Raw genomic sequence first — 72,089 nt, 5'->3', positions numbered from 1 at the left:
ATTATATTATTGAATTATATTTTCATTATTTCCTTACTTTTTCAATTAGGTGCGAAAAAGATTTATGCGAATTATGTCTTTACTGATAATGTGGATATTTTTGTGAAATGTCATGACAGTCATATGATGCAGATTGCAAGAAATAAGACACCATTAAACCTGAAGGCTTCTTGAAGTAGGGAAAACAAGAGGACGATCAGAAGAAGACAAATGAACTTCATTAGCCATCATAAATGAGCTCTGATGTGGGGTGGCTTCGCGTTGTTGACAAGAGGACTCAGGTTTCCTGCATCGCGAGTCATCTTACATGGCGTTCACGAGTCATCTTACATGGCCTTCATCAGCGTCACTTCTTTTGATTTAAAGGTGCTTTAGCATACAATCTCTTCATCCAGGCTCCGTATCTGAGAACGCGAAAAAATAGCAGGTTGTTTATTTGTTTCAGGATTAGCATGATGCTCGCATGCTTGCATTAGTGTCTTATTGTGGTGTATTTGTTTACGCTTACTCAGGGAGTACGACAACGATCTACTCTGTTATTGTTGTTATTGTTCTAGTTTGGGGGTGGGAGTGTAGGAAAGCCCTATGGAAAAGCCTAAAATGGTCTGAAAATGGTGTTTCGCATCAAGTTAAAGACAGGAGTTTTAGGATAGGATATTTATGATTTATTTATTAGAATAAAAATAAAAAGAGTAAATAATATGTATGTTCAACAGTAGAGAAGAATTATTTATAATAAAATATAGCGTATTTATTTGAATTTTCGAAGTTGAAATAACACGCTATATGACCTTAGATTTTAGCATAGGCCCTGATTAAGCTGGACGTTGGTTCAAGCCTTGTTTTTAAACAGTCGTTATTTGATTACGCAAGGCTGAACAAAAAAAAGAGAGATTTGGAGAGAGGGCCGTTTATTTTTACTTCATGCTGCAAAAGAAGCCTCCATGTCTTCAAGTTTTCAAGACGTGTCGTTTATTGAAATAATCACGGCTGATTACTTGTATGAACATACACTTTCGGTACAAAACTGGGTTGTTCTTGTTCTGATATTAATTCTCTCTCTCTCTCTCTCTCTCTCTCTCTTTCTCTCTCTCTCTCGATAATGTGCTTAGTTTCGATTCTTGGAAGTAATATTGCTGTGACTTAAATTTGAACAGTTAAGAGTAAACAGTTTCTCATGTGAATATTTAATTAGTTAACTTGATCAAAGAAAAAGAAAGATTATATAAAGAAATATCCTAGCTTATTATAAATAAAAAATTGCAGATTTTTTAAAATAACGGAAAACGACATTAGTGCATTTCTTTTTCTGAATTTTCTGAATTACCTTATGGAAGTTGGACTCTTAGTTATCATTCAGCAAAGAATGGAAATGAGTATTTATTGCTAACTGATTTTAAGCACGTTTGTTAGTGTATAGTCTTTTCTATTTTCTGATTCCTGATGATTTGTTCTGATTATTTGGTAGATGAATAAGATGATGTTAATTGATAAAATTAATAATGAAGCTTAGAATGCCATTATTCATAAATAAGAGGGTAGCTTACTCATTTGATTTTGCAAGTTGATGGAATTTGCTCCCATTATATAAAAGAAAATATATACCGAATTATGGGAAACCATGTAAGGAAAAGGTTCTTTACTCCTGCAACAATTTTTGTTTACTCAGGAAGTAATCCTACAACTACTTTGTTGTTATTGTTGTTGTTGTTGTTGTTGAGGGGGTAGGAAAGGTCTATGGAAAGCCTAAAATGGTCTGAAAAAGGTATTTTGCTTTGAGTTAAAGATACAGGAGTTTTAGGATAGGATATTTATGATTTATCTGTTAGCATGAAAACGTAAAAAATAAATGATGTTAGTGTTAAACAGTACAGAACAATTATTTTCTAATAAAATATAGCATATTCATTTTAATTTTCGTTGGTGAAACAACACTTCATTTGACCGTAGATTTTAACAAGCGTCACGAGTAAGCTGGAGGTCGGATTACGCCTTATTTCTTCAATCATTCATTGAAGGATCAGCAGTGATTCAGATCACGACAGAGAACCAAAACCCAGTGACTGTTGGCCAGGGTGGCTTCATACAAAGCACCAAGCGATAAAGTTTAAGCACAGAAGATCATATGCTTCCGAATTACAGCTTTTATTGCCAGGCCTTGTAGTAAAGCAATGGAATCAGTGACCCGGATAGAACTTCCCTTCCCCCTACAGCCTCAATTTGATATTGCGCCTAAGGCCTTTTATTGTTATATTATAGTCTTTAGGTAAACAATTTGGAAGTATTCTCTCGAGTTTCATTTTATTCTGTCCCTTTGTTGACTCATCCCTGATATATAAACATATAAACTGGGCTTACGCGGTGCACTTATCTGTTTTTTAACCCCCCCTCCCCACAACACAAAAGAGAGAGAGAGAGAGAGAGAGACGAGAAGAGAGGAGAAGAGAGAGAGGCCCATTAAAAAAAAATCCTACAATGAAAGGTAGATTGACTTTTATATTACAAGGATTTATTCACCAGACTTTTTAAATGGTACGTACGCCAGCGTATTAACGGAAAGGTTATGCCAACTCCTCGTGCAGTACTTCTCCTTAAAAAAAATATTTATGTTATTTAACAACAGAAACACGTAGTCACAAGTCAACTGGCTTTTTATCAATCACATTCCAGGTAGTATTCGTTTGGATTCGTATATGCACAAAAGTTTTGGCATAATTATTCCGCTTTCTGAAAGATGCAAGGTCTTCATTTTTAACATCAGAAATACATATCTCTGTGAGGACTTACAATATTTTCATGATTTTCTTCGGGCCAACAAGTCAAGATAAATTAACGTCTTAAATCATTCTTTGAATAATTCTTAGAATTATTTCATTATTGTGAGGTACAAGTAATCGTTTCCAATAAATGACGAGATGCAGAATAATGGCGAAGATTCCCATCGCTTCCCGAATCAGGATGGAGGGGACTTCAATCATTTGGTTTTATTTGCTAACTGATTTGGTGATTTTTTCTGTGTCAGTGTCTGTTTGTCGGTCTGCCGTCTCTCTCTCTCTCTCTCTCTCTCTCTCTCTCTCTCTCTCTCTCCTCTATTAAGTTTGAACGTGAAGAGTGAATTATATATGAGGGCAGAAAAAGCGAACATCTCGGAAATGTAATTACTTTGAGAGGTAAGCATATAAGTCTGCAGTTTTGTTAATCATTTATTATTTCTATATTGGTAGAAAATGCATAAATTATCTCATTTCATATGAGAGTATTTTGAAGCGAATGATATGATAACAAGATTAAATTTTCTATATTTTTTGTATGGATGGAGTATAAATTAAATCCATTAAAATTATTTACAATGCATAGATGATATTGAGTAGAGGCTACATTGTCTCTTAATGAATTTCGTCAATTATTCTTGCTTTATATTGTCGTACACTGGGTATAAAATTTGTCAACCAAATCACTGAAGTAAATATTATTAGAATTCTTCAGACAATCTTCTCCAATCGCTTATAAAATAATAATAAAATTATCAGTAATTTCGATTGCGATCGCTTTCGTCGTAAATCTGAACGCATGACGAAAAAATTTCGGCCTTCAATAAAAAAAAAAAAAAAAAAAAAAAAACAGAACAGCCTTTTCTGGCTGTAAGCACTCGTAAAGATGTTTTGTTGCTCCCCAAAATCCAGGGCTATTTGGGTTACTGACATCAGTCTGTAGGATGATATCAATGGTATACTTTGCAGGACCACCAGAACACCAGGAAAGAGGAAGAAATGAGACTACAAAAATAATATATCAAGTAAAAGATTGCATTTTATCTGAGTCGTCACTAGTTATTTGGCAGTTTGTCACATATGGTGAACTTCATATTGTTGATATCATTAATAAATGTGTCGTACTTGAAACTTGATGCTTATGATTTGATTAGATTAGCAGTAAGTCTTACTGATGTTAAAAGGCAAATAGATACCTGTCTCAAGAATAAGGCCGCTATTTGCCAATGAAGACCGCAAGTTCTCCAGTACCCGCATAACCATGAATTAGCCAGACTATATATATATATATATATATATATATATATATATATATTATATATATATATATATATATATATATAGTGTGTGTGTGTGTGTGTGTGTGATCCTGATAATAGGCACAAATTGGTTTTGTTATTTTTATTTGCAATTGAACTCAGATGAGGATTTTTTTATAAATGAGTAAACTTACGGTTTTTTTGTTTTTTTGTTTTTTTTTGTTTTGTTTTAGGGGAGTCTATTACCGTTTTAAATGTTATAATTGTAGTAATGACATAAGGAATGTTTGGCTCTAGTCATATCAGAACATGTTTCATTTTATATATTAATCCTTCTATTTTCTGTCAATACCACGTTTCAGTTTTATTTGTAACTGTTGCCAGAGTTCAAGTCGTAAGGGAACGTGTAGGACTATCAGGTTATATACCGAGTAAATCTATAAATCATATGATTATCACCCAGTAACTCTTGAGGAAAACGAACATGAGAATTCTACAGTGTCGAAGTAAAGGGTGGAAACTTGTTCGGCAATGCCACCAATATCAACTTTTAAAAATGTGTATAATTGACTGCATCTCCCTCTTGCATTCACTGTATTTCATTGTAATTCAGCCAGAACATATATATCATATACTAATTAATTAGGACGCAGTGATACCCTACCCAAGCTAATATTCTCTGACTTGGAGACCGTTAATTGAAGAGTCAAATTATAAATACCTTAACGCATTCTGTAAGGCTTCTCAATTATAACATATCGTTTTAGAACGACAGGGACACACTTCGGTGTGATTTTCTTTTACTATTCAAATCAGTTCCAGAAAAGAATTTTAGTTCGTAATTCCAGGCCTGTGAAGTTCGCACATTGACACAGGTCTTCTCTACCGCATGAATGTTATCACTTCTATTTCTCTGAAACAATCCGTTTATTTGGCGAGGACTCTTGGAGGATGACGTATGCTTGATTCTGCCAATTCTACCACATTTATTTTCACGCAGAATTAAAAATCTATCTTATGTCACAACAGACAAGTTTCAGAAAGGAGGCCTGATTATTTTAATAATCTTACTAATTACCTATATTTCCCAGAGAATATTTCGTCGAAAGGCTGACTTCGACGATATTTTGAAACAAAAACTATAAAGCCGAATTAGTATGTAGAGATTTGAAACAAGGACTAAATGAGTTTTCAAAATACTCATCAGGTATTATGCGTAACTAAAGATAAGAGTGAAAGGTCTCTTATCTTCAACTCCTATTAGAAGGTAGCCGCTGATAACTAAGGCAAAACTGCCTAAACTAACATCATGTTTAACCTTTTTGATCCAATCAGGCTCAGTGGAAGGTGGTGGAGGCGAGATAAGGCTAGACTGAAATAAGGAAGGTTTGGTAAAGATTAACAGGCATACTTTACGATAGGGTTTGCCATGAATGTAATTAGCATTCATTATCTCTTGGAGGAAGCCTACACGGTAATTATTCAATGACAGATTTTCCTGCGAGTAAACAAATTACAGTAGATAATATGATTAGATCAGCTTATGAAATGTAATGCTTAAACTTAGGCATAATCTCGTCTCAGCTGCTCGCATTTAAGATATTTTCTTTCTAATTAGATTAGACAGATGTAGGTTTATTGTGAAACAGCAGGAGGAAGTGGCCATGGTTCCAAATTCATCTCAACTGTCATCCCGAATGGGAAAGTTTTTATTCATTCATCTTGCATCCTCTTTGCCATTACATCTGGACATTATGGTTAACATAGATTGTTTTTGACATTGTCATTATCTCGGTTAAGAACTCAAGTGTTGTAAATTCAGTTCTCTGTGATGCATACGAACTTTTTCCTAACAATTAAATTCAGAACCCAAGCTTGCCAATGCTCAGTGATAATGAAATTATAGGCATTTACTTTTTCATGCGTTGTAAACCAAAAATTATAAATTTTGTCTTACTCGGGGAGTAAGCCTAGAAACTACTCTGCTGTTGTTGGGAGTGGGGAGGGGGGATGTTGTTGGTAAGAAAGCCTAAAAAGGCCTGAAAATGGTGTTTTGCGTTGAGTTGAAGACAGGGATTTTAGGATAGGATATTTATGAAATATCTATTAGAATGAAAATGTAAAAAAAATAGCTAATGGCACGTTAAACGGCACAGAAAAGTAATTTCTAATAAAGTATAGCGTATTTAGTTTGATTTTTGTTGGTGAAACAACGGGCTATTTGGCCGTAGATTTTAGCGCGTTTTGATTTATTTGATGTACTGAATTTAGAGGCTATATTTCTGTTCCATTAATTTGTGTTTCCACTTATAACTGAGAATATATGAACGTGTTTAACCTGTGTCCTTTTTATTTGATCCTTGTTATTAGTATGAGTAGTTTTAATTATGAGTATTAATTACGAAGAATGTAATGTTTGCAACATATGCGTCAGAGGAAAATCTTGCACGCGTCCCAAGTTAGCTGGAGGTCGAAGGACTCCTTGTATCTACAGGTACTTGGATAAGGAAGCCGGATGTGGGAGGTGATGCACACAAACATCTATGAACTGTCTTCAAATAACATTAAATCTTGCACACTACAAGTAGTTTGTCTAAAGGAGGTAAATATAGACATAATCACACATCTCTTAAAAATAATGCTTAAAAGTTCAGTGTCAGTTATCGTTAATGAAATTAACGAAAATGCAAAATGTACTTTGCACCAACCCAGAGATTAAGGAGCCTATGGAAAAAGGAATGTGACTCTCATCTAAACAACATCGCTTTTCTTTTTGTCGACTTGATTAACATAATTAACTACTCTATATATTCTCCCAAGTACCATCAGTTTAATATCCTGAAACAAGCTGTAATTTGAAATACTTCCATGCCAAAATATTTGTTCTACTCTATCTCAGTTATGCTTGTATTCATTGTTGAACTTAGTCCTCCCTCTGTCTATTGTATGTTTTTATTCTTGAAAGAAAGTGAGCTGAAGTTTCCTACCTTTTTTTTATCAGTTATGTTGTGACAAAATGGGGTTCGTTTCTTCACCCCTCTACCCCCCAGAATAAGTCATCCACCGACATCCTTTCTCTTTCTCAAGGACCAAGTTCTAGATGATCTTCCAAACTCCTTCCATACTGATTTGAAATTCTATGAATATTTTATGAAGAGCTTCAATTCGGTGGGGTGAAAATTACCCCGTCGAAGTGATTCCCATTCCAGTAATCATTCCTGTATTTTGATCTCTCTCTCTCTCTCTCTCTCTCTCTCTCTCTCTCTCTCTCTCTCTCTCTCCACGCCACTTTTGTCACCCACGAAATGTGACCAATAGCCGGGTAATTATTTCACTGTTAAGGTCTAAAATGACGAAGTGGACTTTTGTGAAACTCTCGCATACCATTCCTTCATCCTGTTCTGGGATCGAACGCTGGTTTACTGAGATGTGGGTATTACACACACACACACACACACACACACACATACAGGGGGAGAGAGAGAGAGAGAGAGAGAGAGAGAGAGAGAGAGAGAGAGAGAGAGAGAGATGCTTATGTCTGAGTTCATTGTTCACCTTTCTAGAGAATGGCTCTTGAAGAAGCCCTTGAATTCAGCAACGTAAGGTTATTAGCTATTGTCATACCAAAGTGCTCATTAAACCATCTGTCTTGCCGGGGAATGTGAGTAGAAATGAGTTGCGGACTTATCTTGGTTCCTCTTTAAGGGAAATAGATGTTAGTTTTCCTTAATTACTTGCATCAGTAAATTGGTCCGATGGGAAATCATTAACGTATCTGTAGCAGGGAGTATTTTTTTTAACTCTTCTCTATTTTATTCAAGTAACGGTTGTAAGAAAGCTAGATTGCCCTAGTAAGTGCTGATTATTAGTGAAAAAAGTGTTCTGGCTAGAAGAAAACAAAGAAAATATGGAATACATTGCACCCAATTTTCATAAATTAGCTCTTGTAATTGGCTTTCGTCCTATGAACCTCGCCAGGAAGATTTTCTCTCTCACGTTTCCTTCGTCTTTTTTTTTCTTAGAAGACCATGGGAAGAAACTGACGTACATTTCATGGAAGAAGTAATTCCTGATCCTTTTGCAGTTAAACACTCGTAATTCCTCATTTTTCAGATGAAAAATAAATGCAGAATTCAGTCACTTGTGGCCATGTCCCTGAAGAGCAAACTAAGAAACGTTATCTCTACTGAAATATATTGCATTTATTTTAATTGTCATTCGTGAAAAGAGGCTCTATTTGCCTACAGAATTTAGCACGTTTTAGTTTACGTTAAAAGTTTGGTATATAATGTTTGGAACTTTTGAGTCAAAATTGACAACAGACTCGAAAAGACTAAAAAATAAAAATAAAAACCAGATGCTCAGGATCAAAATAATAAAATAGCGCCTCAAGATCGAAATGAACCTTAGCAATCTAAGAGGATTAAATTTGGGAAATTTCAGCGGCGGACACCAGGAGCACGACCCAATATTGCCGTGGTGGACGAGATCTCCCAAAGAAGCTCATAAATCCAAGTTTTTTTGCAAAGCGTCAAAAAATACTCAGAGTAAAGCCGAAGGGAAGATGTGGACGCAGAATTCCTCCCCAATATATGGGATGTAAAAGAACCTGAGTTGTCTTTGAGTGTACAAAAGGGGCTATGGAAAAAAAAAGTAAATAGAGGAAACTAGGTAAAATTGGGAGGCGGTTGAAAAGAAAAGAATGAGTGATTGAATGTGATCAGAGTAGAGGATGGGGAGAAAAAGGAGTAATGTTTTAAAGAAGAAGAACGGAAGAGGGGAGGCAGATGATCGGATAAAAGAGGAGAATTAGAGAACTTGAGAGATATGGCTTGAAGGACGAACAAAGGAAGGACGTTGAAGGGATGTAAATGGGAAAAGCGACTAAATAAAAGTAAAAAAAATGATAAAATAAGAGAGAAGAAAGATGCAGATACTGGTTGAGATGGTTGGGATGCGGAAGGGTAAAAAAAAGGAGAGAGAGAAAATGAAGGAGAAATTTATTGTGAAAAGTAAAAATTTAGTAATCTTACTTCTTATTGAGGTAACGGCGAATTAATTCTCTCTCTCTCTCTCTCTCTCTCTCTCACAAGTTTATTTTGTATATTCATTATTTATAAATGCACATCCGAATACGATGTGTTGATCTTTTCAAATATACTTTCTCTTAGAAATTTCCAAGAATTAGTAGCGTATCCTCTTGAAAACCAGTGCTGACGAATCGTTATTTTCTCTTGACTGACATTTGATAAGGTTACTGTTAATAGTATGAAGTGTTCACTATTCCTTTCAGTCAGTAAATTTTTTGACATTTTCTTTGCGTCTCATATCGTTCTTCCTACGATAGCAAGCCTTTAATTGTACACTCAGGACTCTAGAATCCAGAGAGAGAGAGAGAGAGAGAGAGAGAGAGAGAGATAGATTTCTCATTCCCAACCCTCTTGTTCATTGGTATTACGAACGAGTGGCCAGCAACCCTGTTTATGTTTCTCTTTTCCATTACCCGACCATTAGGTTGGAGTAATAGTATTCTTTCATCTGACTTTCCTGATGTGTTTATGCTAGTTTCCCAACCACAACCAATTCCCTTCCAGCGTGTAATCTGCAACCGCCACAGAAGTCCTAGAAGTGGTTTAAGGAGGTGAATGCTTCTAGAGGTTATCTCTGTTGCCTAGATGCAGGGAACTTCATTGATAAAATGTGATATGTGTGATATATATAGATTTATATTTTCTTTCGTCTTTTCTTATAATAATGGGGTGGGAAAATTTGTGTAAAATTCATGATATTAAATTGTATATGCTCCTGTGTTTTTTCAAAATGTACTGTTTTCTGGAAGAATCACTTGTTTACTGTGTGTATCCTTCAAGGTGTGGCTACCCTCAGGCGGCTCCTCCTTTATGTAGAGTGAAAATCGCCCTTATTGCTAATCTTGTAGTGTCAGTTTGTATATTAAGCCTTCTTTTGACTATGTTGTTCTCTGTAAAATCAGTTTGCCTCAGTAAAGGGTCCGAACAGGACCGAAAGTACTTGGCTATCTCGCTTTTTCATTTTTTCCTTCATGGCAAAAAACCTTTATATATATATATATATATATATATATATATATATATATATATATATATATATATATATATATATATATATGTATGTATGTAGTTGTGTGTGTGTGTGTGCGTGTGTGTTAATGATACAGTCATTCATATTTCATTAAGGGATATGTAAAGTACTGAGAGAGAGAGAGAGAAAGAGAGAGGGAGTGGTGGGAACTGGGGAATGTTCACATCAGTAAACAAACGAAGGATATTACTTTTACATAAAGTATGTTAGTTTAGTTCGTACACCCGTTTCATATTCATGTACACAATTAAAAATAATAATTCCATTAATACATTCGTTTCTTTTAGCAAGTAAAACATTATTTTCCCAATTCTGAGAATATAAAAATATCAATGGCAGGACGATCGTATAAGCTTTTTGAAAATTTTGTTTTAAATTTAGCTGACCTTATGCCAGCACGGGCTCTTGCTCGTAGAGCAGGAAGTAAGTTTTGAAAAGAAAACTAGTGTGCCGGCTTTGTCTGTCCGTCCGTACTTTATCCTGTCCGCCCTCACATCTTAAAAACTACTGAGGCTAGAGGGCTGCAAATTGGTATGTTGATCATCCACGTTCCAATCACCAAACTTGCAAAATTGCAGTCCTCTAGGCCGAGTACTTTTCATTTCATTTAAGGTCAAAGTTAACCATAATCATGCGTCTGGCAACGCTATAAGGCAGGCCACCTCTGGGCCGGCTGTAAAATTTCATGGGCCATGGCTCATACAGAAATCTCGAATGCGCCGAAGAAACTTCGGCGCATTTCTTACTGTTTTTTTTTTTATACATATTACAACGATAATTTATCCATATAATAAACAATATAAATAGATTCTCAAAGTAAAATAAGCTTCATTACTATTATCTCTATCTTCGATGCAGCTGTAGTGGTCTTTTAATAAGAAATCCACATAATGTTAATCCATACATCCACTATTATTCTAATCATTAATCTTAGTAACCAAGAAAGCAAGGCTACTTATTTTTGTCTATGTTTTAAGAGCTGTACCTGTCTGCAGCCCTAAATTTCTTCAGGAAGAGTTTGGAAATATTTCTGGTATATAAAAAAATACCCCAAATATTTTGTTGAATATGCTTTGCAAAAGGCACTAAGAAAATTTTATTTAGTAACTACCAGGGTGGCTTTTAACAATTAAAATGTACTTATTTTACCATGTAGTGATCTTTCACGTAGGGTTCCAAGTTTTTGCAAAAAAATTTATTATAAATTTTTTTAATAGTTTTGAAATATTCGAAAAAACATACTAATAAGGAGCTGGAAACAACAATCAAATAACAGATGTAGTGTGAGAACGGGACAAATGTGGAATGCTTTCTTTTTACACATTAATCCGTTTAATCACATGATTCATTGTGAGGGGTAAAAGTTGTTTAATGTTGCAATAAAATAACTTGCAGAAATATTATCGAATCAGCTTGGGTTAAATATCACAGTGACTTATTGAATGGAAGCCAGTTTATGTACAATACAGACGCATTTGTTGCTAATGAGATTTTTAAGATTGTTTCCTTTTAATCAGCTGCTGAGTTATGTCTGGCCGTTCATTTACGTTCACACACAAAAAGTATACGTTACTGCAGCTGTTGATTTCGGAATAAAACACCTCCTAGTATCGTCTTTTCTTTTGTATATCATTTCCGTCTTGCCCTCTTTGAGTCATGTAGTTTACTGCATGACATCCAAGCTTTGAGTTGTCTGGTTAGCTTCAGAGCTGTTGCTCCAGTTACTCTTAGTCGTTGACTGCCGATATATTTCGAAGTCTGCGCAATTTATCGGCGTTGAATTGACGCAATTCTGTTCCTCTTCTTCACCGAAACTGAAGTTATGTATCTGCAATTAGGTGAACTCATACGTTAGACCGAAATGAGACCATTAGCATCATTTTCTTTGGAGGTGCGTGTTTTTATTCCCGACGGAAATTCCTCGAGATTACAGAGCAGAAGGGTCCATGGAAATTCAGTTCGAAATGAGAAAAAGAAACAGAATGCAGATAATCGCATTTCTATCCAATTTCCATAAAACTTCACCTCCGGTAATGCTCGTTGAAGTTGTCTGGACTCGTACAACTTTACAATTCAACCTGATAATTTGCCTTTTTTATGATTAAATCTCGTGTTAAGAAATTAACGCCCAATGTTCTCTACCTGGCAGGAGAGTAGGGTGCTTTCAACTAAAGATATACAATATCTTACTTATCACGTTACGAACAAAATGTTAAATGTTCAGTCATTCAGTAATGAACTGAATCAACGCCGTCGACGTGACTACAAAAATTAGATTTTAAGTAAAGCCCAGCTGTGTTCATATACCGAAAGTCAAATAGATTCGGTCAAACTTTAGGAAAATGCGCGGGCGAACATCATGTGCGGAACCTTATTGTGAGCAGGAAGGAGTGACCGATAAAGGTCCATAAATCTACCTTTTAACGAAGCATACTAAATCACAAAATAAACCCGAGGGGCCGACGTGGATGCAGAATTCCGTATAAGGCGCGGAAGAAGATGAAGAGAGGAGAGTGATTTAATGGAAAAAGAGTAAACATATGAACAATGAGAAGGCAAAGAACGACGCAGGAAAAACTCGGGGAAGAGAGACGAGACTGGAGGCCATAAAGGAAGGGATGGACAGGAAGAGATGGTAAAACTACTGGAAAGGAAAAAGAACTTAGTACGAAAAGATGAGTGGAGTAAAGAAGAAAAAAAATAAGAAGCCAAAGTGATATATGTCTGTGTCTATGTATATCAGAAATTTTGGGAATAAAGCTAAAGAAAGATAACGTAATAGTACTACTCATGAAGACAAAATTGAACTAAGTATCCGCTCTCCGCAGTAGAACAGGAGAGAAATCGGTCATATGGAATTATAAACACGTTCCGAACTAATCAGAGACACGCATTCTGGACGCGTGAAAAATAATTCATATCGATTTATTGCCCCACTCATTTTGCATTCGCCGCTCGGCCACGCGTGTCATGGAACCGTTCCAAATTGAACTTACATTTTCGCTATTGAGGATCTTTATTATTATTATTATTATTATTATGATTATTATTATTATTGCAGATCATTTATGATAATAAGACCAGGAAAATGTTTCTCTGTTTTGACGAAGATATTTGAGAAAATGGATGCTGGTCGATAGCTGATATGAGTGTTTTATTATTCATTTCTAAAGAGATATATAATATTAGTAACGTAACTCTAGATTTGGCTGATTTACATGACCAGTAAAATATCGCATACTAGTAAAAGTGAGAGAGAGAGAGAGAGAGAGAGAGAGAGAGAGAGAGAGAGAGAGAGAGAGAGAGAATTACCTTGAGATTGCAAGCATTACAGTTTGCGTTGCTTTCCTTTATCATAAGACTTAGGCCGTCTTTTCACTGAATGAGAAAACTTTTTAATTGGAAATGAACTCTAAGTTCGCAGAGTGTTCGTTACTCCGATGCACATTTTGACTCGGTTAAGGAAGCCATTGCGTATGGATTCTATATCATTTTTTATTTCATTTCTCGTATGTACAGTCTTTTCACGGTGAGCCGTTGTATAGGAACCGAGCAATCGCATCATCTTAATAGCTTATTCGATAGCCTTACCTGGAGCTTTATTTTGAATTCGATTTTCGCATTAGAACATACTTTGCCTCTGTGAATGTCCACATCACCTGCTTCCTATTTAGGCGAATTTTCCAGCCAGTTTGTCAACAAGACGAAAAGTTTTGCTTACAAGTAACTTGAGGCCTCGAAATACCAAGTAATATCGAACTATCTAAGTCTTCTCTTATACTAAATGAAAGGTTTTAAAAATCAATTCAGCAGAAGGAATCATTTATGACAGAAAAAGCTGAATGTGATGACGTTTACTGTTAGCACACCGCCACTTCATTTACAAACTTACTAAACAAATAATACAAACTTACTAAAAAAATAATAACGCATATGTTGTGAGAAGTCAAATCTCCCATTAAATGATCCTTGCAGGACTCAGTTACACAATTTCAATTACATTTTGGAGAAGCCTCAAAACAATTATGTATATAATAAATGTGAAAATTTCATGAGTTCCTTATCCAAAAACAAAGATTTAATAACTTCTGTCCAGAGAATTATTCACAAAATACTCAAGTGATTGAGAATTCTCTTGTAAAATATAAGTTGTGATCATTTAAGGTATGCAAGCCACCAGAGTCCAACATAATGAATTGAAAATTCTCCCTCCTCCATGATTCATTCGTAATCAGATTCAATCTGGGTGGCAACATAAAATTGTTATCCCACGACAACTTACAGAATGTTCAGCAATCGTTTCTAAACATCCCAAAGTATCCAAAGCTAAAAATATAAAACCTATTTCTCCACACAGATTTTCAACTCCATACACAGTTCTTCAGTAATTCAACCTAAACATTCTTGTCATGAAAAAAATGTTTATTTTCTCTTGCTCGGTGAGTCAGCCTACAAACTACTTTTTGTTTTGGAGGCGGGTGTAGGAAAGGTCTATGGAAGAGCCTAATGAGGTCTGAAAAAGATGTTTCGCATTCAGTTAAAGATGCAGGAAATTTGGGAGAGGATACTAATAAATAAATAATGTGCATGTTACACAGTACAGAAAATTATTTCTAATAAAATATAATGTATTTATTGTAATTTTCGTTGGTGAAAGGTGCTATTTGATTGCAGATTTTAGCACGTTTTAATTTACGTTAAAAGTTTTGAATATAATGTTTACAACTTTTGTGTAAAGGGAAAATCTTACACACGTCTAGAGTAAACTGGAGGTCGGATCATGCCCTTTTTTTTTATTATTCTAATAAATTTTCTGAACAGTTTAGAATTGCAACCTATACTGTCGAGTCTTCCCTTGTCATTGAAGACGTTGTTAGGAACTTGTGATGGCAATGAAATTGTTGTGAAGAAAGTCAGCATAATCATTGAATCTAAATATCATGTAGAGCTCTAAAGATAAGTTCAGCCTATCTTTTCCGTCTATTTTGAAATCAGCAACACGATGCCGAAGAGAAGTAATTCATCACATCAATGAAACATTATGAAAGACCAACAAACAGATGACATGGCGATGAAATACGACCTGCATTATCCGTCACTTACAAGACCTAAGAGGGCCAAGAATGAGCTGTTGATATAATATGTCAGGTTTCCTTTTAGCCGATATCAGATTCACGACTTTCTCGCCTTCCTTGGCAGGCGTCTTCCTTGATGATGCAAGACGCATTAGCATACAATCAATCGATTCAACTGGAGCGTTTACGAGCGTCTGAGATTATTTGATTATTTGTCTTGAGATTAAACAAGTAAACCAAAAAACATACCGTCTTGCCCCACGGGTGATCTAAGTGGTTTTATTTTGCATTCAACATAAAGCTGAGATAGACATCGAAGTCTCCTTGTAATAGCTGCGTTTTAAATTCAGCTTTAGAATGTGTTGTTATTTACAAAGGTCCTTGGCTTGCTCAGAAGAACGTTAAGCCTTGTATCACATAGATGCAAAATAGGCACACACGACTTCCACATGCATATTGTTTATTGGATGCGTCATGGTTAATCATTTATTATATTTTCGCTCATGCTTTGTCTGGGCTCTAGCAAGGGTTGTTTTTATAAGTCCTTATATTTTTATTTCTTTTTTTATTCGGGATCATGCGTTCGGGGAACGTTTCGTTCGTTCTGCAGTAAGTGGCGTTTAACGTTAAAACGTTCGTAAATGTTATTTTATGAATTGGGTTTCTAGTGAACTCCTCGAGTAAGCAAAAAGCCAGTTGGTAACAATTTAAGACAAAATACTGATGGTCTACTTGATGATTTTAAAAGACATTCTCTCTCTCTCTCTCTCTCTCTCTCTCTCTCTCTCTCTCTCTCTCTCTCTCTCTCTCTCTCTCTCTCTCTCTCTCTCTCTCTCAGAAGTGAGATACCTAATTAATGAACCGAATGGATAATTGTTTCATGGAACTGCGTATTATCTTTGTAAGACTTTATGGAGAGTGAGAAGTGAGTTCATTTCGTTCATTACGAGCCTTTGGAAGTTTTGGGAGACGTGTCGCATTTCCTTCACCTTCTCTTCCCTCGAACTACCACCTATTTAAACTTTCAATTGACTTAGCACAGCTTCTTGCAGATGCTGCTGCATTTAGTCGAGCGAATAGTTTCTTCCCGAGACACCTAAGATGCAATTATTTATCCTCATTACGTTGCTGCCGATAACGAAGTTGTTGCAGATGCAATGCGTGAGGGATCGGTCTTCTCCCACTCTAATACGATTGTGTTTAATGAGCATGCGATTAGTTATGTATTCAGATACATAAGAGCTTCCGGCATTGATTAAATCTTTGGTTCAGCAAATGGGTCTATAGTGTCGGAACGTCGCGGAAGTCTATGACGATAAAATATCATATGTATTTTATTAATGGTTTTATTAACTTCATCATTTAAAAAGTGAATGGGAACAAAATTAAAGTTGAGAAGCCAAATGAGAGTGCGAAGATAAAGTGATGATTGTTTCTTTGCATAATGAAAGGGTCGAATCATGCGATTAGTGAGATAACTTGAGAGTATGTGTTATAAACAGATGTGATGGTGAGATGAGGGAAGGGGAATGTGACAGAACGTGAAAATTAAGGAGAGTTGCAGGAGAACTGCCGAGGGAAACCAGAGCTCGATTTTACAAAGGGTTTATTGAACCACCATCCACTCTGTGAGTGTAAAGTGTTGATGGCGAAAGGGAATACGAGAAGTTAAGTATATCTTAGTTTAACCAGACTACTGAGCTGATGAACAGCTCTCCTAGGGGTAGCCCGAAGGATTAGATATTTTTACGTGGCTATGAACCAATTGGTCACTTAGCAACGATACCTATAGCCTATTGTGGGATCCGAACCACATTATATCCAGAAATCAATTTCTATCACCAGAAATAAATTCCTCTGATTCAGCGTTGGCCAAGCCGAGAATCGAACTTTGGACCCTGGAATTGGTAGTCGAGCGCCAACAACTCTTCCAACGAGGAACTAGGGAATACGAGAGAAAAATATGCAAGTTATTGAGATATTGCTGGCATAGTATACGTGACGTAATAATGGGTGAAGTAATATGAAATAGGAAATTGTGGAGATGCAGTAACGAAGTCAGTATATGAGAAAGTATTGATCTCTCCCGTAGCGAAAAAGAGATGAAGGTAAAGTTTTTATAGGGCCGAATACAAGATGTTGTTTATAAGAGTATGCAAATAGCCTGAAAATGTTAGTAAAATACAGGGGAAAGGTGCAGTGGGCGTACAAAGAGAACAAGCAAACACTGTTGCTATGTTTTTCCTTGTAGCCACCCACACGCACATAACATAATAAATTCTGAACCTGTTTCTCTTAATAGGGAGCAGCGCCATAGAGATATCACTTCTCTGGTTTTTAGGAATAAGAGTAGCTCGTGCACTTTGCCAATAGCCATGCGATCAGTGAAATTAAACGACGCTGGCTCTTGGATTGGTTACCATTAAAGAAGAAGGCCAGAAACCGCCGGCGTAAGAGCCCTCAAGTATCAGTGTTGGGAGGCATGTGATAGCTCACGGCGCTCCTACCTATTAAGCGAAGCAGGTTCTTAATATATATCGTTATGTGCGTGTGGGTGGCTGCAAAGAAAAATATAGCAACAGATACTACAGCCACGGGCGTAAAAAAGTTCACCAACAGTGTTTGCTTTCTCCCTTTGTACGCCCACTGCACATTTCCCCTGCATTTTAGGGAAATTTCAAGGTTATCTACATACTTGTATAAGGTACATGCTCCCTTCGACCTTATCATATTTTTTCATTTTTCTTTTAGGATTTTTCACAATGAATTTCCTTTTCCATTTCTTTTGTCACTCTTTACGACGTCCACCCTTATTAGTTGCTTTTAGCATTAAAAGTTAAATGCGAAGCTTCAATCAGAACCAACATTTACCTTGTACTAGGAATGTTCAGCATAGGGGGATTTTGCATGAAAAAAGGATTTGTTTGTTTAACTCGGCGAAATGTCCAAATAAGTTTTAATCCTACAATGAGTAAGAGACCAGGAATGGGAAATCGTTGAATAAAAACTTATTTGGACATATCGCTGAGTAAAACAACCAAAACATTTGTTCATACAAAAGCCTCCTGTGCCGAACATTCCTAGTGCATAGTAAATGTTGCTTCCGACTGAGGCTTCGTATCTAACTTTTGATGTTAAATTGAAGTAATAAGGGTGGTCGTAGTAAAGAATGACTAAAGGTATAGAAAACACAGTTCACAGTGGAACGTTATGAAAAGATATCAGAAAATAAAATTCATTGTGAAACATTCTGAAAGAAGTATGAAACAAATATAATCTCCTGCATCACGAGATAAGCGTGGGCAGAATCCTTCATGTCTCGAAATTAGACTCTGTGTTCACGGGGGGGGGAAAAACTTATTTGAAATAAACATAAGAAAATCATGACGGTTTAAATCGACAGTCAATCAGTCAATTCCCTCTCGCTCACTTTCATCACATATTAAACCTTCAGTTGCCAATGAAGCAATTTTCTTTCATTATCGCCCATCCGTTCACCTTTTTTTATTATTCCGTTTTTTTCTATAATATTCACCTGTCTTTATCTATAAAGGAATTTTGAATGAACTCATTAGTCATTATTTTAGAGCTACGCTGCTCTTCTCGCCATGGAAATGATTGGGGACTGAAGCCTTTACGCTCAGTAATGTATGTGTGTGATTCTCTTCTGCTGCAATTTGCAATAAGCTCGGAAATATATTCGTAGACTTTGTCCTTTTTCTATTTTGTGCCATCAATCGTACGTAGATTTCACCCTTTCGTTATTTTTTTTTTCTCCACATTCCGTCGCTCTGTGAGTTTTCCTCTCATTCTGATGTTATTCATTTCCATCCCTAGAGAAATATTTTCTTTGGTAGGTCCTTCATGCGCGTTACTATTTTCATTTTGACTTTTTATTAGGTTTTAATCCGTCGTGATAGAGAGGTTAGCAATCAGAATATATCTTTTTTGCATGAGTTTAAACTTACTTCACGTGGATAGGCTTATAGTATATATCAGAATGATTGTGAATCATTAATATAAAAAAAAACTTTTATTCTGGTGTGATGGGAATAAGGATTTCTTAAATTTGTTTAATCTGTGAATAAATTAGAAATCAGAACCAAATTTCGAATATAAATAGCAAGTTCGCATTCGTTATATTCTCAACGCACCAAAAATATTCGGACATTACTTGATCCGGATCGTGCTTTGGCATAAGTCTCTCACGATGAAAAGGTAAAAAAGAAAAAATCAAGTTTTTTTTTTTTTTTATTGATATGTGTCATAGAAATGGCTGTGCTTAATCATTTCAACGCACAAATGTCACCCCCTTTACATTATTTTCATATCATTTTCAATTTCAAAACATTTTTTTTTTTTCACTTTTCCGCTTCATTCGCAAATTGGAGAAAACTCGCCATTAGCGGAACTCGTGCATGAAGCAATATAACGATAATAATATGGGTTAACCACATTATGTAAAAAAAAGTATAGTATATATCTTATAACCAATCGTCTTAAATTTTTGTAACGCTTCGTTTATTTCTACTTCTAGCGAGTACAAAATCTTGTCACTGAGATGAGCCATTAGTCTCACACACACATTTGCTTCTGCAACGACATTGAACAACACGAAAAGCTATAAAAAGCCTGTGGATAATTTTGATTGAACCTCTAGAAAAGTTTAAAGAATATTATTAACGTATTATGCATAAGTGCACGCACCCATGGAAAATACTTCCGGACAAAAAAAAAAAAAAATAAAATAAAATAACAATCCCTTGGATTCTCCATGTGGGACTTTGCACTAATTTAAGACTCAGGACAATTCGTCGTGAATTGCAGATATCTCATTTTCTGAGCAGTGATCTCGGAAATCAGATCCGGTTCGCATTTCGTGCGGACTTAATTAAACGACAATGGATATCGTCATGTTGCGAGTGGCAACCATGCAGTTTGTTAAATGACTTGTGATGCCCAGAACCCTACTGGATTTCAGAGGATGACGTCAATGGAAGAACTTGAAATGTAGAATTTCGCATATTATCTCCTTCGATGAACGCTTTAAGATATAAATGGTGCCGTCATGAGGAAGATGTATTTTGACATTGTGCGCTTTCCAATAAGTAATTTTTCTCTTTGTATAACGTCTTTTAGAGAATATAGTTCCTGAATATATATATATATATACACAAATATATAATTTCTAAAAAGGCATTATACAAGAGAAAAATTACTTATCGGGAAACGAACAATAGCCCTTGTTTTTTTATGAAAGATATTTGCAGCCACAGAGTGATCTAAAACACACACACACACAAACACACACACACACACACACACGCACACACACACACACACATATATATATATATAGATATATATATATATATATATATATATATATATATATATATACACACACATTTGTTTTTTAGATCACTCTGTGGCTGCCAATATCTCCCTCATTAAAAACTAGGGCTATTGTATAATGCCTTTTTAGAAATTATATATATATATATATATATATATATATATATATATATATATATATATGTGTGTGTGTGTGTGTGTGTGTGTGTGTGTGTGTGTGTGTGTGTACATTTTCTTTTTAAATCACTCTGTGGCCGCAAATATTTTATCCATAGAAAATAAGAGATATGTTCGTTGGAGTTTCATTTACAGATTCTTAATGTATCTAGGATTTAGTGAAATATGGGCTACAAAAGTTGACCAATAAATGAATATACACTTCAGTTTGAGAAATCTGTACAATGATCCATTTTAGATAATAACAGTACATTATGACGCTTTTGATTAATCTCGGTAGATGGAATCAACGTACTTATCTAAACCTGCTATAATTGTCTATTATCTCAGAGAATGGCTCCAAATTCTGTGACTGTTTTGTTATATTGTAAAATATGCAGATGATCCTGAGACCAGTAAAGGAAACCATCTAGATTTACCACGCTTTGACAACGTTTACATACTAAAAAATAAATTATAATTGACACTTGAGGCATAAATCTTGTTTGTAGGAAAACAGATTCTTTTATAAGTGAGTACGTATGTTACGAGTATATGTTTATGTTAAGGGATATAGCACTATTGTGTCAACGAGGTAGATTCTTGATACAATATATTATGTATGTTTGATTGTATGCAAACGCGTACTGCTCCAGTACCGGGTCTGGTGGGAGGTTGAAACCAACAATCTTTTAAAGCTTGAATTTCAAGTCGATGGCCCCTTTGGTGTGCGTGTGCCATGTAAATAGGTGTCATCTACTGAAATAATAAAAATGATAATGATAATGCATGACTAAACCTTCTCAAGACACTGGACCCCATCCCAATTTAATCACCTCACCTATATATATTCAGTTGTTGCATTAAACGTTTCCCTTTTCTATTAAGTAATACGCTTTTATTCAAACCCTCATGGCTCAGTGGACAATGTATTACCAACCGTGAAGTGTGGAGGAGAAGGTGTGTGGGACTGCAGTTGCAACGATTGCATTTCGTTGACATCCATAATGAACCATATATGCCACAGGAGAACGGTATATGGTAAAGTAAAGTAAATTTCGCACAATAAGTTTCACTACTCCTGTAACATTCAAGATTACGTTTAGATTGCAACGTTTAAATAAGGAATTCCATCCCTCCTTATTGAGCTATAGCAGTTTTTAGTTATGTAGTTCCATTTTCCTCAAGTGTTCCACTTCTTTCCCCATAGCCGTGAATTTTTACTTACTCGGGGAGTGAGCCTGTAAACTATTTTGTTGTTGTTGCTGTTGTTGCTGCTGTTCTCTTTGGTTGGTAGAAAAGTCTATGGAAGAGCCTAAAAAGGTCTGAAAAGGTGTTTCGCAACAAGTTAAAGATGTAGGAATTTTAGGAAAGAATATTTATGATTTATTCATTAGAATATAAATGTAAAAAGAATAAATGAAGTGCATGTTAAAATGTATAGAACGATTATTTCTAATAAAAATAGTGTATTTATTTTAATTTTCGTTGGTGAAACAACGCTCTCTTTGACCATAGATTTTAGCACGTTTTAATTTACGTTAAATTAGCTATAGTATAATGTTTACAACTTATGCATGAGCGGAAAATCTTGCTCGCGTCCCGAGTAAGCTGGAGGTCGGATCACGCTTATTTGTCGAAATGACCCTTTAAGGCAAACGACTGTATATTGTATCGGAGTTTTTTAAAGCATGCAACCTTCGACCTACACAGTTTAGATGCCCAGAAAATCAGCCGAGAGTCTTTGGAAAGTAGCTTCCAGGTGGATCCTTATCGTTAGATTTCTCATTTCCTTATCACGCTGATGATGGACAACAGCAGCTCTGTCAAAGGATTATAAAAATTCGAGACTTCTCAGCCAACCTTATCCTGCTTAGTGCCCAGAAGACTCGCAGAGAACATCCAACCCCTTCATTCGCGAGTTGATTCTCAGTTTATGTGAGGTTTTGCTCCGTCTCATGATTGAGAGTCCATTCCAGCTGATTCCTTCGAGACTGCAGAAGCCGTTAAAAGGAATTCGTATCGATTCGTCAGTGCCATGTTTGGGAAGCGTTGATGGTAATGGCATAGTGCCGCTACCAAGATGGCGTTTCCTGGTGATTTTCTTTAGACCTTGGTGATTTCAAACTTCAATAGGCTATGCGGCGATACAGGAGCTGAGTTGAACTATATAGTGTCGATTTCATGTTTAGGGATGCAATATTCAGATTGCTTGATCAAGAGCTGGTCATGGTTTAAGCTCCCTGTCGTTGAAGTTTTTTGGTAACGGCTCTAAAATTCATGGGAGAGGGCGAGCGGCCCTTAAATAGCCCATCACTGAATGTATATATATATATATATATATATATATATATATATATATATATATATATATATATATATATGTATGTATATGTATATATATACATACATACATACATACATACAAACACACACACACACACTTATATATATATATATATATATATATTATATATATATATATATATATATATATATAATGTGCGTGTGTGTGTGTTTATATTTGTGTTTGCTTGTATTTCAATTTTTGTCTTACCTTATCCTTTTTTCGTTTAATTTCTCTGTTTTAGAGTACTTAAATTCGCATTCCATCGCCCTCTTATTTTCATTAACATCTATAAACTTACAAATTTTGTCATAACATCTATTATTGAAATCTACTTTCAAACTCCATTCACAGTAAAAATACTCACGAGTTTAAAAGCAGTTTTTGTTTTATTCTATATTCAGGATTATTCTCTTGAATCTGTTTCTAGCAGCAAAGCGTTTTAAAGAATAAGAGAAATTCAAGGTCTTACATTGCTCAGCCCAATTTCCTATGTAGAAATCCATGATTATATTCACCAATGTAAGATTCTAGTAATCTTTACTTGGGCATTTTTGTATGCAAAAAACCAATAACTGCCAAAATTCGGTATTTGTAAGTAAGATAAAATCTCTACGATTTGCACACGCACGAAAATTTCTGTCTAGTGACTGTTCTCATGAAAGGTATAGACTCATGATCCCAGAAAGCCAATAAGTATCACATTTTACGATCACAAAGGTCTAGTAACTGATATCTAATAATGTAGGGCACAACTGTTAAGGAATTTAATCAATACACCACTAATTTTCTTTTCTGTGTCGATAATGTAAAAGAATAAGACTTAGTTTTAAAGATTCCGGGTTATCATTACCATGATCAAGATCTTTCTTGCTGCATGTGATAATCCTAAAACATCATTTTGTTTATGCATCCATTCTAAAAGTTCGTAATTATCAATACGAAGATTTTTACAGCATTCGTATCATTTTTCATAATTAGTTGCTCATTTCAAGTTTTCATTAAACTCAAGCTTGTTTCCCTTTGCCTCCCAGATCGACGTAGTTTGTAATAGCCCCCGATGCCTAATACTGCACAGCGGGCGCGTTTATTCATGGACCCGAATGGGCGGCATTTCCAGCAGAGGGCGGGTGTTCAAAACAGAGATAGATTCCATAATCGGTGGAATAGTTGGTTGCTGGAATTCGGTCGGTCGGCTTATTCATCAATACCTAACATCGCGGCGGTATTATAAAAACGGGTCTTCTGTTTTATTATTTTTTATTATTAGACAATAATTTCAGAATGATTGAGTTGAATTTTTTTCTCATCGTAGATTAAACATTCATAAGTAAGTTCATACACAAATTCATGTTACTACGCTTACGGTTTTTATTACTGATTCATTCTGTGAGGAAGCATACAATCTAGCGTAGTTTCCGTAGCGATCTAGAGTCACGTCTCATGTCTTATTGTTATTTTAATTATCATGTTTGATGGCGTTTTTGTCGATTTGTTTCTATTTGTAATTTTAATGAAACACCGTTATACTAATTACAAATGACAAGTAATTAATCTGGTGTCTTCTTATGACGCCATTATATCAATGCCAGATATATATATATATATATATATTATATATATATATATATATATATATATATGTATTATATATATATATATATATATATATATATCGAGCTACAATGTCCTTTAATATCTAATTCGCTCTACCTCGGAATTAATATATTTTCATATATGCTTAACCAAAGGGGAATTTTTTCTCGATAATAGATTTGCCTGGACCAGGGCGCGAACCTATGGATCCTTTCAAACCCAGGAACGTCAGTGAAGCTTTTCCTACTACACCACCGCGAGAGGTTAAAAGTTCATGTCGCCTCTCACCCTCATATACCTTTCGCGCGCAGGTAATTAGTTGGTTTGGAGACAACATCAACCCACCTCGACTCCGGTAGTGTTTGTAGTGCTTTTGACAGCACGTAGCCAATCTATAAGTCATATCACATTTCCGTGATTCATATACATATATCGAGCTACAATGTCCTTTAATATCTAATTCGCTCTACCTCGGAATTAATATATTTTCATATATGCTTAACCAAAGGGGAATTTTTTCTCGATAATAGATTTGCCTGGACCAGGGCGCGAACCTATGGATCCTTTCAAACCCAGGAACGTCAGTGAAGCTTTTCCTACTACACCACCGCGAGAGGTTAAAAGTTCATGTCGCCTCTCACCCTCATATACCTTTCGCGCGCAGGTAATTAGTTGGTTTGGAGACAACATCAACCCACCTCGACTCCGGTAGTGTTTGTAGTGCTTTTGACAGCACGTAGCCAATCTATAAGTCATATCACATTTCCGTGATTCATATACATATATCGAGCTACAATGTCCTTTAATATCTAATTCGCTCTACCTCGGAATTAATATATTTTCATATATGCTTAACCAAAGGGGAATTTTTTCTCGATAATAGATTTGCCTGGACCAGGGCGCGAACCTATGGATCCTTTCAAACCCAGGAACGTCAGTGAATTGTAGCTCGATATATGTATATGAATCACGGAAATGTGATATGACTTATAGATTGGCTACGTGCTGTCAAAAGCACTACAAACACTACCGGAGTCGAGGTGGGTTGATGTTGTCTCCAAACCAACTAATTACCTGCGCGCGAAGGTATATGAGTGTGAGAGGCGACATGAACTTTTAACCTCTCGCGGTGGTTGGTGAGTAGAAAAAGCTTTCACTGACGTTCCTGGGTTTGAAAGGATCCATAAGGTTCCCAGCGCCCTGTCCAGGCAAATCTATTATCGAGAGAAAAAATTCCCCTTTGGTTAAGCATATATGAAAATATATTAATTCCGAGGTAGAGCGAATTAGATATTAAAGGACATTGTAGCTCGATATATGTATATGAATCACGGAAATGTGATATGACTTATAGATTGGCTACGTGCTGTCAAAAGCACTACAAACACTACCGGAGTCGAGGGGGGTTGATGTTGTCTCCAAACCAACTAATTACCTGCGCGCGAAGGTATATGAGGGTGAGAGGCGACATGAACTTTTACCTCTCGCGGTGGTGTAGTAGGAAAAGCTTCACTGACGTTCCTGGGTTTGAAAGGATCCATAGGTTCGCGCCCTGGTCCAGGCAAATCTATTATCGAGAAAAAATTCCCCTTTGGTTAAGCATATATGAAAATATATTAATTCCGAGGTAGAGCGAATTAGATATTAAAGGACATTGTAGCTCGATATATGTATATGAATCACGGAAATGTGATATGAACTTATAGATGGCTACGTGCTGTCAAAAGCACTACAAAACACTAGCCGGAGTCGAGGGTGGGTTGATGTGTTATTCCAAAAACCAACTAATTACCTGCGCGCGAAAGGTATATGAGGGTGAGAGGCGACATGAACTTTAACCTCTCGCGGTGGTGTAGTAGGAAAAGCTTCACTGACGTTCCTGGGTTTGAAAGGATCCATAGGTTAGCGCCCTGGTCCAGGCAAATCTATTATCGAGAAAAATTCCCTTTGGTTAAGCATATATGAAAATATATTAATTCCGAGGTAGAGCGAATTAGATATTAAAGGACATTGTAGCTCGATATATGTATATGAATCACGGAAATGTGATATGACTTATAGATTGGCTACGTGCTGTCAAAAGCACTACAAACACTACCGGAGTCGAGGTGGGTTGATGTTGTCTCCAAACCAACTAATTACCTGCGCGCGAAAGGTATATGAGGGTGAGAGGCGACATGAACTTTTACCTCTCGCGGTGGTGTAGTAGGAAAAGCTTCACTGACGTTCCTGGGTTTGAAAGGATCCATAGGTTCGCGCCCTGGTCCAGGCAAATCTATTATCGAGAAAAAAATTCCCCTTTGGTTAAGCATATATGAAAATATATTAATTCCGAGGTAGAGCGAATTAGATATTAAAGGACATTGTAGCTCGATATATGTATATGAATCACGGAAATGTGATATGACTTATATATATATATATATATATATATATATATATATATATATATATATATATATATATATATATATATATATAGGCCATGTATTACTTAAGAGGAAACTGGCTTTCCTACGAGCTGCACTCAGAATCACCTACCTTACCAGTTAACAATTTGATGAAGTCTGCATGGGAGCCATTCCTCGCTAAATACATCTACCTTTAAATAGGGCAGAACCAATTAGGACCTAATATAACCTTAAGAGCGAACAATAAAAAAAAATCACCACAATAAATTCAATGGGTTTTTCCTTCTTGCGCTGTTTTATTTGACAATGTATGTGTCATCACTTTACGAAATAATCCATCCCCCCACACCTCTTTAGCCAACATCAGATGCTTGCTGCTACGTAATTATTTACAGAGTGGTTCTTTAATGACCACAGGAAACGACACGCTCCCTGCACGACTGTCTGCCGAAGTATAAATAGCACCTAATTCACTGTTTTGTGTTTACTTCTTTCACTTTGAGGAAAGAAATAGTTTCCTGAAAACGTAAGAGTCTGTTGCTTTTTTATCAGTAATCCCAGACACTGAACATGTTATAGTTTTTTTTATACAGTATTTTAAATTTAGAACATGACTTTTCTATTCGTGGAAGGTATCACATCAGTCAGCGATTACTCATTTTATTGGAAACATTTTTGTTGCAGTGTATTATTACGAGTAGACGTTAAGCATTTGTTATATTGAACTTTATAACTGTATCATCTATTGTCGCTTTTATTTGGCTCAAAATTGTTGTGATTAACTTTTAAGTATCATGTATACTGATAGACATTACATTTCTATGACATACATGTCTAAGAATACGTAAGAAAATTGACTCACAAATATACATATATGTATAATAAGACGATTTCAGTATATAATTACAGTATAATAAACTTTATAGTTTTTGCCCTTGCCCAGTTGACTGTACGAAGGTTCCCACTAACATGTACGAAATTTCCACTGTTTCACCTATGCATTTCGTAAACATCTTGTATGCTGTTCTATTCTCTTTTCCAAGGTTTTCCCAGTTTGACCAAAGTAAAAGTCATCACAAGACTACATGGAATTTGGTGCACACATCCTTTAGTATTATTGGGAGAATTATTGATATGCATATGTGTCATTGTTTCATTGACCGCGACGTAAAACCACAAGACCCTTCAATCACAGCGCCTTACCATCGATGATATAGTCCTTAACTGGGGGAAATATGGCTAGATGACCAATGTAAAACGAAAAGAATAATTACTATGAGACTCGATAAAAGTTTACCAAATAGTTATTCTCTCTCTCTCTCTCTCTCTCTCTCTCTCTCTCTCTCTCTCTCTCTTTGTGTGTGTGTATGTTATTAAGCTCCAAAAGGAACCTCGCAGGCCAGACTTACAAGTACCCATATATCACGAGGCATTTTAAAGGTTCCGCCCTTTGACCACCGGAAATTATACCGTGATGGAGAGAGTGGACCTGAGTTCATGACGTTATATTAGGAGGCAATGCGATCGGCTCTTATTTTATGCTCGCTAGAAAGTGAGCAGTTCGCTTGTTTTCTTATTCTGTAACACCCGCTCTAATACGCCCTTGAATCACTTAAAAATAAAGTGTTTTTATACAAATCAAAAGGAATAAGGAAAAACTGTGCTTTCTTCTTTATGGTATTGATAGCTTGAGAATTATCAACCATTTTTCCTATTGAGGATTTGTGTGTTTTTTTATGTATAGTCATAGTAAAATGGTTTGAAATTGATATATCTTAGTTTTACCAGACCACTGAGCTGATTAACAGCTCTCCTAGGGCTGGCCCGAAGATTGAGATATTTTTACGTAGCTAGGAACCAATTGGCTACTTAGCAACTGGACCTACAGCTTATTGTGGGTTGCGAACCACATCAAGAAATACATACACACACACACACACACACACACACACACACACACACACACACACACACACACACACACATATATATATATATATAATATATATATATATATATATATATATATATATATATATATATATCGTTTCTTATAATTATAAGATTACGTTTATTTTTAATGAGTTCCGTCTGAATGCCATTTTATAATTCCCGATCAAACTGGTTAGTCTGATGACGCTGCAGTCATTAAGCGACGAAAAGTCTGAGCCGCTCTTTCTCTTCTCAAATGTGATCTGGGAAAAAAAATAAATAAAACGAAGAAGACGTCCCTGTTTATCTCGTCTAGATCTCTCATCTCATAATTGGACAGCCAGCGTTCTCATAAAAATGAGTTTGTGAAGCAATGAGGCCCGAGTCTCATTAGATGTATGTTTACCTCACGCGGACGTGAGGCGTTTCCATTATTGCAAGATTGCTGCTTTGAAGCTTGAACTTACTTCAGTTCCTCTCGTGATAATATGTCGGTGTCAACATACAGAGATTTTAAGATACCAGGTGACATTCTTCAAGATGTTAATGAGAACTTTGTGATTTGAAACCGCCTATATCAGTGGAGTTAAACACTGCACTGTATTCAATTTCAAGAAATTAATAAATATTTTTGGACGGTCATTTGAATGCTTGTTAATTTTTTTTTTAATTAAAATTTCTCAGAATGGTACATTAGGATGAAATGTAACGATGCATTCGGTACCATCATACAAGTCAGACCAAGTGATTTCCTAGTCCTCACTAACTCTGCACGACGTTCTCTTAAACGTTTTAAATGCAATAAAACAGCGAGGGAGGCACTAGGAACTAAGATCTTATTTTGTAGGCTGCTTCAACTGAGCGTTGGAGTGGAATCACAATTGTTTTACTAAACTGCTCTGACGTCGCAGATCTAGAGTATCCTCAAGATATAAATCATTTGAAACTTGATTAAAGTCTCCCCTCTCTCTCTCTCTCTCTCCTCTCTTCTATTAGCACACAAACACACAACACACATAGGCCCCTTTTACGAGATTAGTGGGTCCCAGAAAGTTAATGGTTTCGAATGGAATTTTTTGGCAATTGGTTTTTCTAGGTCAGCATACTCTGTTAATGTTATTTCCGAAGATAACGTCAATTGCTCTACCAATGATCTTCAGAAAGCTTTTACAAGATGCCACCGAAGTCCATAATAACAAATTTATTTTTTTAATCTTATTTGTTTTTAGTTGGTGAAATGCCTCATAAGGTTTTTTTTTTTTTGCGTTTTGCTACAATTTTTTGTTTCCCAATTTCCCAAGGTATTATTATTATTATTATTATTATTATTATTATTATTATTATTATTATTATTATTATTATTATTATTATTATTATTATTGTAAAATCCATTTTTTTTTCAATACATAAAAGCTGTGTCTTATGAGACTCGCAATTAATTTTTTCCTCTACTCATTCATCGTGGAAAAAGAAATAAAAATAATACAACTAGTAAAGCACACCACTAAGGCCTAACCCGCACCGTCACATATCTTCGGTGGGTTGTTACGCTGAAGCTAAAACAACCAACTTTGGTTGATCCTCTCTTCCCGTCTGAATAATTCATCAGGTACTGCAACGCAGCGTTGCCAAATCATGAGGATATGAGGTCTGGAAATTTCAGCTTTGGTTTTCAGGTTTCCCTTCCTCCTTTTTTTTATTTGAAATTTATTTTCTTTATATACCATTGCAAACGTACTTGAAAATGGTATATTGAGTTTAATGCAGATTTGCTAACAGTATGTCAACATTTAAACGAACAGCAAGAGAGAGAGAGAGGAGATAATCCGATGTGATGAAGAAACAGAGTACCCACCGTGAACTGCGCTGGCTAATTTAATTCTTAAGATAGGAGATTGATATACCAATCGTCACATAAGCCCTAATAAGAACCAGTTATACTGGGGCAATTTCCAAGCTGATTTTTATTCGGGATATGCGGCAACACTTATAGAGAAAATACACTTATATTTTTTTAAATATTTCCTACTTACTATGGTTTGTGAGTTCAGACATAATCAGCTTTTCTTTACAGTTTTGTAATGTTTACATTTGCAAATTGTGGAGGATTTTTTTTTTCGGAAACAGACCTAAATTACCTGATACAATATCAGTATCAGGACTCCATGAGTAATCGGGACTTGAAGACACGCACACACACACACACACACACACACACACACACACATATATATATATATATATGTATATATATATATATATATATATATATATATATAATAATATATATATATATAGATATATATATATATATATATATATATATATATATATATATATATATATATATATATATATATATATATATATATATATATAAATATATATCTTATAAAACTTAATGCTTGTAGTTATGTTTGTGCACTATAGATATCCGAATCGCTCGACCGATCCAGACCAACTTGGATAATAGGGTAGGTCTCAGAATCATACCTCCTTTCCCCCCCCCCCCTCCCCCTTACCCCCATCTTCCTTCCATTTGTAACTTATGCAGTAAATAAACCATACCTCTTTCATGTACTTGATACCATAGAATTATATTATTGAAAATGCTTTTCTTTCCGTTAGTTAATAATTCTGTATCATGGTTTGTGTTTATGTTTATTAGCAGGGGGATGGGGCGTGTTGCATTTCATAAGCAAACGATCCAAGATTACTATTTGCTGTAGCATTAAAGTCATCAAACCTTCCGTCACCGTAGCTTGTTGGGTTGCTCAGATATAAATAGATTTTTTTATGTCAACAAACAACCAAAAGTGCCTTGCACACCTTTCTCTCTCATCATCTTATATATCTTTTATGTAATATATATATATATATATATATATATATATATATATATATATATATATATATATATATATATATATATAAGTGAATGTTTGTTTATCTGTTATAGAAATCCGGACCGCTTGACAGACCCAGACAGAATTTGGCACGTAGCTCTTATGTGACCCCAGGAAGGTTATAAATCAAAATCAAGCCCCTGCTCCGTGACAGACATCAAACACAAACAAATTGAATGCAATTTTTGTGTCTTCTAATTCCTTCGGGTTTTCCTTCAATTGCTTTTTGGGTTAATGGTAATATTTTGCCTGATCGCTCCAGGTTTTCTTTCAGGCGCTGTCAGACGTATGATTAATCTGCAACAATAAATCTTCTGTATACATCAATTTTTTATCAGAATTTACGTGGATTTTATTCATGGTTTGTGATAATTATTAATATCACTTATCATTTAACTTGATAAAATCAACATTGAAAGCATATAACGATAATTTTTATAAGTAGATGTCCACTTTCTGCAGCCCCGAACTACTTCATCAGCACATTCATAGTTACTGCAGGCTAAGCCTGCTGTGCAAGGTGTGTGGTACTTTATTTTACTTTCTTCTAATTCACTGCGAATTTTCCTCGTTAATTCGTTCTTTTCTTCTTCGTTTTTACCTTCGGAATTAGCTATAGCGACTGCGTCGTGACGTTACGGTGACGAAGGGAGAACTACCAAATGGCCACCATTTCACTCGAAATGACCATATTTTCTCTCGATATTTAATTGGTGAAACAATACAATTACATTTTTAAGCACACCATTCAAAAGATTAAGTTTCAAACTTTTGAATGGTGTGCTTTAAGATGTAACTGTATTGTTGTTTCACAAATTAAGTATCACGTGAAAAAAGTGGTAATTTCTAGTGAAATGTTGGCCATTCGGTAGTTTACCCGATTTTATTATAAAGTTGATATAAATGAGGTCAGAAATTAACTATTGGGTAGTGTGGCAACACCACCATCATGCACAGTAACTTCAACATGACACAACCACCTCTCTCTCTCTCTCTCTCTCTCTCTCTCTCTCTCTCTCTCTCTCTCTCTCTCTCTCAAGATATCACTGAAACAATCTGAAGCGAAATTTATCAATGAGGCTTTTAACTAATGCAAGCAAATTCATGCTTGCAATCTCTCTCTCTCTCTCTCTCTCTCTCTCTCTCTCTCTCTCTCTCTCTCTCTCTCTCTCTGGACTCGGAAGAAGATCTTGGACTTTGTCAACAAGCGCATTTGTATGCTCTGAAAACTTTCTCGATTATTTAGGAGATACGAAGATCTACATCACTTAGTGGTCAGTGCTATGACATTAGTGTGTTTACGAGTTTTTGAACTTAACTTTATTTAGGATTAAAAATCTCGTTCACTCGGCCATACCACCACGTTCAAATTTTTCCTAAACCGCGCATGCACAGTACAGAGTATGTGACGTGGTTATCCCTGTCATGGCAATGTTACTGTACCATAGAAACGAAATTAGATACGGGCATTGTTAAAACACCAGTAGATAATGACTATGGAATTCTCGGGACCTGGTACTCTCGCTGATGTTGAGGAGGACCTTGCTCTAAGTGATGATAATGTTGAAGAACATCTGCTTACACAGGAATATTGGCCACGACTTGTCCTCCTACTAAAATCTCATAAGTTGATCCTGTGGTGCAGCTCCTAGTCTCATGGACCATACCTATACCTCCAACAAACGATGTATGGAGCATGATTCAGATAGCAGTAATGAGCCATCATCCCCTGCTGCTAAAACTAGTGTGATGCTTCCTCCTCTCAAAATAAAGTTCTAAATAATTCCCTGCTAGACCTGCTTTTCAGATTATACCTACCATGGCTACGAAACTGTTCTCCCTGCCTTTGCTCCACGTGCTGAATACATAAAGCTCCTATTTAGAGGGAATCCGGGGGTTAATGTGAAGCTTCGCTGGCTATCGGAGGTTACCAAGATGTTCAGCCTCGATCGTGGAATTGGCTGAAGTTAAAATGTCTGCGGTCACTTCTCGATTTGTATACATTTCGAGGCATCGCCTGGATATCATAAACAGGGTCAAGGGTGGTGAGGTTCTGTCACTTGTGTTAGATGTTCAGGATGATGTAAACAGACCCCGTAAGTTCCCTACATATCTAATAACTCGATATCCTGTGGATGTAGACCCTTCATTAGCTAAGGAACTGGAAGGGAAGGGGTGCACACTGTGCGTCGTTTCCTACAGGATGGAAGTCCATCAATCGTATTGTCATTACTTGGAGCCACCCAGATCCACCCCTGCCTTTTGTTAACTTCTCCTTCCTCCCTTGTCCACCATCATGTGAACTACGCAGAAATGCCAGACGAAAAGCCGTGGTGCTTACAAATGCTGGGGTATCGGTCACATCTCACGATACTGTGCTGCCCCTGAAAAGTGTGCATTTTGTGCTGCTGAGCATGACAGTCGGACCTGCCCTCATCGGCCCCCTGTACCACCCACAGTGGTTGACAGTTCTTTGGCATCAACATCAAGCTCATTACCTCTACCTACACCGGACTCCTCGCATTGGAAATGCCCGAGATGTAATGAGCCTGGAGTCAATGTGTGGCATGGCTGTACCAGGCGTTCAGGCTCTGCATCGAACCAGCTTATTGCACAACAGCTTCCAGTGCCATCAATCAAACCCACTGTTACTGCCTCCTCACAAGTGACTACACTTCGTAATGCTGTAGATGTCCTCAAGTCTCGTGTGACTCCTTACATCACGTTTTGAAGCCATTGAATCTCGTTAGAGAGCATGGACACTCGCATCGACAGTCTCGTAACCTCCTTTGACAATCTAACTTCTAAATTTGCTACTAATGATAACACACTACAATCTCTTGTTGAAGCTCAGCAGGTTGTTATCACATCAGTTACTACACTCACTGAGGAAACTTGACCTCACTTGCTACACGTCTTGAGGAGTGGTTAACTAACTCCCCATACAGGACCATTGCCACGTGATACACCACCAATTCATACCGGTGTTACCACTGCCTCTTTATCTAGTCGCCGGTCTTCCAAGGGGACATGTTCGATAACCAAGTAAAGCTTAATATCATCTCATGGAATGCCTGTGGTATTACAAACTGGGCAAAACTTTCTGCACTTAAGGGAATTGTACATAGTCACCACCCAGATGTTATTCTTATTCAGGAAGCTTTTGTTGGTAATGCTCAGCCAAGGGAAGAAGCTCCCTCGCTCACTGGCTATGTGTCCTACGTCCATTTAGTAAGACATGGCATCATCACCTATATACGCACTTCAATTCAGCATAGACCCTCTCCCAAACTCTGAGGATGAAGATACAACATTTCAATTATTTGAGATTACTGTTGGCGGAGGCACCATACGACTGTGCAATGTATATGCAGCACCAGGTAGAATAAATACAACCAAGCTTCCAGCGCCAACCCTTCGTGGTATGGTTTACATGGGAGATTTTAATGCCCGTCATCCAGACTTGGGAGATCTTGCTGGCACTGTGAACCGCAACGGGAACCTACTTCTAGGATACATTCGTCGAAATCAACTGACCCGTTGGGACACTGGTGGATCTACGCATGCACGAGGTGGTACTTTGGATCCATCTTGACCTGTGGACTCGTACCTTCCCGAGTCAATTGTGTAACGGTTTCCTATGCTCTTCTCTGATCACATTGGTCTCAGCATCCAATATTCCCTTCCCGCTACACCTACTTCAATACACAATCGCACTTGCATCACAATTCCACCTAAGTACCAGCCTACGTACATTTCATATATGACTAACCTTCGACCCACATTTGACCTCCACTGTCCGGAGAAACTTTACTCCTTACTTGTTAGTACCACACATGCTTTCCACACACAATATATCAGAAGCCTCATATCAGGCATCGTGTTGGTGCTATGACCTGGATAATCGAATTTCTCAGGCAGAAAAGAAGGCGATGGATGATGGCCTTGCCTTTATGAGACAACCAAGTCCTGAGACTCTGCACCAGTATCAACTATCGAGAGATGATCTAGTTGCTCTACAGCAATGTGTACAAACAGATTCCTGGCACAAATTAACAGACAGCATCAACCATCAAACAAGCATCAGTTCCATGTGGCACCTCATCAACAGGATTGTGAAGAAGAAACTCCCAAGTGTCCTCCACCACAGCCCTGCTCAGTATGCACAGGACCTTATTGATGAGTGGTCAGCACAGTCACGAACCATCAACCTTCCAGCTCATATACAAGACTCTCTCTCTTTCACATAAAAACCATCGTGCCTTACGTCTCAGTTCCGCCTTACTAAGCAGTGATGAAGAGGACGATGTACCCATAACTAAGGGAGAGCTACGACGTGCCTTAGCAAGGAGTAAGAAGTCAGCTCCTGGTGATGATGGCATCACCTATGCAGTCCTTTGCACACTCATAAAAATACCTGGCAACCCTCTCCTCCGGCTCTACAACCTCTGCCTCTGCCTGGGATATGTGCCCCTAGCATGGACTCATAGTACAATTATACCCATTCCCAAGCCTGGCACTGACAAATTTCGTCCTATCTCCCTCACCTCCTGTTTCTGCAAAGTATTTGAACGTATCCCCTCCTCTCACGCCTTATGTTCCGGCTGCAAGATAAGCTTTGCATCTAGAATATACGGCTTCCTACCCCAACGAGGAACACATCATTGTCTCATGGAGCTCTATACTCGTCTCTCCCCAACCAGTGTTGTAGCCTTCATTGATTTGAAAAGTGCATTTGATGTTGCAAATAGAGACATTATTTTAGACCAGCTTATTGATTTTGGAATCAAGGGAAACCTTTTGAGGTGGATACGTGGATATCTTCGAAATAGAGTCTCTCGTGTGCTGTTTAAGGGAGCATTGAGCACTGCAAAGGAACTTGAACTTGGTACTCCAACAAGGGGGAGTACTTAGTCCGTTTTTATTTAATATCCTCCTACATCGCCTTCTTTCCTTACTTCCTGATACTGATAACACAACCATCACTTGCTATGCAGACGATATTTGCATTCATTCAACCTCCCCGGACCACTTGCAACGCTTCCTTTCTTCCTTCTACGAATCAGCATCCTCCTGTGGTCTTATCATCTCTCCAGGAAAAAGTAGAATCTTCTCCCCAAGGCCAGCAAGGAATCTACCAGAATTTACTGTTGGGAACAATGTTTGTACCTTTGTGCACACAGTATATTTTATTTGGGAGCGCCAGTGCGAATTACACCATCCATTCAGCAAGACAGAGAGTACATCCCATTGTTCATGATCTGCTGGCCCGGTTACAGCAACGCCTGACTCCTCTCAATGGCTTACTAATTATTCTGCAGGAGTATCTATCCCAGTTGCCAGAAACAAAATATATATTGCTTTCATCCGCTCAGTGATAGATTATCTCTCCCCTGTGCACTATGTCAACTCATCCAGAATCAACTCTACAGCCGCTTGAAAAATTCCAGAACCAAGCAATGAGATTCATTCTAGGTTGTCCAGCATCCACTAGAATTGTAAAACATGCAACACGAAACTCCGTCTCCCTCCACTCGTTGAGCGAATATACTCCAATGTCACCTACTTCAGTATCAAATGCCTGTATTACCCTCACCTGTCTCCTCACTATTCAAACATCATCAGAACTTCTCTGGATCTAGATGCACCTCGTCCACAACTACGCCAGGGGGGACGTACACTAGTTAGTACTGTCTGTTCAAGCATTCGGGGGCTTGACATCAACATCGTGGCAGAGAACGTGGATCATGGCCTTGCACCCTGGCAGACTCCTGTGCCAGCAATCTCTTACACTCCAGTCTCTAAGACTGACTTGCCTCAACTTCAACAACAACGTGCATTGGAGACCATCGACAGACTATCCTCATCCCTCAGTGTAGCCCATCACCTCTACACAGACGGCTCCCTACAGCAGGATGGCAGTGCTGGATGTGCTGTTTTCTCCCCCACTTTGGAACCCCCGCCAGGGGGCTGGACAGGCCGTCGCCTCCCAGAGTCATCAAGCTCCACGTATTGTGAACTACATGGACTTCTAGATGCAGTTATTTTAATCACACGGACCAGAAACAACAGCTTGATCATCTGCGACTCGCAACCAGCACTCCAAGCCCTTTCATCACATAAGCCAGCATACCAGCCCCTGGTTACACAAATACATAGGCAACTAGACATGGCCAACATGAGCTCACTGGTAGTGCACTTCCTATGGATTCCCTCTCACGTGGGTCTTCTGGCTAACAACACCGTTGACCATCTCGCAAAGGCTGCCTGTCAGCTGGATCCTCCAGATGCTGATGCTCCCAGTCCATCTCTCCTGTGCTGCAGAAAAATGGTGCGCCAAGCTGCTCGCATCACCTACTCATCATCGTAGTAATGCCGAGAGAGCCACAACTGTATCAATACAGCATTATGATCACTTCTTTCCTCACCAACACAAGTATCGCCGCAGAGGACTCATGGTTCGTCAAAATAACGTTGTTTGTGCGCGTCTTCGGCTGGGTTGGCGAACCAGTTGGCAGGTGGCTGAGCAAGATGGAGTTCCTCACTTCTCCTCCTGTAGGTTATGTGACGCACCCAACGCCAACACCCTGGAACACTATTGCCTGGAATGTCCACTTGTTAGTGACATATTACCCCAAAGACTCACAGTAGTTGATATATGTAAAAAATTATTGACAGATAATAATTTACTCGATGAGATCCTCATGCGTCATCCTCACTTTGGTGGATACTGAATAATCAGCTGTTATGTAATACTGATTAAAGATAGGTACAACCTACCTACGAAATCAAACTAAATTTAATTTGTATTCCATATGAATTCATTTGTATAACCTTTAATATATAGAAATGAGCAATATTATTTTAATATGTACTAAATATCTGTCTATACTTTATTTTGTATTCCTTTGTGTAACCCTCATTAGTGCTGTAGATGAAAACAATACTGTTTTGATATGTACTTAAATGTCTGTATATAACTTTATTTTTTTACTATTTTTTTTTTCTTAGGCATAACTTAATTACAATGTAGATGTAAACAATATTACTGTATTACCATGTACTCAAATGTCTGACGCCAGTGGGCGCAATAAATTGATTAAAACAAAACAAAATCTCTCTCTCTCTCTCTCTCTCTCTCTCTCTCTCTCTCTCTCTCTCTCTCTCTCTCATTTATAAATAATTCCCTTATGAATGGCTTTAAATAATAAGTCATACTAGAAATAAACCTGATACTATATGCCACTGCAAGTCTCTCTCTCTCTCTTCTCTCTCTCTCTCTCTCTCTCTCTCTCTCTCTCTCTCTCTCTCACCATTTCAATCAGATAAGTACCCGGATATATGTATACTACATGTATATATCATGTTTATTTAAAGTAGTGAAATCAAGATAGAATCACAGGAAAGAAAAGTATTTTCAATGATAGTAGCCCTACCTTACACAACAAAACAATTCAAAAAGAAAGCAGGACAATTTTTTTCTGAGTTCTTCTAAGTTCTCTATTTATCTATCTATATATCTATCTGTACACACACACACACACACACACACACACACACACACACACACACACACATATATATATATATATATATAATATATATATATATATATATATATATATATATATAACTGAATGTTTGTATATTTCTTTGCTATAGAAAGCCGAACCGCTCAACAGACCCTGACAAAATTTGGCACTCGGCCCCTTTGTGATCCCTGGAAGGTCAAAATTAAACCGCTTCCCCAGCCCCCTACCACCCCCGTGTCAGACATCAAACAGACATATTGAATAAATTTTCTTTTTCGCCAATTACGTCAGGTTTTCCTTTAAGGGCTTTGTGGGTTAATTGTCAATTTTCGCCTGACCGTTTTCGGGACTCATAATTATCAATTGGAACATTAAAGCCTTGAGAAAACAGATTTATACAATAAATTTCTTTCCTCGTTTAACGATATTAGGCGTCAATTATAAAGTAAATATTTCTTATTAGTTATAAAATTATTGATTAATGTCATGGAGTGTTATAAAGGGGATGATATAAGGATTCGGTTTTGCTAAATAGATATTTGTAAGTATTACTAGAACCAGTGTTGCCACGCGTAGGGGATTCCCTTCTGTAGAAGAAATCTAGTGTCCGTAGGGGTAGGGGAAACCTGAGGGGGATATGACTTTTGTTTAGACGGATATAGGGGAATTTCACTTATTTCGCTTATAGTATGTTTTTACTTCAATATTCTAGATAAAAACAAAATTAAATATTATTAACAAATCGTATCGGGGCTGAATATTAAACAGCCCTGCATAGTATTGATAATATTAAAAACCCAGTATTTCCTCATTTTAAACATCGTGTTTCAGGTTCAGACTTGGGATTTTGAATCTTAGCTTAGCTTCAGTCTAGCCAGTTTCCGATGAGGACTGTGAGAGAAGCTTTAGTATTAATCACATAGTCGTTGTATTGGGATATTTTGTAATTACGGCTATAGTAACTGATAAAGGTCACGGTGCCCAAGGATATAAGAAGGACTGGGAAGAGGGGAGCTGAAATTTAGGAAAGGTTTCATTGCAGAATATGTGCTAAAGAATTTGTTTTCTGGATAATCGGAACCCATCGGTCAAACGAAATCGGACTCCCATATGCGTTCTGCAAAAGAAGTGACTGCAAATCTGTTAAAGTGACTGTTTATTGAAGTAAAGGATGACTGCTGGATCAAAGCAGAATTAAATACTGCTGCAATAGTAGTTAGATTAACTTTCGTTTAATTGTCCTGCAATGTCAAGGTTCTTTGAAAAATATGCAGACAGGGAGATTAATTAAATTTTCATTAATTGAAGAATTTTTCTCATAATGTTACATCAATACTTTTTTGTAATAATCTATGTCTATTAAAAAAAATTTTAGTCACGTATTTTCATAGATTACTAGAGTACCGTCCCTGTGTCCTTTCTCATTGATTAAAAGCATTACTGTTTTGCAGTAAAACAATCTATAACCTGTTTACATGCATTGTAAATTCAATATATGTGTATAATTGTTCTTGAATCTAAATTTTCCTCTTAGAAGTGAATCAATTTTTTTCGTAGTGAGATAATTTACTATTCATTTCCTTTTCCTATAAATGCATTACATTTTTAAATACATTTTCTTTACCGGAGTTAATTTTTTTTACCTGAGATTTAGTGTGGTTACTTTCACTGTAAATTTAAACTAAAATTGAATACTTCATTTTCACTTGTCCTATTATTACATTTGGTGCGTAGGGGAATGTATGGGAAAATGTAGGAGAAAACGGTTTTAGTGACGTGGCAACAAAGACTGGAAGTCTGGAACGCCCACAACAGAACTGCAGTCTCGCAGAGTCAGGCCGCAATCCTCCACCAAACCCTGTAATCTTATCTACTAAAATTTATAACATCAGCGTCACGATAATTTCGGAGAACTCCTAAAATAAGGGTAAGATAAAGTATCTATGCGCGCTGCTCCTGTATTTGATTTTCGGTAGTTATTTTCATTATTCATGATTTTACTTTTAAATGGAAAAGTTCAGGTAAGAACCTAAGACCTTAAGCCAACACCTTAACTTAAAGGTTAGTACGAAGACTACTTTTTTTTTAGGTTATTTACTTATTCCATTACATATGGTCGCATGCAACATCCATATTTGCGGTCATAATAAGGTTTACTTTTGGAATTCTTAGGTTACCACCCGAGGTTAGGTAAATATGAAGGTTGCCATGTTCAATGTGATTTTGATATTCAGTTACTTATATTTATCTTTTGTAAAATATCTGGAATTTAAATGCAAAAATTTAAATCATTTGTAAGCCTTAATATATCAGTGATCCATTTATTTTCCAGAAAACCTTCAACAGGCCTTCAGACTGCACTCTTCTACAAAACTCTGTGGGTACTAATCTTACTATATACATTGAAATTTTGTAACCAGCAGCATCTGGGAAACTTGTTAAACTTCTAAAATAAAGGTAAGAAAAGTATCTATATTTGAAGGTATAAAATTTTAGATAAAGTTAAATGTGATGGCATTTAAAATGTGCCATTGCCATCGATTTAGTGTTCAGGTTTAGGCGTGACTCCAGTGCGTCTTTTGGCCATATATGTGTCTCATATTTGGGTAGGCTGTTATGAACCTTAGCATACCACCCTAGGTTAGCAATGCATGAAGGGGTCGTATTAAATGCAATTTTCACATCCATTTTACATAGAATTGCTTGCAGTATCTGTATTTGAAGGCACCATAGCTTAGATAATCTGAAATGTGAAGATATTTACTGATTTTCATGCTTTTACACGAAATAGACTAGTTTATGAAAGAGCCTAGGACCTTAGGCCAACACCCTAGCTTTGGGGTTAATTTAAATGCGGCCATTTTCTTAGACCACTTGCTTATACAATTACATAGAATTGAATAAAGTATCTATTTATGCAATTTCATTAGTTATTTTCATGGTTTTACATGCATCTGAAGAGTTTAGGCAAGAGCCTGCCACCTGGGGCCAGCACCCTAGCTTAGGATTAATACAGATGTGACCATTTTCTTAGGCCACTTGCATAGTCAATTGCATAGGATTGCATGCAACATTATTTATGAAATTTCATTAGTTATGTTTATAGTTTTACATGAAATAGAATATTTTATATAAGTAACTTACCCAGTAATTACTTAGCTTAGAGCTTCTACTCGACGACATCTTAAATTTTGAAAAGCAAAGTGATTGTCTTATGTTCATGTAGGTGATTGGCCCCACCCATTTTTGGGGTAGGGGAGAGAGGAACAACTCAGCCAAGAGCTCAATTCTGTTTCTGCTGGCTTCAGACCAACAAGGTGTTGGAAACGCAGCTTCCTTATGGTTTTCGGCCGAGTTCTTCCAAACTTCGTAAAGTATTCTGTGCCTCGGTAGCCTTTGGCTTTTGTTTTTTAGGAGGGATTTTGATTATGACCTCCACGATTTTGACTTCAATAATTCATGAGACTTACCAACTTTGTCCTTTCTTGACTCGTTAGTGGCTAGTAGACATATTTGATTCTAGTGCATCAAGTATTAGGTATTGCACAAGGTTCACTAAGGCTGGCTATGACCCACATATGTTATGCACAACATGTAGGGGTCAAGTTTGCACTAGGAATTTGATTTGTGAGGAGTGCAGTGTATAGGAAGAAAAACAGTGGAAGACTTTAGCTTCACATATTGACAAGTTAGAGAGAGATCATAAAGAAAAAAAAAGCGGCTTCTAGAGCTGGGACTAAATCTTTAGTTACGCAAGATGTGACTAAGAAATCAGGTGCTTCTGACATTTCTTTTGTCTCTCCCTGTGCTAAACCAATACCTCCTATTCCCAGTCCTCCTCCAAAATCACAGTCTCCTATCCCTGGTTCACACTCCCGAACCAGATTGCTACACCAGCCTCAAAGATAAGTTTGCCAGAAGTTTGATACTCTAGCTTCCACAGTGGCCCCAGGTGAAGGTCACTGCCATACCTCCTCAGCCCTGGGAGGAGGCATGCTGGAGGACCAAAGGAGGTTGGTCTGCTCATGGGCAGTCGCCCCATAGTCACACCTGGAGCGTCCAAGGTGCCAACAAAAGACGGTTGTTGGAAAGGCATCTTAGTGAGACATACTTTATCATCTAGTTCTAATGATTCTAGCCCCAATCAAGGGCACCAGTGGAAATTTTCAGATGAGTCTTGTCCACTGAAAAGACAATTGTCGTTCAAAGATAGTTCCCCTCTGCTACCCAGCAAAAGGTTTAGTGAACCTTCACTTAGCCCCAACCTTCATGCAGTAAGTGGGGCTCCCAGAATGATATTCGCAGACAGAGAGCCTGAAAGCAGCACCCAGGCAATCTTCAGATTTCCATGTGTACTCTTGTAGCTCATTGGCAACCAAGTGCCAAATAGCAAAAGTCTTCTTATTTCTCATAGCGCCAGTCTGTAGAAAAGAGCCCTTAAGTACCTGCTCACAATTTGGTGCCTGAGAGTTCTTTGGTGCCAAAGTGTACGCTTTCGGGCAAGCCTCCAGTTTGCGCCGTGCCAGGCTCTGCTGCTTTGTCCACTTCATCCAAGTACCTTGTGTTTTCAGCTACTAGTGTGACTGCTACTGTTCCAACGTTGCATATCGATGTAGACCCTTCTTTAGTTCCACTTCAGAAGCAGTTGGACAGTGTCCTGGGTCTCCTTCAGAAGTAGACTGCTGATTCATTATCGGTACCACTCGATGATCTCTCGCCCTCCTTGATCTCTTTAGATGAAGAAGACTTGGACCAAGAATTGACACCTACCACTTATGCAGCCTTGCTCAAGTATATTCTTGTGAACTTTCCTGATTTCTTCACCCCCCTACAGCACCTTTGTCTCCTGCCTCCTCATTCATGATGAGTGATCAACCCTCATATGGAGGCCTGGCTTTCTGAAAAGAGATAATAAGGCGAGTTGTGTTTCATTATTCCACCTTCCTGTTTGGCTGCGAGAAGATATTGCTCATATGCTACTGAAGAAGCTTCATACTTAGGAGTGGCTGCCTCCTCCCTGGGGTACTTCTCAGAACTTATTGACCTGGCATGTAGATCAGCTTTTTCTTTGGCAAAAACAATGGTTTCAGTGCTGGAAATGGACTGTTTACTTAAAAACCTCTTAAGTATTAGAGGTTCTTAGTATTTTGAACTGGTCCATTGGGGCATTAGTAAAGAAGATTCAGGACAAAGATATCTCAGAAGATATTTCATTGGACTGGCATAGTGTGCTCCCATGCACTGACAAAGCAGTGAGATGGTTTAATGGAAATAGCATTGCCGTATATGATGGGTGTCCTCAAAAAGAGAGAGCTACGTTTATTCTTCACATCCAAAGGAGTTACCTCTTCTCATAAGTCTGCGTTTCTCTTCTCGCCTTTGGATGATATGCATCTTTTTCCACAGAAGACAGTAGAGGAGAAAGCTTTGCATTTACACAAAAATTCAATGCAGGATACCACCCAAATCATCCTCTCTGTTACAACTTCCAGCTTGCGAGGCAAGAAACAGAGAAACCGTCTAAGCCTGCAGCTCACAATTGAGGGTCCTATTCTTCATGCACCAGTGGTGACAAGACCACAGTCGTTTTGGAAAAATTGGGAACAAAAGGGTGATAAAAAGTGTTAAAATAAGGGTATTTCATCTCCTTCGGGGAATAGCCTCATTTATCCAGCACTCCTATTTCATTAACAGCCTACTCAGTAGGATCAAGGAAGTATTTGGCCCTCTCCAAAGAAGTCACAGATCTCTTAGAAAGAGCGTGATAAGAGTTAGTCGAGAACAACTCTGGGTTTTTACAACAGGCTGTTTGTGGTACCCAAGGTCACAGGAGGCTGGAGGCCAGTACCAGATGTAAGTGCTCTGAACCTGTACCTAACTAAACTAAGTTTCTGATTCTGAGAATTCAATTTCCTTTTTATTTTCATATTTCTTTGTTGTATTTTAGCACTGTGGTTTACATGCTTACATCTGCTGTATGTGGCCGAATTAATAAGTTTGCCAGAATTGTCTACCTCTTGGGTTTAAGTTTTTAACCTTCATTGCATGAGGAATTTGTACTGAATGTGTGGTGTTCATAGACTTGGTGCAGAAAATTGGCTCCAGTTTAACAATGAATGACTGCTTTTTGGTTTGAGCACTGGCCGCCCAACCTTCCTTGTATGAATCATGGAAGATGGAGGGTTGTTAGAAAGTACTGAGGGTGGTGTGCCTCTTAACATGCTTTGTTACAGTGCTAGAATGTGGTCCAAAAACATTAAGGTTATGACATTTTTGTGGCTTATTGGAATTTAACAATCTGGTCAAGTAAGCATAGCCTAATTTGTTCATACCGTATAATGATTAAACTCGGCAATGCATCATTGTCAAGTTAAGGGCTTATGTGCCAGGTCTTTCACATTCCAGTTCATGCCAAGTTAAGGTTATATGAGTCAGCCTTCTTCCATAACGATGTTCAGTTGTTTTAAAGATTGCAGCCAGGATCTTTGCTTGATTTCCTAAACGTTCAGTGACCATTCAATTTGCTACCTGGATGTTTTGTTTCCATTATTGGTCAGAATTGGGAGTTGGTCTTTAACTCGCATAATTCTGAATATGCTCTTGCAAAGCTTAATTAAATCATGTTGGTTTTATAACATTGTTCATCTGAGAAATTAGTCTGCTATTCCTTGACCATGTTTGTACTTTCTTAAACGCGTTTTTTTTTCTATAAAACAACTCATGCTGTGTTTGTACCATTTGAAGCACATTCTTTTATATAAAACTCCCTTGTGTGGAATTGTCAGAAATTACCATTAGAGCAAATCTTGCATTTCACTTTTCATTGGCTCGCTGCTGTGGGTTTTGGTCTTTCTGCCAGCACTCGTATACTTTTTTTCCTATTCGTTCTTCTGTATTTTTTACCAGTAATGTGTACTTGTATACTAATTTTCCTTTGTTTGTTCTTTTGTATTTCCAGCCATTATTTCCTGAATGTGCCAGGAATTACCACTGGAACACCTCTAGAGTGGATTCTGATCTTTTGCCAGTACTTGTATATTCTCCTTATTTGTTTTTTTTTTTTTTTTCCCCATTTTTTTTCATTGTCATTGTTTCCCGAGTGTCAGACATTACCACTGAAACAAATATTGTCTTATCTTTTACGGTACCTCTGTTCTGTGGAGTTTGGTTTCCATTTATTTATTCTTGAGTATTTCCACCAATTATTTCCCGAGTTTTAGTAATTTTCAATGATAAAAATAGTCTAAAAACTCTTTGGATAGCTTCCAACTATGGATTCTGGTTTTTCTGCCAGTAATTAAGTTTACTTATTTCCCCTTTTGTTTTTGTGTATTTCCAATCATTACTTCCAGACTTAAGAATAATTTCAAATCTTAATGTTTGTGATAATCCCAAAGAACAACATTTATTGAACTTTTTAATATCTCCCTACTGTGTGGAATTTGGTTTTTCTGCCAATTCCCTGGATTCATTCTTTTGTATTTCCAACCATTATTACCTTCTTTTGTATTTCCAACCATTATTACCTGAATGTCAGAAATTTATATTAAAATTAAACTGCAATGCAATTTTGTCTGTCTTGCAAGATGTAAGGTATTCGATAACTAAACAGATCTCGAGGGTCTGTCATGAGCTGGCAACTGCTCTATTTGCCCCATTTTATATGATATTCACAAAATTTTCTTATGGGATATTTTTGGAAACATGCAGCCCCAGGTAAACTTTATTGCAACAATTTGTATAAAATTTTCTTGTAACGTTTTCAATCTTATGCTCATTTCACAATTTTGTGGCAAGAATTGTTGATATGTCAATATCGAACTTTTTAGTTCTACCCGAAGTTTACAACCGAAATGTAAAGGCATTAAAAACCATATAAGTTTACAGGAAGTTTTATTTCGAATATTCTGACAATCCAATTTGTTTTTTTGCAGTTACTAGAGGTGGGATGTCGACAACCGGGATACAAGAAGAAACAGGCAACGTTAGGTGTTTCTAAAGGGGAGAGAAGTTTAAAATGAGCACCATTGAACCTTGAGAGAGAAATATACTAAGCAAGGAAAATAAGCTGTTTTTGAAAGTGAGAGAACTTTATGAACACAAGCTATATCTGACTGGGAGAAAAGTGTACAGGGGAGATATTACGGAAGAAAGAGAATAGGTGAAGAAACAAAACTAACTTCTGAAGGGGACAAGTCTACATAAGTTGCTGTTCCTGTAGAAGAGACTAGTTGATGAAGAAACTACTAGTTTGCGGAGGGGACTGAAATCTACAAAATGCTGCTTTTCATGAAGAGAGTCCAAGAAATATAATTAGTTTGTGAAGAGGACAAGGCAATATAAGATGGTGATTCTGTATTAGAGAAGTCAAAGAAGAGGACAAGTCTACATAAGATGGTGTTCCTGTATTAGGGAAGTTCAAGAAGAGATAACTAGTAGTTCTTGATGGAGATAGTTATATAAATGGTGCTGTGCCAGAAGAGAAGAGTCGAAGAAGAAATGCACAAATATTTCCCGCACTGGACAGGGATTAAATACGTAAGCTACTACTAAACATGAGCAGAATAGTTGAAGAATATTTAGTTTCTGTAGAAAAATCTAGATTTCGAAGGGGATGAAATTCTATAATTGCTGCCATTCCTCGAGAAACCAAGTATACTTTTCTTCCGTTTCACTGCTTACTTAATTAGTGTACCTGTTGTTTATACGTATGATCTGGTATTTCCTGGCTGCAATCTCTGGGAATGTTCCATATATACACGGTGACTTAGAACTTTAATTTAACCCAGAACTTTAATTTAACCCAGGATGATTACAAAATGAATGAATGACTTTGCTTAGAGTATGACTTATCTTCTATTGTAACCCAGGAATCTTCTATTTATCCTAGGGTGTTTACAGGACGAATGATTTCCGCTTCATTTTCAAGAGCATTACTTAACAGAGCTTGCATTATATAAGCCCAAGATGAATCTCTGCTGCATCTGCAGGGCCATTGCATATTTAATGTAGGTAACATGAATCGCCGCATGCGACTATGTAACTACCACGAATCTCCGCATGCGACTTAATGTAACTAACAAGAATTTCAGCAACTAAAGAAATTTCTGCTAGATCATGAAGCTGCAATGTATCCAAGATGAATCTGCTGCATTTTGCAATCATCTTCAGGAACGGTACAACAAAGTTGCATTTATCCCCAAGAAAGAATTTATAAACTTTTGCTTGCTATGGAATCTGCCTCTGAAATTTGTCTCGTCTTGTTCCTCTGTAATATAACAAGAAAATTCAAACTTGTAAATGATACGCATATTTAAATCCTCTGGAAGTTCCAAACATGAAGAAATAGCTATATTGATTGAATCTTTGAGTATTAAAATGTGCGTAAAATTTTTTGATGCACTGAAGAACTTCTGTAACAAAAATATGCCTAAATTCCAAAAACATAAGTATAATTGAGCTTGATCCGAAATTTATATAGTGTGACATATGGGCATTGTAATTTACAAGCTTTAAAATTCTATAAACTATCTATACATTTAAAATTAAAGGCTTTCAAGCAAAATAATTTTACTCCATAAAATGTTCTTCCTTATACTGTTTCTTTACATTTAAAATTAAAGGTTTTCAGGCAAAATAATTTTATTCCAATAACTCAAGCATCTTATCAATGGCTTAAAGAAATGCAAATTAGCAGTGGCTTAAAAAACCAGTGAAACTAATTTGGGGATTAAAATTTCTATTAAAGTTATGTAAATTACTAAACCTGACTATTCTAAGAGTTGCAAATTTTGCTTAACTGGCAAATAACCTACAACTCTACCTACAAAACTTGTAAATTAACGTATTAAACCCACCTTTTTTTTTGTAGCAGCTAACTGGTGAAAGAAAGGTCACATGACTGACTTGATTGTTCAAGTTGGCGTGGCTTTGCGTATAGTCTGCTCCCATAAGACAGAGAAAAATCTGTAAAAAAATATGAAATTAGATACAGGAATAGGAAAGGAAATCCCTATACTGAAGTAGACTGTGAATACTTATCAGATATCTTGGTTAGTGTGTAACAACTGCCAAGTTAATATCATTGGAAAAAAGTCATAAGGCGTGCAAATAAAATAAATTACAGGGTACCAATGGTACTAAATCCTTTAAAACCATTCCAAACTCAACATCAGTTTTGACGAAAAAATTTAACAGATTGCTGAAAAGTGAAACTAGCAAGAAGGAACTTTGTGAGCAAGTTAAAAACTGAAATGACAATTTAACTTAAAAGTATGTAACCTCATAATCAGGAATTAAAGCCTTCATTTAGGTTAAGGGCATCAAAGTGGGCAAAACTGCTGACCAATAAAATGGTATGCAGCCTTCACTCAAGCTTAAAGGCCTGTCCACACGACCGGGCCTGATCGGCGGACCTCCCCTCTAACGGGCACACTTTATGGGCAAACCGTCAAATTGCCCGATGGGTCTCTTAGCAAAATCACCGTGGCGGTGCCTGATGGCTTGAGCTTCGACCCTGGCAGACTTATGCTAACCATATAAATTTCTTTAACCGAGCCATTCTTTGCACCATATTCTTTTTATCACACACAATGCAATTATCACGCTACATTATCTTATTTGCGGAGGCACCATATTTACCGTACCACACTGAACACACTACTGGCATCATCGCGCGAGCCCACCTCTCCTTCGCCGACAACATTCATGGGTAAGCTTGCCAGAATTTGCCCGTCAACCCCAGAGCACGCCGATCAGGCCCGCTAGTGTGGACAGGCCTTTAGGTATCAAAATATGGCCAAAGCAACGTATTGAAATGTCCAAGTCTACTATGAATAATCAAAGGTATACTTCTTAAATTACATTAAATACACAAGTGTAACTACCAATAAGAGAATCACAAACCACTTAACTATTGGAAGCGAGCTATACAAGAGCAAAATATTTTATGGTCCAATGAAGTAAAGCATTTAAGGGACTAACTCTTCAATAGCTTCCAATTCCATAATCGGCCATTAATTTTAGTTGCTAAAGTAACTACACAGAAAACTGGTCTCCAGTTACGAACTGCCTAATGCCACATTCACCTAACTACTCTGCATAGTGGTAGCTGATCCTTCTTTATATTAGGTCGATTTCTACGTATGACACCAGAACAAAGCACTGAGTATCGTCATGCAAAGGCTTCCTCCAACTTCCCATTTCAAACCATATCTGAATTCTGAATTGATCCAGCATCTAAAATTGCAATGTATCTTACAGCCCTCCAAAGATTGGCGAGATTAATCATATCTCATGATAGCAATTCGCCTATTTTTAGAGTTTGATGAAAAATACCGTTGAAAATCACATCTGAAGCAGCCAGTGTGACAAACTTACCTATCAACAGTGCACAGACTTCCTGAGGTCTCATTTAAACATCCAGGTGAAATTCTCCTGTAGCTTGGATTGATCATGCTCCAACCCAAATCAAGCCGCAAGCGCCTGCGGCAGAGAGGAATGCAAGGAACACCAGTGTATTTATAAGGAAATTCGGTCTAATTTAAAGAGACAGCTCCCTAATTTTTGAGTAGTAGTCAGTCAGTCTCCCCAGAAATATGAAAAATTTCACCTTAAAATTAGTAGAGTTTAATTGCAAATCTATTAAAAGTAAAATCCTAAGAGCAAGCTTGACAAATACAACAAAACTTTAAAGCAGCTTTTTGTATAGGCTAGCCAGTTAAATTGGTTAACTGGCTAACATGACTTATAGAACTCTCCCCCAACCCCCCACAAAGCAACATAACTATCATAGCCACCACCTCTTCCCACTTACAATACAGTGTAATTAATCTATCAATCCTCACGAATTTCAAAAATCACAAATAGCTTTATTGCTCAAGAATTCAGATAAGAACAAGAACCTTTCATATTACAATTCCAGAGAACAGATTGTTTCTTGCCACCGAGTATCGGTACTTGACAACACACATTGGTACTGTTACCAATAGTTAGAAACCAGGTGGTTCCCTCAGGCCTTAGATACTTGTCTGAAAAGGCTTAAGTGTAGGTGATTACCATACAATGAACAATGCCCTTTAACATCAGATATGGGTAAGAATCTGAAAGCAAATATCAGAGCCAGTAACATGGAAATCTATTCAGTGACAAAGTTACAGCCTTGATGTCTACAAAATAAGCAAGAACAACTTGGTACAGTTATTGAATAGATAAGTATACCAAATACTGTATCCATATGTCAGAACCAGCATTAAATAAAAAAAAAAAATCTACACTGGCAATTGCATCGTCAATTCACAAAACCAAGATTCCACATAAGTTTAGGGCTAAATTTTAGGGCAATTCCTCGAGTGATTAATAGGTATTCTGGCTACAACAAAGCCTGGATGACCTGCCTGAAGAGAAATATGGCGTATACCCCAATTTCTTGAGTTCCTTCATGAAAGACTACATTCATCACCACCAGAACCGTCTGTATTAAATTTGTCCTGCAGCTTTCAGCCCTAGTGTGGCTAAGGTATCTATACTATTCTGGGTTAATCTCCCACAAAATTTCAAGAGATGTAGGACTACAAACTATGTTAGCAGGATGTATTGAAATCTTTCATTAAAATAGTTAATTTTATTTAAAACATTTCAAATATTTTTATAATTTTCTATGCACCCAGTAAAATTATAATCACAATCTACAATCAATTAAAAATTAATTTTAGTTTGCTTAGTATCTTTTAAAGTACTGTGCAGTGGTTTTAGTTCCAGTGGTACTCCATTTGTATCTCAGACAAAAGTCAAATAGTTACAAGCTGTCCGATTAATTTACTGTATTATAATCAAGAGAACTATGCTTAGATAGGAACCAAGCCACATAGGTGAGAAGTACTTCGGATTAAGTTTGATTTTCATCAAACTAAGTTGCAGTAACAAGTTTTAACCTCAAGCCATGAATTGCTAGCTTGCAAGAAACCTTCAATCAAACACTTAAAAGAAAATGAACAGTAATTAAAGCATTGAAGTTTTCTACTACAAGAACATGAGTACTATGAGGAATAAGCAGTTATGGGTTGGAATATTTAATGCTTCGGCATTGACAAAAATCTTTGAGGATACTCATTCTAAAAAACTCCTAGATTCAAATTCTTAGGATGATTTGCCTCGGAATGACTAGCCCATCAGGTCCGAATTCCGATAAATTCATCTATTCAAATTCAGGAAGATGCTTCTCGGGAAGTGACTTGTCAGTCTGGTGCTAACTCAAGGTTGAGTCCTCAGCTTTAAGATGTTGTAATGGCAATCCCTGCAAAAGAAAAATTTAAATTTTAAAGCTGAAAAATTTTTAACATTGCAAACTATGAACTTAAGTACTTGTCTTAATCCCTAATGGGTTGCGAATGATTTGCTGCTATGAAAAATATCAAGTAATGAATAAAGAAGCCTTAGAGATGAACACAGAATCACGAAAATATTACTATCTCAAAGCAAATGGGTTTTCATAGATTGCCAAAACTAAGCTAAAAATCTTGAAGGCACTCAAATGGGTCATTTAAAATTAAAATCCAGCATTTACCAAACATTCAGTATTTTAAGAATTTTCATAACTAGGGAAAAAGCTGCCACCTACCCATGTACTTTTTCTTCCAACAATTTTGTTCAAACTAAAATTCTTACACTATAAACTACTTAAACTGATATGGTAGGTTTGTTTGTATTTGTTTGTATGGTTGTTTGTATGGTGTTTAAGTTGCATGGAACCAGTGGTTATTCCGTAACGGGACCAACTGCTATACGTGACTTTCGAGCCTCGTCGAGTGTGAACTACCACCAGAAATACACCTCTAACCCCTCAGGGGAATGGCAGAGAATCGAAAGGCCAAGACCATACCGATCACGCCACTAAGGCGCTCTGATATGGTAGGTTCAGTACGTAATTGTTATTTTCAAGGATTATGTAATACATGCCAAGTAATACATTGGCCTACGAAATGCCTACAATTACCAAATTAAATTAAAAAAAATAACTAGTTCACAACTAAATAAAACTTAATTTTACCTTAAGAGACTTCACTGCAATTACCTTTCCACTGCAATTACCTTTCCACTGCAATTACCTTTCCACTGCAATTACCTTTCCACATTTGATTATAGTGCGGTTTTATTCACAGTGCTGTCATTTCTATAAAGAACGTACATTTCTATATAATTTAAGTCAATTTGTTGCAAGATACCAACAACTCGTGCAAATATTTTACACCAGATTTCAAGGATTTGACCCCCGCTTGTTTGCTAAAACCTGTCCAAATCAGGCGTTCAAGACTTCCTATATCACAATTCACTTTTCCATAATTTCATCAAAATGGCCTTAGTTTAATATCTTAAAACTATGGCATTTTGAAACAAGTTACACTGCCGTAAAACAACGACTAATGATTCATGTTCTAGAACCAGAATGGATCTGGGCCACTTAAAAAGATCAGTACTGTATCTGTAAAGTAACTTAAGACAAACTTTACCTTTTCCAAACCTTACAAGCAAACCTTTCAAGTTCATAACCATATCCATTTAGCAGGCATCCTACGTCAAATTTTAAAAGGTTATCTTAAAAGCATATTGGTACACTTTCTTTGCACTAAAGTAAAAGGATATATAACAAGAAAATCCCAATTACCAAGTTCTACAAATCCCCCACAGGGTAGATCTAGGGTACCTATCCACGGCGGCCCAGACTATGGCAGTTGCGGTTTTTCTATGCAGTTTTACCTACTGAACAAGAATTTTAAGTAATATTTATTCGGACGACTGTAATTAACCCCCAGGGGCCATCCTAAAGGTAATACTTCAGAAGCACTTAGCACTGGATATTAAAATAAATAATCACCTACATGGAAAGAGCATGTGAAAAGCAATATAAAAAGTATAGTCATTATATGAGAGATTGAACGGGGTGGAATTAAATGAGCTTGATAAGTTTTTACCTCGAATTTTTCCTAAGTCGGGAGAGGTGTTTCCTCTACGGTAATGTTTACTTTTAATGAGCTCGTTACTCATTATCGGCCGAGATGTATGACATCGTTACGACGGCATGGGTTTCATAACCAATTACGAACGACTTTAGTCGAAAACTAAGTTTCACTAGCATTTCAGCGGAGTAATAAAGTTATCTGTCCAGTGTCCACTGTTATCCTTGTTTGACTGAATACTCGAATAATGAAGCAAAAACCGGCCTTTTGTCTTCCTGTAACTATGGCAGAGGCAGTGGCTGGCCCTTCTGGCATTAATTTTGCCAGACCTATTTCCTACCGATTGTTTGCAGTGCAATGTGGGTTACGGTGAATTTTATCATTATTTGTCTAGTGGTGGTAAAGAAGTTGATTGAATATGCTCAAAGACAATGTCATTCTAAAGCAAAAAAACTGGGAGTGTTGTGGAGCGATTTGTCGGATCGACTACAACAGGAACGCCTTTAGGTGTGATCCGCCACTGTAAGTAGCCTTACTGTAACCCCTGTGGCTAGCACACGCAGCACAACATTACCTCTTGCCAGTACATGCCGCGTTTGCCAAGAATCTTTAAATATGAGGATAAGGCGCAAAGCGCTGTACCGCCACATCCTTACTGACAGCACACACAAATCGGTCGTCGCGGATATGTAGTCGCTCCCTACTTTGTTTGTTTTTGTTTTGGCATCACCACCATATTGGTTATGGTGTTTAGCCAATTCCGGTCGGCGGTCGAGTGGGCCCGCGAATCTGTAGGTGCTCCCAATTATTAATGCTGCAAAGCACTCCTTTTTGGAATTTCCCCACCCAAAACCCCCGATTCCTAACTGGGGGCCCCCAAGCTTGTTGGGTGGAAAAGGGGGTTAAAATAACATTTCCTCAAGAAAACAAGGACATTCACTGAAAAAACATTAAATGAAGGATTGTTAATTGTCTTTTAGAAACTGGTGATGCGGCTTGCTTCTGAAGAATTACCGTCGTGTTTAGTACTGGCCCTTGGGAGTTAATTTAAGTCATCCGAATAAATATTACTTTAAATTCTTGTTCAGTGGGTTAAAATAACATAAGAAAACTTCAATTGCCATAAGTCTAGGCCACCGCGGATTGCTTGCTGGTAAGAAATACCCGTAATCTACACGGATAACTCCAAACTGCATTCTTGGCAACTGCAGTATTTCAACCACTTAAATGGGTGGTAATATTCTTTCAAAATTTAGTCCTCTGCTAAAATGCTCCTCAAACTTCACTGATCTGCAATCGCCTCAATGAAAAAGTGCATGGTTATGCTTAATATTTTCCTTAAATATCGCATCCTTTTCCATAATTTTCTTGAGCCAGTTTCTCACGCAATTTCCCTCAGCAGATTCGCCTTATCCTCCACGAAACTTTCTTTGCAGTCATATCTTGAGCGATCTTTGACGTGACCCTTTCTTTAACAAGACATTGACCAAACATTCCGTTCTTAAAAAGTTGGGATAAAATGACTGGTGCAGGATTTCTTGCAATTACTCGGAAACTGACATGGCTTGACATACCTCAATACTAACTGCGCCTCCAAGTACCCAATGCTTCAAGTTTTTGTTTTCTTATAGTAATCTGTAAAATACAACTTTTCATATCTAAGTCTGTCCGGCAGCACTTTCTGATCTAAATTTTTCTGTCCGCCCCCCAAGATCTTAAAAAAACTACTGCAGCTAAGAGGGCTGCATATTGGTATGTTTATCATCTCCCTCCAATCAAGTATACCAAATTGCAGCTCTCTATCCCCAATTTTTATTTTATTTAAGGTTTAAAGTCGGCCATGATCGTGCGTCTGGCAAAGTTATATGACATCACAGTGGCTGAAAATTTCATGGGACGTGGCTCATATATAAACAAGTTGCACATTTTTCAATAACTTTGGGAACTGTTATAATCAGGTTCGAATGTACCCTGTGGTGCCCAAACATTAAAAATAGATAAAACATCCTATTTTAAGGTTATTACTATCTACCCTTGATAGGTCACTGCAAAGCTTTTGCTCTTGTGTTTTGTTGTTGAATACTTGATATTCTCTCTGCCAGTCACGACGTAGAAGCTATTAATTAATCTAATTTTTTTATGCTAAAGAGTGAGGTGTACTTCAAGTAATGGCTTCGGTTATTCTTTGTACCGTGTGTTCGAAAATATTGCTTTAGTATTTCAGTGTTCTTGTTCTTGTTGGGGGTTAGGAAACGTCTATGGCAGAACCTAAAAAGGTCTGAAAAAGATGTTTCGCATCAAGTTAAATATACAGGAATTTTAGGATAGGATATCTATGATATATATATAAGGATGAAAATTATAGAAATAAATAACGTGCATGCTAAACATTACAGAAAAATTATTTCTGATGAAATATAACGCATTTATTTTAATTTTCTTTGGTGAAACAAGTGTATTTGACCACAGATTTTAGCAAGTTTTAATTTATGTTACAAGTTAGGAATATTTCGTTTACAACTTAAGAGTGAGGAGAAAATCTTGCACAAGCCACGAGTAGGCTGGAGGTCGGACCACGCCTAGTTGGTTTTATTTTCATTTTCATCTATTACTGACAAGCAAATGACTTAATGCAATATGTGCATTGTCTACAGAGCTGTAAATAAAAAATGAGTTGCATAATTTGAAATCCATATGAGATGTTTGACTAAACCTTCATATGAAATAACTGGTGAGTATTTCATTAGTTATCAGTTAAAATTTTGAATGAAATGTGTATATGTACTTGCTTGAGTTATCCAAGCTCTATAAGTATATCTTACTTTAACCAGGCCACTAAGCTGAGCAACAGCTCTCCTAGGGCTGGCCCAAGTATTAGATTTTTATTTACGTTGCTAGGAACCAATTCGACCTACAGCTTATTGTGGGATCCGAACCACATTATATCGAGAAATGAATTTTTTAATCACCAGAAATAAGTTCTTCTGGTTCCTCACTGGCACCAGCGGGATACAAACTCTGGCTACCAGATTGATAGGCGAGTACGCAAGACACTTGTCCACTGAGGAACTAAAAGTGTGACACGTATAGTTCAGCTTACAAGGTTGATTACTCATAAATACACACGTTCACACACATATGCAAATATATATATTATATATATATATAGATATATATATATATATATATATATATATATATATATATAGATATATATATATCTATATATCTATCTATCTATATCTATATATATATATATATATATATATATATATATATATATATATATATATATAATATATCGTACGCACATTCGGATAATTCAGGGGAATGTTTTCGTTTCACGGCAATAAATATTTCGCAGAATTCCCTTTGCAAAAGGAAAAAAAACATTTACGCAAGACACGTTCGTGGAGGCAACTGACTGCAATAGATATATCTTATATATATCATTTATCCGCTTCTCCGGCAAGGAGAGGAAATATCTTACTCATGAATTCCTGAAGTGGTGACAGCCTTCACTGTTTGTCTGTCTGTCTGTCTCCTCAAACTCTCTCGGAATTTACGTAATTTATTTGGTCAACGAAAAGAGCATCAGTTATGGCAAATCAGGGTTGGTGATTGTTTTGATTTAAAAAAAAATATATAAATAAATAAAGAAATCAGTGATCTATTTGACTTTTTATTTATTTGATTTTTATTTTATTAATTTGTTTTATGTATTTGTTAATGTTTTTTCAATTCTTTTTATTCTTCACAATGTATTTTATGACAGAATTACTCTTGATTTATCTTTCTGGCCTAAAGTATGAAACTGCAATTTTTTTATATCAAAATAAATAGATGCAGCACAGTTATGCTTAAGGTTTTGCTAACCTCCAAACCATATTTTTCAATTTGTTCGCTTTCAAATTAAAAAAAATGATTTTCTAAATAAAAAAAAAATATATGATTTATCGCTTGATTAAATCAGTTTGATTTAATCATTGCCAACCCTGTGGCAAATGGAAATTGTGTCAGATATTCTGAAGGAATCGTTACAATTCCAGGCGTTTGGAAAATTCAAAATGGATTGATTCATTGATTTATGTAGACTTCTGGCGTACATGCCAAGCACTGGGGGAAGTAAGGCCATTCAGCGCTAAAACGGAAATTGTCCGTGAAAATGTTTGGAAGGTGTAACAGGAGGAAAACCTCGCAGTTACCAGAGGGTGGGCAGTAAGATGGAAGACAGAGAATATAAATGGAGGAAGAGTAAAATGAATGAAAGGGGGGAATCAATAATAGAGAAACTATTTCCACGGCCAAGATTTTGACAGTTTTTCTTTCCTAATTTATACATATTCTCAAATAAACACAATACCCACAAGGCTTTATTTAGACAGTGACGTAAATTTAGTCGTGGCTTCGTTTTCACTGTTCTGCGAATATCACTAACTCTGGATTAGCATCCGAGGATCTTTATCGAGACAAAATCATGGAAATGAACTGTTCTTTGCCACAGTGATATTAATCACAATTCTGACCATTGCCAGAATATATTCTGTTTACTTACTTTTCAGATTAATATTACTATCGCAAACTACAACTGTTTTGCTAACTAGCCAAGATATGCTGTGGTGCGTCATACGCTTTTCGTGTTTCCATTATTAATCTGTTGAGCTGCCACAAAGTCAAAATGCAGTGTTACTGACATGTTTACTATCATTCCACAGTATACTAATATCTATTCTGTCTTTATTATACCTATTTTTAAGAATACCACGTTTTGGAAAATCAAAGAGTTGCTCTACTAGTTAGTGAAATATTCAAGTCAATTGAAATTGTTTGACAAATAGAATTTCATGTTCCTGCAGACAGGTATGTAATATGTGTGTGTGTGTGTTTGTGTTCCTGCTACGGCAGATTGTTGCAATGATGTAAGATTTGCTTTGAAACATTCGGCCTAGGGAAAAAGCAGAAATAACATTTATATTTAATACCTTAAAAAGCTAAGATGCGTTAACCTACAGGGCACATTGGCTACTCCTGATGCTGGTAGACTGTATGAATTGAAGGTAAACCCAAAAATAAACCATCCACTGAGCTTCATTTCTTAGCTGGGGGAGGGGGGGGGGAGAGTGGGGTATGAGAATGCACTGCAGTTAAACAGGTGGCTTTTTGCAACCTTCTTTAACCCAAAAACGGTAATATCTTATTCTCTTCGAACTTTTTTCGGGGATAAATAAGAACAAGCGATTTGATTGTATATCAAATGTTGAACTGCACCTAGAATGAACGACGTAACCAAGGTTCGGGTATTTTTATTTAACTAAAAAACTTACAAAGTTTTGCGATATTAATGTAGTTAAATGATTAATGAAACATAATCTAAAGACTTGAAATAAAGAAAATAAAAACTGGCAAATTTAGAATGTATCCATGTGACCTCCTCTCTACGAGCATAAAGAGTAAGGGAGCTTTCAACTGAATGGAGATAGGGGCGAAAACTCATATACTCAATCAGTATAATTTGAAGAAAAACATAAACCAATAAGTCAACATACGCCGACGGATATTAAATCTTCAATCAAAACGACGAAAACAGGTTGTTCACCTGTGATCGAAAACACCGGGAGAGTGGAGGATGAACGAACGAAGGGCAGGAACGAAGCGAAGAGAAAAACAAATAGTAACAGTGATGTTTTGGAAAGATTATCCTTTCACCAAAGCATAGATAAAAGCATAACGATAAAGCTACATTCCCTTTAGTATTTCTTAACAAAAAAAAAAAAAAGAAAAACAAAAACTGAGAAAAATAAGGAACATTATGGAGGAAATTATGGTTATTGGGCAATAACATTTTCAGCGAATGCCTTCCAGATTTTGTGCAATTGGTAATGCAATGCACCTGTCAGGGTTAATTTCGATTCACGTGCTCGGAGAGAGAGAGAGAGAGAGAGAGAGAGAGAGAGAGAGAGAGAGAGAGAGAGAGTTTCTTTATGAGAATAGGTTTATGACATGAATGTGTGATTGCGTACTATAAACTAATACTCTTCGCTGTTATAGGCCTCAGAGTTATGTCACCTCTGAAGGATTTGTTCAGAGAGAGAGAGAAGAGAAGAAGAGAGAACGAGAGAGAGAGGAAGAGAGAGAGAGATTTGATTGGATAACTGGTATCCAGCAAAACTTTTTCCGAATGATTAAACTTTCAAGAACGACTTCGGCAATGTTTGTCACGATACATAATCGTCCACGTTGTCTTGGAGGATTCTTTTTTCTTCTTTTTGTCGTCGCTCACAAAGATTCAACCTTATCCGAATTAGAATTTGACACTTCAGTGTATATCTGTGAATGTTCGTATGCACATAAAAATTCAATATACCTACAAGAGTATGCAGGGATATTAAAACTAGTCCCTGGTTTTCCTATGCAAGAATTGCCTCCTCAGATCTAAAACACTACTGAGGCTAGATGGCTGCAAATTGGCATTTAGCTCATCCACCCTCCAATCATCAAACATACCAAATTGCAACCCTCTAACCTCAGTCGTTTCTATTTTCTTATTTAAGGTTAAAGTTAGCCATGGATCGTGCATCTGGCAGCACTTTCCGGAGGTATGGGACTCACGCTTCCTCACTCTACAGTATCTGGTGCGCGACTGAAACACTAGCGTCAATCTGTCATAGCTGGTGGTTTTATACAGCGTTATACGCTGTACAGGAAACTCTGTTTCCTTGGTTCATATTTTGTTTGTTTACAGTAGTTTTCGGTTTTCCATTTCATAGTTATGGTAATGTCATTGGTATATAATGTTGTTGGGATTCATACTGAGAATTACCGGATTTTTTTTTTATGTACTGGTGTAAGTATGATCAAATAATGAAGCACGCTATCAAAGTACAAGATATGACAATATTAATTAAAAGAAGAAGACATTACACCACGACAAAAACAACTGCAGACTGAAAAATTGCATTCCAAGAGTGGTGCATTTTCCATCCCGAAATATATCGTGTGTAGCTAACCTTGAAACCTTGGGGGCAGGGGGGGGGGGGATTTTTTTTTTTGGGGGGATTGTAACTGAATAAGCTAACTATTATTGCAGATGCAAAAAAGAAAAAAAAATCGAGTCAGGGTTGGGCAATTCTCTTTTCTCTCTTTTCTTGTTCTCCTTGACTTTACGTTTACTCGGGGAGTAAGCCTACAAACTACTTTGCTGCTGTTGTTGTTCTTGTTCTTGTTCTTGTTAGGGGGGCGGGGTGGTTAGGACATGTCTATGGAAGAACCTAAAAATGCCAGAAAAAAGGGTTTTGCGTTGAGTTAAAGATACAGGAATTTTAGGATAGGACATTTGTGAATTTTTTATTAGAATGAAAATGTAAGAAAAATAATGTGCGTGTTAAACAGTATAGAATTTTTTTTTTCTAATAAAATACAGCGTATCTATTTTATTTTTCACTGGAAAAACAAGGCTCCATTTGACCGTAGATTTTAACACGTTTCAATTTACGTTAAAGTTAGGAGTATAACGCTTACATCTTAGGCGTGAGTGTAAAATATTACATGGGTCCCGAGTAAGCTGGAGGTTCGATCACGCCTTGTGTAATCTCATTTTCCTATCTCCCTGATCAACAACATTCTCTTGCAGATATGTTCTTTATTGATAGAAGTCGAATTGGGTTCTCCGTTCCCTTGAAAGGGATGGTTAACAACTGCTATTCTTTCGCTCTTCAGGAGAGGGTTTCCCTTAACTTGGAAATTTACAAGAAAAAAAAAAACATTAGTTGTCCATAAGAAAGTCTAAGAAGGTTCCTAAATCCACCTTCTTCGAGTTTAAGCGCCCCTCGCCAGAATTGCAGGCCAAAGTAGGCGATGCCTGTCGTAACCTGCGTTGTCTCAATTCAGCTCCCTGAATTACAGCAGGCTTAACATTCCCCTTATATTCATCCTAGGATTTCCATAGACATCCTTTTATCTTCCATTCTTTATACATACTTTAACTTACCACTTTCATCCTACCATCATTATTCTATTCATAATATCCGCAACATCTTTATCTATCACAGCCATTCTGTCACCATACATATTTCCGTCCATTCCTACATCGCCCTTGTTAGTTTTCTGTGAAAAGAAAACTGTTGCGCCGACTTTGTCTGTCCGTCCGTCCATCCGGCTTCAGATCTAAAAAAAAAAAAAAAAAAAAAACTACTACTGGGGATAGAGGGATGCAAATTGGGATTTTAATCATTCACCCTCCAATCATCAAAAATAGCAAATATTATAAGCGCCACCTCCACTTTGCATCTGGAAAATATATATATATATATATAATATATATATATATATATATATATATATATATATATATATATATATATACAGAGAGAGAGAGAGAGAGAGAGAGAGAGAGAGAGAGAGAGAGAGAGTTTACACTGAAAATTTGACTGGTTTTTTAGCTTTTTCGTTTTACAGCCTTCACCCAGTTATCGTCTACGTATATTTACCACGATCTAATCAGCCATAATTGCGGAAAATGCTATCATTATACATCGCATATAATGATGCCATATGTAGACAGCAATAAGCGTACATGAATAGAGTAGTAGTTTAGTCTAGTAAGGCCAATCAGCTGCTGGATAGTTTCCATTTGCAATCACGTGTTGTCGTGGAATGGCCTTCTGCAAGCAGAAACAAGCGAATAAACAGAGTTATCTATTAATATTGATATGAACTGCAGAGATGCCATTGTTTGATATGCAAATCTTAGCCCATCTCCGTCATACATAATTATGTCCTAGACAACCACTGTGGCGGTCAGCCCATGCATTAACTGATGATTCCGCAGGCACTGTTGTCAAGGGAGTTCCTTCCGAAGGCCCTTCCGAGGAGATATGGGAAGGCTGGCACTGATCTAGGAAATTCTTAGGAGGAGCGGCCATCACCGTTATTTGCCTAATAAATTCAATGAAGTTCTTCAAAGAACTGAAAATGCTTAACGTGGTAAACAAAGCAGAATATAATCACATTTGAAGGAAATATTAAGGCGCCATCTTCACATCCATTTACGTATACTGGGAGAGTATATATATAGAACATTGTCACTATGGTAGGCGCCATTCAATGTCTGTACCTATTGTTCTTTTACTGGAGATTCGAAATTTTTCTTTCTCAAAGTGGCAATCATTTATTCTACCGAGAGAGAGAGAGAGAGAGAGAGAGAAAGTCTTGGAACATGTATGTCGCAATCATCTGTTCTACAATGAGAGAGAGAGAGAGAGAGAGAGAGAGAGAGAGAGAGAGACTTTTTTTACGCACCAGCAAGGTATCAAATCTGAAATAAACACGACAATTTATTTATTTATTTCTTTATTTTTTATCAAACGACGGTCGAGAATAGATTTTTATTTCCTTCATACATACTATCACAAAACTCTGATACTTCGCCTTTTACAGTTTCTCTAAATATGATTTATTTCATTTTATTTTATTTTTTTATCGGTGAGTAGGTCAGCAGTTCATCGTGTATGTTCACATGTATTGTTTGTTCACGTACACTTTAAATGAAGGTTTGCGTACGAAACATAATTGTCGCCTAATGTTAATTCTTTTGTCACTCACCTCCCTCCAAGATTGTAATACTAGGGTATGCTCAGTTAAGTAATGATGGCCAACTCAGGCATTCTGGTGGAAATCTTTAGAGGAGGTCTCTCTAACTCTACTTGCGTTCATTTTATTACAACCGCACCTCTTAACTTAATACTTCACTGCATTCTCACACTCTTCCTTTTCTTTCGTCCAAATTTAGTGACCTAATCTTAACCCGTAACCTACGGATTAAAAACAGCTGAGTTTAGATCGCACCCTCGTGACTGCTAGATTTTATTTCTTTTAGATATTGAAGCGTATGATTCTGATCAGATTCCGGATGAGGAGGGTACCTACCTCCTTTCCAAGGATCTTAGCTGAGGTTTTAAATATAAAAGTACCGGTAATTCCTTTCCACCAGTTGATTTTAGCTGGCTATTACTATGAACTTTGACTAAAGCCCAGTGTCAGTCACTCTCTCCACAAATGATAAAAATGTATTGAAAAAGACTTGATGGGAATTTAAGACATAAAAACAAAAAAAAGTTATGACTACAAAATCATAGGGTCCAATGGACGTATTTAAAATGTATATATGGAGTGAATGACGGGGCCGAAAGATTTTTTTATTAAGCTTATTAATTACTTCATCAGTCTTAACACAAAGAGTTTTTCTCTCATGGGCACCACATTAAATATATACTATATATATATATATATATATATATATATATATATATATATATATATATATATATATATATATATATATATATATATATATATATGTGTGTGTGTGTGTGTGTGTGTGTGTGTGTGTGTGTATGTATGTATGTATGTATTATCTAGAACAGTAAATGAGCGTTTTCAAAGTAAAAATGGCGCCTTAAGATTAAGAAAATGGGACTTAGCACTAATTTTCCACAACTAACTGAGGAATATAAACACTGCAACTGATGCCCTACTGTAAAGTAAAGATTTTTACATTTTTCCTGCAGTATTTCTCTGTCAGCTTTACCAATTTGAGTAGTATTTCGACATCACATGCATACCCTCGATAATATCCACTTGACGCGAGTTGATTCTCTCTCTCTCTCTCTCTCTCTCTCTCTCTCTCTCTCTCTCTCTCTCGCATATCTGATAACATAAAAGTCTAACAAATCTATACCCGATAATGGTTTAATTGCCGAAATACATTTTCTCTGACAATTGTATCATATCAGTGACAAGGAAAATAGAACTAAAGGGAAAAAAATACAACGAATTCTAGGCCACCAGAGTATCAGATGGAACTTTCAACTAGTCATCAAGACCGTGGCAGGCGTTGTCGGGAGTAACGCAATATATAGTGTAACGTTTCATTCAGTAAACAAAATTGAATGCGCATTGATTTTTCCGTAAACTTTTGATTGGATTTCAAATGATTGCCCGAATAAACTCAGTGTGTTACTGTCAACAATTATTTTGCTCCTTTTGGGCGGGGCGGGGGGTTGGTAGGACACGGAGCTATAGGATCAATCTGAAATCCTACGTATCAAGACAAAATACACACACATACTATATATATATATATATATATATTATATATATATATATATATATATATATATGTGTGTGTGTGTGTGTGTGTGTGTGTGTGTGTGTGTGTGTGTGTGTGGGAGCGAACTTCTGTGATCTACCAAATATGACACGTAGTGCCACGGAATGGTTAACAAGAGAATATATTTGTACATGAACGAAACCGCACAGTCTGCATTTTTCCTTCTAAAGAGGTTTGCGTAATACAAATAAAAAGGGGCCGGGGCGTTTGTACATATGAGGAAGGTTAGAAAGGTGCTGTACGACAGGGCAAATGAACGGAAAAGCAAGGAGTCTTTACTTCTCTAAATAATCATCGTAAAATTTAAAAAATCTTTGTGATAGATTTTGTTCCTAAAGTTTGTTCCTTATCTCTGAATGTCAGTCGAGTTTCCAAATATTTAACTATAATAAAATGCTAATTTCATATTCCTTTTAGGAACTCAGTCTTCTCATCTTATTTGTTTCATTTTCTCTTACTCGAGGAGTAAGCCTAAAAACTACTTTGCTTGTTGTTGTTGTTCTTGTTGGGGAGGTAGGAAAGGTCTATGGAGAAGCCTAAAAAGGTCTGAAAAGGTGTTTCGCGTTTAGTTAAAGATGCAAGAATTTTAGGATAGGATATTTATGATTTATGTATTAGAATGAAAATGTTAAGAATATATAATGTTCAAGTTAAACAGTAGAGGAAAAGCAGCGTTCATCCATGTTTTAGGAATGAAATATAGGATTTAGGCTAAAGGCCAAGCGATGAAATGGAAATTGACGGTAAAAAGTTCGAAAGGTGTAACAGGAGGGAAAAACCTCAAAGCAGTTGCACTATGACTCAAGTGTTAGGAGAAGGTGGAAAGTAAGATGAAGAAAGATAACATGAAAGGAGGTACAGTTAAAGGAACGAAAGTGGTTGCAGCTAGGGGCCGAGGGCACGCTGCAAAGGCCCTGATGGAATAATTAACCCCCTACGGGGAACGAGAAGGAAGAACGAGAATATGAACAGAGGTACAATAAAAGGAATTAAAATGGTTGCAGCTAGCTAGGGGTATCAGTGATGGGGAAGCATCTCTCAGTATGATATATGTCAGAAAGTTTTAGCTGAGAGTTTTTACACCGAATTCTTCCCAAACATTGAAGAAGTAATGCGACTCCACGCTTCATGTCTGGATGATGAGTTTTCCTCTGGAACTTTCCAGGTTCCAGTTTCGGTTTCTGGGTGAGGGGGGGGGGGGGAGGAGGGGAGCTTGGTTCCATGGGGGTGGGTTGGGGGCTGGCACCTTGTTGAGAGAGAGAGAGAGAAGAGAGAAAATGAGCATGGGGAATAGGTTCGGGGACAAGAAATGGGGAAAGGAAAGAACTGGAAAACTATGGAATTCTTGTTTAAAAATGACCAAAGAACAAGCTGGTAATATGACAAAGTGAATGAGAAGTAAGGTAAGGTAGCCCTACATTGTATTAAAAAAAACTCGCTATAAATCAGACAGACTTAGTAAATTACGAACGACATCAGTCGTCTCCTCAGCTCTAGGTAACGTATTATCAAACCACAGTCAGTAAAACGTACTCTTAACAAAGTTCATCTTATTTAAAAAAAAAAAAAAAAATAAAACTTGGCGAGTAATAAACAACAAGGCAAGAAAATAAGATAAAATATATCGTACTTTTAGCAACACCTTCAATTGTTAACGGAAGATTGCATCTAAGTTCTCAAATAATCTGGATGGCTGTCATTTTCTTACTATGAAACATCTCGAAACTATTTGTCCAGCCGGAAGGTCGTTGAGTAAATGAATGTATAAAACACGAAACGAGGCCTGTAAATGAAGCACATTTGGCAACGTGGTAGGACGACGGGGTTTTATCTGCACCAAAGAGGGCTGATATAAAAGCTTTTGATGGATGCAGTGGTCTCCTTTGGTTGGAAGCTGCCAAGGAAACAGGCAGCTGTTAGCGTTTGTACATATTTATAATGCTATGTATATCTTCATTCCGCTCTTTCATTCAACCTCATGGTAATGCACTGAGCAGCTGATGTGGAAGGCAGATAAGTTAATCCACTATAGCTCCAATTCATGTCAAGCATTTGTCGAGAAATGGAAGAAAGAAAGAGAGACAGGGATGGGAAGGAGGAAGAGAAGGAAGGTAGTGCAAATAGAAGACAAACTACGATCCGCCAGGCTTGAAGAGCCCTCCCTACTGGCAATAAAAGCGTTCAGTGCAAAGTCAACAGTGACCTCCGATCAGAGTCCCTCTAAATGGCGAGAATGGGGCACGTTCATCGCAACAACATTTCTAGCACCATTTAGGGATGGCCAACACTGTTCTTCTATTTCATTAAATCACACCTTCATCCAAGGCAGGTGTTCGAGCCAGGGAATGGCTAAATATTGGGCTACACCAAAGAGTAGTATTATTATTATTTTCATAAATTTGCTACTTGATTGTGGCATTTACTAACAATTGGTGTTTTATTGGGTCACTCGGCATACGTTATGCAGGCTGAGAAATATAACTCGATAAGATAAAATAGAAGGGTAAAAAAGGCAGAAGAAAAATGTCGAATATATTTAAAAGTCGCTTCGTAGAAAATAAAAGATCTAAAGAAACAGTAATAAATTCAGAAATTACGAAAATACAGATCTTGGGTACGATCATTCTATAGCCTGAAAGTAAGTATTGAGATAACAGAGAGAGAGAGAGAGAGAGAGAGAGAGAGAGAGAGAGAGAGAGAGAGAGAGAGAACAAAAAAACAAACAAACACACACACACACCACCAACGACCTGGACTGCGTAGCCCGTCCATTTTTTTTTTTTTTTTCTGCATTTAGTTACTCCAACAAAATGATATGGTACTAAAAATAAAATGATTTTACGTGTTACCCGTCAGGCTGTTGGCCAACAGAACCCCTCCATTACTGGTGCTAGGTCGAATTAAACATGAATTACGGGCATATGACCTAACCGTCGTAAAATGTCCAAAATAATGACAAGAACATAAAGCTCATACCAATTTGTTAAGATTATAATCGATTAAAGTTATAAAAGGAGTTATTATTATTATTATTATATTATTATTATTATTATTATTATTATATTATTATTATTATTATTATTACAGGTTTTATGGCCTCCCTAGTAAGCTAGTACTATTTATTTTTATTCGTGGAAACATTATGAACGAAAGTAAATTATAATATCGTTTAGGGACACGAACAAACATACAAATCTCGGAAGGTTTCTCTTTGAGTTGCAAACATCGTATGGGTTTTAAGTAAAAGAAAAAAAAGTGCCAGAACTTTCCCGTTACAAAGTCCAAAGTACTTTCTTTGTTCATTACGTTAAAACTCATGTTCTACGATGGGTGGTCTGAACATCAAAGCGGCAGCCACACTGAGTCTTAAAAGTCTTTATTTTGCGTTTAAGTGTATCAGAAACATTAATATAAGACCATCACGTTTAAGGTTAATCATTTAAGCACTTATAAGTGTCAAATGTGAATTACTTCACTCTTGAGTCATACCTTACTAAAGTGCTTATATAATCTCGCAATGTCTCTCACGAAAGTGCGCTTTAAAAGTCAAGGAATAAGATAAATCCATTTCTGTCATTTAGAAGAAAGATAAAAACTACAGGATATAAAGCTTCTGGAAGCAGTAATTTGGATCGGCCGTTTTATGACCTTGTGCAAGAGGAGACAGAATTCATGATCTTCGCAGTCTGCTATTTACGATCATTTTCATCGCTCTCTTATTTAACTTTCGGAAAAACTGGACACCTAAAAAGCCCGATGGCGAATAGACATGATTACTTACCCGACTTAAAAGCATAGTAGTGTTGTTTAATTTAATTTTTTTTAATTAGCTATCTATTTTGTTTAAAGAATCATGAACGCACACCAGCTGTGTTGGTATTCTTTTATTTATTTATTTATTTATTATTTTTTTTAGTAACGCAAAACAAATTCGCTAACCAGAAGTACCACTGGCAAGGTACTTTCATTCGGTAGCTTTTGTAACTCCATTAAGTTCCTGCAGTTTATGGTAAGACCTGGTACGAGTTTTAAACTACAAATGGTGTTTTTTGTAACATTAGAAGAGGCCGCGAGATATATGAGGAAAAGGGTAAGAGCACCGGCTAAATTTTAACTGTTAAGGTATTCAATAAACTGCCTAAATTAACGTCATCGACACGAAACGAAGACTTGTCAAAAACGTGAATTCCTGTGTGTAATATCCGTCGTAACATTTTTCTATTTTTTTCCATTCCTAAATTCAAATTCTTAAACTCTATAGACCCAAAAGAAATATCTGGGCTAATATGTAGAGAATCAGATTACGTGTACAATAAACCAATTATGTAATCAATCTGGGACATCGTTGGTCCAATTGTTCATAAGCCTTATATGCAAATACATTGGTTGACTAATGTTGACACTGACAACAATAATCTGTTTAGATATGGAATATATATAAAAACAATTTTGTTTTAGTAAAGACGGAGACTAAATGGATGTGGCAAACGAGCTACCTGGTCACAGGAAGAGAACGATTTGGACAGTTCCCTTAAAGCAACAAGATCAACAATAAAATGGCATTTTCTATTTTAGAAAGGCGATGAAAAAAATCATTTGTTGTAACGAGTTGCAAACAGTAAAACCTAAATTGGGAACTAAGACTATACAGTTTATAATATTTTTTTTTATTCTAAATTACTTCTGTGCTCTTACTATCTTTATTATATATCAAATTTCTTTGTTCTGCATTGTCAACTGTGAATTATTCATTTATTATTTTTCTACGTAAAACTAACTAAGTATTTTTCGTGATATAAACTGACGAAGAATATAAAATACTGGAAGTAAATATATAAACTTTTTTATGACTGTAAATTAGATTACCCTTGATACGTTATTTCTCCCATTTATCATTTGGAAACCTTTTCTTGGCAGGAAATCAAAATATATCCATCATAATGAACTAAAATATCATTGATTCAAATTGTTTTTTTCATTGAAAATCTGTTCGAAAAGCTGAATATAACAAGTGCAAGGACTGAGGATCATAACCAGGAAATGCTAACCTGCTTAGAGATGAACTTGTAAGAATTTGTTTTTGTATGTAGTCACATCGTACTTTTTTGTTTATTGATGCTGGGACAACTTGATTACATCTCGGGTCGAACTATGTGGGCACTCAAATATAGCCATGCAGAAATCACTACTTTTCAATATAACAAAGAATTCTAAAACATAGAAAACACGAGTCATTAAAAAAAAATCTTTAAAATCTTTGATTTTCTAGACAGCTATATTTTACAGCTACTGCAGTAGGTCGCCAGATATCAAGAGCTAAATATTGCCACACAAATACAGGGTGTCCATAAAGTCCCAGTACCATTACAAGTATTTACCGATTGTAATGGTACTGGGACTTTATGGACACCCTGTACTACCCAGCTACATTTTCGAAATCATCCTGGTCACGTCCATTGTGGAAGATCTGACTATCATAAGGAATGTATTTCAAAGATAAAATTGCCTGGCTATTTACGAGATGTCATTACGTTTAAGAATCCATCAATCAGTAGGAAATATCCCGGGCTGCTTGTCATTATACGAAGGGCTTCAAAATTGTGTGATCAGTTCAGTGCAGCACTTAATATTCATTCTTTTTATAGAAATTCTCCCTGAAATGTCCAATGGAGTAAGTCGATCATTATGACTAACTTTTAATAGGCGATCGATATTGCGACAGGAGCGAAAAAAAAACAAAACAAAAAAAACTCGACAAGCAACCCTTTTAATCACTTCACTACGTCATTATTCTAAAGTGCAATTGTTTCTCGGCCCAAAACGAAATGGTCTATGAAAGAAAATATACTCTCAATTACACGATAAGGATAGTAACGGATAAAGTATCGCTTGAGTGAAAAACTAATTCACGCTCATAAAAAAACTATAATAGCCTGCCTTGACTGCATTTATAGTAATGTAATCATTATTGAGCGTGGTAGCAGTTTTATTTTTGGGCTCAAACAAGGAGTTTTCGTCGTGTTTATTGTTGCGAGAAATAGTTATTTCATTTCTGCTTTCTCTTCCGGAGAACTCCGGCAGGACGCCCACTTTGGCAAGGGAAAATCCGACTAAGCTGACCTACTTGAATAGAGTAGTCAACAAAGCGTCCACAGGCTAAAATCAGGGGAAATCTATGAGCTAACTACATTTAATGTTTATGGGATTTTGGCAATCGATTTTGCAGTAAAATATAGGGCGGGGCGCTAAACGGGAATGTTACATCCTACAGTTGGATTTTAGAAAAAGGAAAAAAGTGATTACTGACTGGAACATAGGTAAACAATTGACACACATAGAATGCGCAGTTGATGCAATGCAAATCATCTAATACTAGAGGGTTACAAATCTTGCTCAACAGAATGCATCATATAGTAGAGATGGGTTTCAGGATGAATCTTTAAAAAAAAAAATATTATAAGACAGACTATGTAGATATAGATCGATAATTCCAGGACAGAAAAAAAAC

The 72,089-nt window shown here is 36.7% G+C and overlaps 1 long non-coding RNA gene across 1 annotated transcript; it reads left to right on the top strand.

Moving 5' to 3' along the window:
• Positions 1–41,254: 41,254 nt before the first annotated feature.
• LOC135220077 (uncharacterized) lies at positions 41,255–48,134 on the top strand. The gene is made up of 3 exons (XR_010315560.1): positions 41,255–41,387; positions 41,793–41,917; positions 47,395–48,134. It is a non-coding gene; the product is annotated as an uncharacterized LOC135220077 (long non-coding RNA).
• The last annotated feature ends 23,955 nt before the right edge of the window (positions 48,135–72,089 follow it).

The sequence above is a fragment of the Macrobrachium nipponense genome, chromosome 1 (genome assembly GCF_015104395.2).
Source record: "Macrobrachium nipponense isolate FS-2020 chromosome 1, ASM1510439v2, whole genome shotgun sequence".
Taxonomy (NCBI): Eukaryota; Metazoa; Arthropoda; class Malacostraca; order Decapoda; family Palaemonidae; genus Macrobrachium; species Macrobrachium nipponense.
The sequence above is the reverse complement of the archived record's forward strand: the minus strand, read 5'-3'. Positions and strand labels throughout refer to the sequence as shown.